General features: G+C 53.6%; 1 long non-coding RNA gene across 1 annotated transcript; it reads left to right on the forward strand.

Moving 5' to 3' along the window:
- Positions 1–47,806: 47,806 nt before the first annotated feature.
- Positions 47,807–60,136, forward strand: LOC147091314 (uncharacterized). The gene is made up of 3 exons (XR_015075139.1): positions 47,807–48,041; positions 58,718–58,785; positions 60,009–60,136. It is a non-coding gene; the product is annotated as an uncharacterized LOC147091314 (long non-coding RNA).
- Positions 60,137–61,436: the final 1,300 nt, after the last annotated feature.

Below are 61,436 nucleotides of genomic sequence, written 5' to 3' on the forward strand. Positions count from 1 at the left end.
TCTTCCTCCACTTGGCTCTCATCATCCTCTGTTCGACTCTCTTTTGTTTCCTGTCCATTGGTCCTCTTTGTGTCTGCCTTAGTTTTCAACTGGGGGAATTCCTTTTCGAAGGAGTCCAGATTTTCCACATTCCCCTGTATCATGATCTTTCTATTTTTGTTGTAGTAGCTTATGGTTAGCAGGGGGTCATCTTTATCTAGGTTTCCATCTTTACATATTTTCAGTCTGCCTCCACTGCCAATACCTTCACTGGAGACGTATGGGTAGTGTTTTTGTAAAGTCTCCTTCCAGGAGGTGACGTATTCGGTGTAGAATATGAGGTTGTTCTTCAGCTTAGTCCCTTTGTGTGTGGTATAGTCAACGTAGAGGATCTCTGGGTTATTTTTTAGTGTTGTGTACTTGTATTTTTCCTTTGCTTTATTTTTTGTGCATTGCTCAGGATATATCATTTCCCTGCTCATTGTAGTCGTTTGTTTTTTTGTCTCAGATAGATAACTTTTTTTTTTCTCTTTTTTGTGTCGTGTTCCACCTTAGCCCACTTTTAGGTCCAAAATTGGGAGTTTTTCAGGGGTTCATCTTTGATATAGCTGCTCTTAAAGGTTTATCTTTCTCTTTCTCTCACAGGCTCTTGGTTCGGGTAGTTTATCGTTTCTCTCGGGTTTCTATTCCTTTTCCTCGCGGGTTTGTTGTTCTTTTTTAAGGTTTTTTTCGAACTAAATTTAAATAAAATTAAACGTTTTCCGAACTAACTTTAACTAAAATGAAACTAAGGTAGAATTAGGTCAAACTTATTTCTCCGGCTTTATTTATTTATTTATTTTCCTCTTCCGACTCTCTCACTCGCTCTCCGGGTCTCGGACTCGCTCTCTCTCTCCGTGCTGCAAACTCGTCCACTCTCCGTGCCCCGGACTCATTCGCTTTCCGCGCTCTGGGCGGATCTCTTCGCGTCGTCGTGTCGGTCTCAGGCCCCCGGGTTTTTTGACTCACCAGGCTGTTTTCTGCCCTGGTCTCCCGGTCTCCGTTCCCGCGGTCTCTGGGCCTCGCGGTCTCGGGTTCACCCTCCCCAGGCCTCTTACTTGTTTTCCCGGTCCGGGCCGCTCCTCCCGTTCTCCGACCTTGCGGTCTCGGGTTCGCCCTCCCCAGGCCTCTTACTCGTTTTCCCGGTTCGGGCCGCTCCTCCCGGTCTCCGATCCCGCGGTCTCTGGGCCTCGCGTTCTCGTGTTCACCCTCCCCAGGCCTCTTATTTCTGTCCTGGTTCGGGCTGCTCCTCCCGGTCTCCGGTCTCGCGGTTCAGGCCTCTGTCTCAGTGTGTATCTGTGATTCTCTCAGCGCTCTCTCTCGCTGTTTCTCTCTCGCTATTTCTCGCTGTTTCTCTCGCTGTTTCTCTCTCCCGAGTTACTCGGAGCAGCCGCGAACTCTCTCTCAATTCAATTCAATTCAATTCAATTCAAATGCTTTATTGGCATGAAAGTTTACAGAGAACCATATTGCCAAAGCTTACATCGCAAAAAGGTACAGTTTTCCAACAGTCTGTAGGTGTCAATCGATTTGACATTTGTTGGTTACATACAATATTACTTTTAAACAATATTAATTTTAAACAGTCTTTGTACTTCATTTGGTACGTTCAATATTAATTTTAAACAGTCTTAATTTTTAAACAGTCCTCAGGTTGTGACATGTTGTTACATATTTGGCCCCAAGGTATGGTCTGTCTCCTTCTCCCAGGACTAATCTCAATTTTGACAGGTCATCCAATTCCTTGAAATCTGAGGTTGTTTGGCTTAGCTTGTTGAATAATATGTTTCTTGATGTGTTGAATTTTTCGCATTTTAGGAGGAAATGCATTTCTGTTTCAACCTCGCCAGCCAGACATTGATCGCATATTCTATTCTCTCTAGGCTGCCAGGATTTCTTGTATCTGCCTTTTTCAATTTCCAGTTGGTGGTCGCTTAGTCTGTACCTGGTGAGGGTCTGTCTCTGTTTTGTGTCTCTGATGGTCGTGAGGTAGTCTGCCAGTTTATATTCTCTTTTTAGGGCCCGGTAACATTCTAATCTGCTTTGGCTTTCGGTTATTTTGTTCCAATGTTCCAGGTAGGTTTCTTTGCATTTTTTAATGATTTGGTTCACTCGGATTGGTGTTTGGACGGCTGTGTTGGTCTGGGGCTGGTCAGGGTCCGGCTGAGTACTTAGTTTCAGTAGCAGCTGACTCAGGGGACTCTTTTCTGGGTTTAGCTCTTGGGTCTGAAAGGCTTTGAAATGAAGGGTGTCTGGGGAGCTGGATTTGAGGTGATTTAGGAAGTTTAGTGCTCGTTTTTGGATGTTTATTATCAGTGGGTATCTGCCTAGTTCGGCTCTGCATGCATTTGTTGGCGTTTTTCTTTGGGTGCGAAGGATGCTTCGGCAGAATTCTGCATGTAGGGCTTCTATTGTGTGTTTTTCCCATTTAGTGTAGCTTTGGTGATTTAGCGGGCCCCATACTTCACTACCGTACAGTGCAATGGGCAGGATTATGCTGTCAAATATTTTGAGCCAGATTTTGATTGGGATTTGGATGTTGTAGAATTTTCTTTTTATTGCATATAGGGCTCTTCGGGCTTTTTCTTTTAGTGCATTCACTGCTATGCTGAAGCTCCCTGATGCTGTAATAGTTAGACCAAGGTAGGTGTAGCTCATAGTGTGTCCTATAGTGGTATCACTGAGGGTAAACTGGTATTTGTTTTCCTGACATCTGGGCCTTTTTTGAAAAATCATGATGTTGGTTTTCTTTAGATTTACTGTTAGAGCCCAATTTTGGCAGTATTTGTCGAGTAGGTCTAGTTGTTGCTGTAATCCCTGTTCTGTGGGAGACAGCAGAACCAGGTCGTCCACATAGAACAGGGATTTCACTTCTCCATCCAGGAGACGGAGACCTGGTGACTCGCTTTGCACCAGCATGTCTGCTAATTCATTTATGTATATGTTGAACAGGGTCGGGCTCAAATTGCAGCCCTGCCGGACGCCTCTTCTCTGGGTGAAGAAATCGGTGCATTTGTCTCCAATTTTGACCCCGCATTTGTTTTTCAGATACATTGATTTAATAAGGTCATAGACTTTGCCCCCTATTCCACACTGAAGAAGTTTATAATAGAGCCCTTCGTGCCATATAGAGTCAAAGGCTTTCTTGAAGTCGATGAAACAGGCGAATATTTTCCCATTTTTTGTTTGGTGTATATGTTTTCCAATGAGGGTGTGAAGGGTATAGATATGGTCGGCTGTGCGGTGTTTTGGAAGAAAGCCTATTTGGTTTTTTCTGAGGATATTATGTTTGTTAAGAAAATCAAGTAATCTACTGTTTAGAATACTGCAGAATAACTTCCCTAGAGAACTGTTGACACAGATGCCGCGGTAGTTATTTGGGTCTAATTTGTTTCCACTTTTATATATGGGGGAGATTAGTCCTTGGCACCAGATATCGGGAAAACAGCCTGAGCGTAATATGATGTTGAATAGTTTGAGTATCGCACCCTGCATCTCCATATTGCTGAACTTGAGCATTTCATTTTTGATGTTGTCTGGGCCACAGGCTTTCTTTAGGTGGAGAGATTTTGTTTTTGTGGCCAGTTCTTTCCATGTGATTGGGGAGTCTAGAGGGTTTTGGTTGTCTTTAATTGTTGCTTCTAATGTGTGGAGTTTTTCTGTGACCTGATGTTGACTTGGGTTTGTTTCGTTTATTGGGATGTCTTTGTAGAGGTTTTCAAAATGTGTTCTCCAGATGTCGCCATCTTGGATTGGTAATGCTTGCAATTGTGTTGTACTCAGGTCATTCCACATTTCCCAGAATTGTTTTGGATTGGTGGAGTTTTCAATTTCTTCGAGTATTTTGTGGGTATAGTTTTGTGTTTTGTTCCTAATGGTGTGTTTATATCTTTTGAGGGTTTCATTGTATCTAGTACGTAGGTCCGGATTGTTTGGTTGGCGATGCTTTTGGTTTGATATTTTTCTCAGGTCTTTTCTGGCATTTTTGCATTCGTGGTCAAACCATTTCTTATTTTTATTTTGTCTTTTGTGACGCTTCCTCTTCTGTTTCACAAGGTCGGCTTTTACAGCTGCCTCATGGAAGATCATATTTATATCCTCTATGGCCATGTTTACACCATCTCTGGTGATCTCGTATGGGTTTTCTTTAAATTTTGATATTTTACTTGTGAGATCAGGTGACTTTAGTGCTGTGATGAATTTTTCTCCACTGTCTGGGGCCCATCTGTATGTCTGGTTTATTTTATGGAGCTTACTGGGTTCCTTTTTTGTGTCTGTAGTTTGGGCAGAAAGTTTAAGGTACATATTTATTTGGTTATGGTCTGAGAGGGGGGATTGCTGCCTGACAGTGAATGAGTTGATATCGCAGGGGTCCAGGTCAGTGATTGTATAGTCCACCACACTAGACCCAAGAGTTGAGGAGTATGTGAGTCTCCCTAGGGAGTCCCCTCTGAACCTACCGTTAACTATGTACAGGCCTAAGGCTCGGCAGAGTTGCACTACCTCCCTACCGCTTTTATTTATTTCACGATCAAGGTTGTTCCGATTTGCGATGGCTGGTGTGACATCTAAAGGGGTCTGGCCAAACACATGGTTGTTTCCCTGTGGGTCTATGAAGTCAGGTTCACAACCGGTCCTTGCATTTAGGTCCCCACATATTATCACCTTTCCTTGGGCCTGGAAATGGCTGATTTCCATGTGGAGAGTATCAAATAACTCCTCTTCGAAATATGGCGATTCTATTGGAGGTATGTAGATCGCACATAAGTAAACATCTTTTTTTGCTATTCCTATGTTTTTATCTAGTTTTAGCCATACGTGTGATTTTCCCTGTTTTACCGGTGAGATGTGTTTGTCCAGTTCTCCCTTATACCACACCAATATTCCCCCGGAGGTTCTGCCCTTGCGTGTTTTAGTGTTCTTTACTGAGGGCACAATGATTTCATGGTACATTGGAGGACAGTGGGTCGGCACGTCCTTTTGGCACCATGTTTCTGTTAACACAATTATATCAATGTCTTTGATAGCTTTTAGGAATTCAGGGTCTGTACTCTTCATCCCAAAAGTTGAGGAGCGGAGGCCCTGGATATTCCAGCAGCTTATGTGGAAAGAACGCATTTATATAGTTCAATATAACGAAATTAAATGGACCTATTTTGTGGGATGAGTGTGGAAACACTATTTTCTATAATGCTAAATGATGATTTAGTATAAATTTCATGAGGCATGCACATATATCTATCTAATAATAGTAATAATACTGATAAGATAACAATAATGATAATGATAAATAACAATATTAATAATTTCTCCGGCTTTCTATCAGGCTGTTCAGCATCGTCATGATCTTTCTCAGTTCTTGGTCTACAGTCTGTGGTCTAGAGGGGGGTCTTGGGTCAGGTATAAAAGCACAGTTCTGTTGTTGGTTTTGTAAAGGGGGGTGGGGGACATTGGTGGTCCTGTTTGGGCTCCCAATGGTAGAGGGGGTGGGAGGGCTGCGTCTTTTGGCAGTGTTTATGAGGTTTCTTGCGAAGACCCACATCCGCTGTTTGAGTAGATGTATTTCGTCATAGAGGTCCCTTGTGTTGATGTTTGGATGATGGGCCAGGGAGACGTTGGGGAGGACAGAACATCTCGTGTCGATCTCCCTGTTGGTGTTCTGGATTATATAGGCTGGGGTGTCCTTTCTGGGCAGTAGTGTGGAGATCACGATCCGCGCCTCGGGGAATTCCCTGCTGGCCTTTTCCGCCATCCTGCTCACCGCCCTAGCAGTGCCTTCCTGTAGGGTGCGTAGGTCGTTCGTGCCTGTGTGGATCACAATCCATTTGGGGCTTCCAAGGGATTCTTTGTTCAGGATCTTCATTGCTTGGTCTGTGTTGCTGCACCATTTTTTCAGGACTTGATGGTCTGGGAACAGCCTCTGGGGGTCCAGAAACTTTCCGTTGGAGTCGGTCAGCAGGACCGCCTGAGGGGCTGGTTTTTCAGACTGGGTAACAGTAGTCTGGGTAGGACTCGCCTGGTGGCTGGTTGTTGGCTGGGTTTCTGGGATATTTTGTGTGGCAGGAGCGGGGCTTGGGGCTTTCGGTGTGTCATCGTTTGGGGGGGTATCTGTCGGTTTTTGTGTTCCTGTGTGTGAGGACTGGGTAGCAGTAGTCTGGGCATGACTCGACTGAGGGCTGGTTGGAGCGGGGTTTGTGGCTTTCGGTGTGTCTTCGTGTGGGGTGGCATCCGGCGGGTTCTGTGTCCTTGTGTGTGTTTTTGTGTCCTCAGGTTTTTGGACCTTAAGAGGTTTGTGTTGCCTGCTGAGCCTTTCTACGGTCTCCTTCGTTTTGTTTTGTTGAGTACGGAGTTCTTTGATCTCATTTCTTTGCTCCTCTATGGTCTTTCTCAGTTTGTGGATGGTGGACTCGTGTTCCGTTTTTAGCTGTTTGAATTCCTCCTTCAAATTCTTGGCCAGTGTTTCTCTGTATTCGTTGAAATCAAGTTCTAGTTTGGCCAGATTCTCTTTCATCATTTTGTTTTCGTTGAGAGGTGTGGGGGGGGTGGAGATGGACAGGGAGGTGTTTTCCTGTGCTGGTCTCTCTTCTTCTTCCTCCACTTGGCTCTCATCATCCTCTGTTCGACTCTCTTTTGCTTCCTGTCCATTGGTCCTCTTTGTGTCTGCCTTAGTTTTCAACTGGGGGAATTCCTTTTCGAAGGAGTCCAGATTTTCCACATTCCCCTGTATCATGATCTTTCTATTTTTGTTGTAGTAGCTTATGGTTAGCAGGGGGTCATCTTTATCTAGGTTTCCATCTTTACATATTTTCAGTCTGCCTCCACTGCCAATACCTTCACTGGAGACGTATGCGTAGTGTTTTTGTAAAGTCTCCTTCCAGGAGGTGACGTATTCGGTGTAGAATATGAGGTTGTTCTTCAGCTTAGTCCCTTTGTGTGTGGTATAGTCAACGTAGAGGATCTCTGGGTTATTTTTTAGTGTTGTGTACTTGTATTTTTCCTTTGCTTTATTTTTTGTGCATTGCTCAGGATATATCATTTCCCTGCTCATTGTAGTCGTTTGTTTTTTGTCTCAGATAGATAACTTTTTTTTTTTCTCTTTTTTGTGTCGTGTTCCACCTTAGCCCACTTTTAGGTCCAAAATTGGGAGTTTTTCAGGGGTTCATCTTTGATATAGCCTCTCCAGCTTTCTCTCTCTCTCTCTCCAGATTTCTGTCTCTCTTGCTTTCTCTCTCTCTCTCCAGCTTTCTGTCTCTCTCTCTCTCCAGCTTTCTCTGTCTCTCTCTCTCCAGCTTTCTCTGTCTCTCTCTCTCCACCTTTCTCTGTCTCTCTCTCTCCACCTTTCTCTGTCTCTCTCTCGCCAGCTTTCTCTGTCTCTCTCACCAGCTCTCTCCCTCTCTCTCTCCAGCTTTCTCTGTCTCTCTCTCCAGCTTTCTCTCTCTCTCTCTCCAGCTTTCTCTGTCTCTCTCTCCAGCTTTCTCTGTCTCTCTCTCTCCAGCTTTCTCTGTCTCTCTTTCTCCACCTTTCTCTGTCTCTCTCTCCAGCTTTCTGTCTCTCTCTCTCCAGCTTTCTCTGTCTCTCTTTCTCCACCTTTCTCTGTCTCTCTCTCCAGCTTTCTCTCTCTCTCTCTCCACCTTTCTCTGTCTCTCTCTCCACCTTTCTCTGTCTCTCTTTCTCCACCTTTCTCTGTCTCTCTCTCCAGCTTTCTCTCTCTCTCTCTCCAGCTTTCTCTGTCTCTCTCTCCACCTTTCTCTGTCTCTCTCTCCAGCTTTCTCTCTCTCTCTCTCCAGCTTTCTCTGTCTCTCTTTCTCCACCTTTCTCTGTCTCTCTCTCCAGCTTTCTCTCTCTCTCTCTCCACCTTTCTCTGTCTCTCTCTCCACCTTTCTCTGTCTCTCTCTCTCCACCTTTCTCTGTCTCTCTCTCGCCAGCTTTCTCTGTCTCTCTCTCGCCAGCTTTCTCTGTCTCTCTCTTGCCAGCTTTCTCTGTCTCTCTCTCTCCAGCATTCTCTGTCTCTCTCTCTCCAGCTTTCTCTCTCTCTCTCCAGCTTTCACTCTCTCTCTCCAGCTTTCTCTCTCTCTCTCTCCACCTTTCTCTCTCTCTCTCGCCATCTTTCTCTGTCTCTCTCTCGCCAGCTTTCTCTGTCTCTCTCTCGCCAGCTTTCTCTGTGTCTCTCACCAGCTCTCTCTCTCTCTCTCTCCAGCTTTCTCTGTCTCTCTCACCAGCTCTCTCCCTCTCTCTCTCCAGCTTTCTCTCTCTCTCTCCAGCTTTCACTCTCTCTCTCCAGCTTTCTCTCTCTCTCTCTCCACCTTTCTCTCTCTCTCTCGCCATCTTTCTCTGTCTCTCTCTCGCCAGCTTTCTCTGTCTCTCTCTCGCCAGCTTTCTCTGTGTCTCTCACCAGCTCTCTCTCTCTCTCTCTCCAGCTTTCTCTGTCTCTCTCTCCAGCTTTCTCTCTCTCTCTCTCCAGCTTTCTCTCTCCCTCTCTCCAGCTTTCTCTGTCTCTCTCTCCAGCTTACTGTCTCTCTCTCGCCAGCTTTCTCTGTCCAATTCCAATTCCAATTCCAATTCAATTCCAATTCCAATTCAAATGCTTTATTGGCATGAAAATTTACAGAGAACCATATTGCCAAAGCTTACATAGCAAAAAGGTACAGTTTTCCAACATTCTGTAGGTGTCAATCGATTTGACATTTGTTGGGTACATACAATGTTACTTTTAAACAATATTAATTTTAAACAGTCTTTCTACTTCATTTGGTACGTTCAATATTAATTTTAAACAGTCTTAATTTTAAACAGTCCTCAGGTTGTGACATGTTGTTACATATTTGGCCCCAAGGTATGGTCTGTCTCCTTCTCCTAAGACTAATCTCAATTTTGACAGATCATCCAATTCCTTGAAATCTGGGGTTGTTTGGCTTAGCTTGTTGAATAATATGTTTCTTGATGTGTTGAATTTTTCGCATTTTAGGAGGAAATGCATTTCTGTTTCAACCTCGCCAGCCAGACATTGATCGCATATTCTATTCTCTCTAGGCTGCCAGGATTTCTTGTATCTGCCTTTTTCAATTTCCAGTTGGTGGTCGCTTAGTCTGTACCTGGTGAGGGTCTGTCTCTGTTTTGTGTCTCTGATGGTCGTGAGGTAGTCTGCCAGTTTATATTCTCTTTTTAGGGCCCGGTAACATTCTAATCTGCTTCGGCTTTCGGTTATTTTGTTCCAATGTTCCAGGTAGGTTTCTTTGCATTTTTTAATGATTTGGTTCACTCGGATTGGTGTTTGGACGGCTGTGTTGGTCTGGGGCTGGTCAGGGTCCGGCTGAGTATTTAGTTTCAGTAGCAGCTGACTCAAGGGACTCTTTTCTGGGTTTAGCTCTTGGGTCTGAAAGGCTTTGAAATGAAGGGTGTCTGGGGAGCTAGATTTGAGGTGATTTAGGAAGTTTAGTGCTCGTTTTTGGATGTTTATTATCAGTGGGTATCTGCCTAGTTCGGCTCTGCATGCATTTGTTGGCGTTTTTCTTTGGGTGCGAAGGATGCTTCGGCAGAATTCTGCATGTAGGGCTTCTATTGTGTGTTTTTCCCATTTAGTGTAGCTTTGGTGATTTAGCGGGCCCCATACTTCACTACCGTACAGTGCAATGGGCAGGATTATGCTGTCAAATATTTTGAGCCAGATTTTGATTGGGATTTGGATGTTGTAGAATTTTCTTTTTATTGCATATAGGGCTCTTCGGGCTTTTTCTTTTAGTGCATTCACTGCTATGCTGAAGCTCCCTGATGCTGTAATAGTTAGACCAAGGTAGGTGTAGCTCATAGTGTGTCCTATAGTGGTATCACTGAGGGTAAACTGGTATTTGTTTTCCTGACATCTGGGCCTTTTTTGAAAAATCATGATGTTGGTTTTCTTTAGATTTACTGTTAGAGCCCAATTTTGGCAGTATTTGTCGAGTAGGTCTAGTTGTTGCTGTAATCCCTGTTCTGTGGGAGACAGCAGAACCAGGTCGTCCGCATAGAACAGGGATTTCACTTCTCCATCCAGGAGACGGAGACCTGGTGACTCGCTTTGCTCCAGCATGTCTGCTGATTCATTTATGTATATGTTGAACAGGGTCGGGCTCAAATTGCAGCCCTGCCGGACGCCTCTTCTCTGGGTGAAGAAATCGGTGCGTTTGTCTCCAATTTTGACCCCGCCTTTGTTTTTCAGATACATTGATTTAATAAGGTCATAGACTTTGCCCCCTATTCCACACTGAAGAAGTTTATAATAGAGCCCTTCGTGCCATATAGAGTCAAAGGCTTTCTTGAAGTCGATGAAACAGGTGAATATTTTCCCATTTTTTGTTTGGTGTATATGTTTTCCAATGAGGGTGTGAAGGGTATAGATATGGTCGGCTGTGCAGTGTTTTGGAAAAAAGCCTATTTGGTTTTTTCTGAGGATATTATGTTTGTTAAGAAAATCAAGTAATCTACTGTTTAGAATACTGCAGAATAACTTCCCTAGAGAACTGTTGACACAGATGCCGCGGTAGTTATTTGGGTCTAATTTGTTTCCACTTTTATATATGGGGGAGATTAGTCCTTGGCACCAGATATCGGGAAAACAGCCTGAGCGTAATATGATGTTGAATAGTTTGAGTATCGCACCCTGCATCTCCATATTGCTGAACTTGAGCATTTCATTTTTGATGTTGTCTGGGCCACAGGCTTTCTTTAGGTGGAGAGATTTTGTTTTTGTGGCCAGTTCTTTCCATGTGATTGGGGAGTCTAGAGGGTTTTGGTTGTCTTTAATTGTTGCTTCTAATGTGTGGAGTTTTTCTGTGACCTGATGTTGACTTGGGTTTGTTTCGTTTATTGGGATGTCTTTGTAGAGGTTTTCAAAATGTGTTCTCCAGATGTCGCCATCTTGGATTGGTAATGCTTGCAATTGTGTTGTACTCAGGTTATTCCACATTTCCCAGAATTGTTTTGGATTGGTGGAGTTTTCAATTTCTTCGAGTATTTTGTGGGTATAGTTTTGTGTTTTGTTCCTAATGGTGTGTTTATATCTTTTGAGGGTTTCATTGTATCTAGTACGTAGGTCCGGATTGTTTGGTTGGCGATGCGTTTGGTTTGATATTTTTCTCAGGTCTTTTCTGGCATTTTTGCATTCGTGGTCAAACCATTTCTTATTTTTATTTTGTCTTTTGTGACGCTTCCTCTTCTGTTTCACAAGGTCGGCTTTTACAGCTGCCTCATGGAAGATCATATTTATATCCTCTATGGCCATGTTTACACCATCTCTGGTGATCTCGTATGGGTTTTCTTTAAATTTTGATATTTTACTTGTGAGATCAGGTGACTTTAGTGCTGTGATGAATTTTTCTCCACTGTCTGGGGCCCATCTGTATGTCTGGTTTATTTTATGGAGCTTACTGGGTTCCTTTTTTGTGTCTGTAGTTTGGGCAGAAAGTTTAAGGTACATATTTATTTGGTTATGGTCTGAGAGGGGGGATTGCTGCCTGACAGTGAATGAGTTGATATCGCAGGGGTCCAGGTCAGTGATTGTATAGTCCACCACACTAGACCCAAGAGTTGAGGAGTATGTGAGTCTCCCTAGGGAGTCCCCTCTGAACCTACCGTTAACTATGTACAGGCCTAAGGCTCGGCAGAGTTGCACTACCTCCCTACCGCTTTTATTTATTTCACGATCAAGGTTGTTCCGATTTGCGATGGCTGGTGTGACATCTAAAGGGGTCTGGCCAAACACATGGTTGTTTCCCTGTGGGTCTATGAAGTCAGGTTCACAACCGGTCCTTGCATTTAGGTCCCCACATATTATCACCTTTCCTTGGGCCTGGAAATGGCTGATTTCCATGTGGAGAGTATCAAATAACTCCTCTTCCAAATATGGCGATTCTATTGGAGGTATGTAGATCGCACATAAGTAAACATCTTTTTTTGCTATTCCTATGTTTTTATCTAGTTTTAGCCATACGTGTGATTTTCCCTGTTTTACCGGTGAGATGTGTTTGTCCAGTTCTCCCTTATACCACACCAATATTCCCCCGGAGGTTCTGCCCTTGCGTGTTTTAGTGTTCTTTACTGAGGGCACAATGATTTCATGGTACATTGGAGGACAGTGGGTCGGCACGTCCTTTTGGCACCATGTTTCTGTTAACACAATTATATCAATGTCTTTGATAGCTTTTAGGAATTCAGGGTCTGTACTCTTCATCCCAAAAGTTGAGGAGCGGAGGCCCTGGATATTCCAGCAGCTTATGTGGAAAGAACGCATTTATATAGTTCAATAAAACGAAATTAAATGGACCTATTTTGTGGGATGAGTGTGGAAACACTATTTTCTATAATGCTAAATGATGATTTAGTATAAATTTCATGAGGCATGCACATATATCTATCTAATAATAGTAATAATACTGATAAGATAACAATAATGATAATGATAAATAACAATATTAATAATTTCTCCGGCTTTCTATCAGGCTGTTCAGCATCGTCATGATCTTTCTCAGTTCTTGGTCTACAGTCTGTGGTCTAGAGGGGGGTCTTGGGTCAGGTATAAAAGCACGGTTCTGTTGTTGGTTTTGTAAAGGGGGGTGGGGGACATTGGTGGTCCTGTTTGGGCTCCCAATGGTAGAGGGGGTGGGAGGGCTGCGTCTTTTGGCAGTGTTTATGAGGTTTCTTGCGAAGACCCACATCCGCTGTTTGAGTCGATGTATTTCGTCATAGAGGTCCCTTGTGTTGATGTTTGGATGATGGGCCAGGGAGACGTTGGGGAGGACAGAACATCTCGTGTCGATCTCCCTGTTGGTGTTGTGGATTATATAGGCTGGGGTGTCCTTTCTGGGCAGTAGTGTGGAGATCACGATCCGCGCCTCGGGGAATTCCCTGCTGGCCTTTTCCGCCATCCTGCTCACCGCCCTAGCAGTGCCTTCCTGTAGGGTGCGTAGGTCGTTCGTGCCTGTGTGGATCACAATCCATTTGGGGCTTCCAAGGGATTCTTTGTTCAGGATCTTCATTGCTTGGTCTGTGTTGCTGCACCATTTTTTCAGGACTTGATGGTCTGGGAACAGCCTCTGGGGGTCCAGAAACTTTCCGTTGGAGTCGGTCAGCAGGACCGCCTGAGGGGCTGGTTTTTCAGACTGGGTAACAGTAGTCTGGGTAGGACTCGCCTGGTGGCTGGTTGTTGGCTGGGTTTCTGGGATATGTTGTGTGGCAGGAGCGGGGCTTGGGGCTTTCGGTGTGTCATCGTTTGGGGGGGTATCTGTCGGTTTTTGTGTTCCTGTGTGTGAGGACTGGGTAGCAGTAGTCTGGGCATGACTCGACTGAGGGCTGGTTGGAGCGGGGTTTGTGGCTTTCGGTGTGTCTTCATGTGGGGTGGCATCCGGCGGGTTCTGTGTCCTTGTGTGTGTTTTTGTGTCCTCAGGTTTTTGGACCTTAAGAGGTTTGTGTTGCCTGCTGAGCCTTTCTACGGTCTCCTTCGTTTTGTTTTGTTGAGTACGGAGTTCTTTGATCTCATTTCTTTGCTCCTCTATGGTCTTTCTCAGTTTGTGGATGGTGGACTCGTGTTCCGTTTTTAGCTGTTTGAATTCCTCCTTCAAATTCTTGGCCAGTGTTTCTCTGTATTCGTTGAAATCAAGTTCTAGTTTGGCCAGATTCTCTTTCATCATTTTGTTTTCGTTGAGAGGTGTGGGGGGGGTGGAGATGGACAGGGAGGTGTTTTCCTCTGCTGGTCTCTCTTCTTCTTCCTCCACTTGGCTCTCATCATCCTCTGTTCAACTCTCTTTTGCTTCCTGTCCATTGGTCCTCTTTGTGTCTGCCTTAGTTTTCAACTGGGGGAATTCCTTTTCGAAGGAGTCCAGATTTTCCACATTCCCCTGTATCATGATCTTTCTATTTTTGTTGTAGTAGCTTATGGTTAGCAGGGGGTCATCTTTATCTAGGTTTCCATCTTTACATATTTTCAGTCTGCCTCCACTGCCAATACCTTCACTGGAGACGTATGCGTAGTGTTTTTGTAAAGTCTCCTTCCAGGAGGTGACGTATTCGGTGTAGAATATGAGGTTGTTCTTCAGCTTAGTCCCTTTGTGTGTGGTATAGTCAACGTAGAGGATCTCTGGGTTATTTTTTAGTGTTGTGTACTTGTATTTTTCCTTTGCTTTATTTTTTGTGCATTGCTCAGGATATATCATTTCCCTGCTCATTGTAGTCGTTTGTTTTTTGTCTCAGATAGATAACTTTTTTTTTTTCTCTTTTTTGTGTCGTGTTCCACCTTAGCCCACTTTTAGGTCCAAAATTGGGAGTTTTTCAGGGGTTCATCTTTGATATAGCCTCTCCAGCTTTCTCTCTCTCTCTCTCCAGATTTCTGTCTCTCTTGCTTTCTCTCTCTCTCTCCAGCTTTCTGTCTCTCTCTCTCTCCAGCTTTCTCTGTCTCTCTCTCTCCAGCTTTCTCTGTCTCTCTCTCTCCACCTTTCTCTGTCTCTCTCTCTCCACCTTTCTCTGCCTCTCTCTCGCCAGCTTTCTCTGTCTCTCTCACCAGCTCTCTCTCTCTCTCTCTCCAGCTTTCTCTGTCTCTCCCTCCAGCTTTCTCTCTCTCTCTCTCCAGCTTTCTCTGTCTCTCTCTCCAGCTTTCTCTGTCTCTCTCTCTCCAGCTTTCTCTGTCTCTCTTTCTCCACCTTTCTCTGTCTCTCTCTCCAGCTTTCTGTCTCTCTCTCTCCAGCTTTCTCTGTCTCTCTTTCTCCACCTTTCTCTGTCTCTCTCTCCAGCTTTCTCTCTCTCTCTCTCCACCTTTCTCTGTCTCTCTCTCCACCTTTCTCTGTCTCTCTTTCTCCACCTTTCTCTGTCTCTCTCTCCAGCTTTCTCTCTCTCTCTCTCCAGCTTTCTCTGTCTCTCTCTCCACCTTTCTCTGTCTGTCTCTCCAGCTTTCTCTCTCTCTCTCTCCAGCTTTCTCTGTCTCTCTTTCTCCACCTTTCTCTGTCTCTCTCTCCAGCTTTCTCTCTCTCTCTCTCCACCTTTCTCTGTCTCTCTCTCCACCTTTCTCTGTCTCTCTCTCTCCACCTTTCTCTGTCTCTCTCTCGCCAGCTTTCTCTGTCTCTCTCTCGCCAGCTTTCTCTGTCTCTCTCTCGCCAGCTTTCTCTGTCTCTCTCTCTCCAGCATTCTCTGTCTCTCTCTCGCCAGCTTTCTCTGTCTCTCTCTCTCCAGCTTTCTCTCTCTCTCTCCAGCTTTCACTCTCTCTCTCCAGCTTTCTCTCTCTCTCTCTCCACCTTTCTCTCTCTCTCTCGCCATCTTTCTCTGTCTCTCTCTCGCCAGTTTTCTCTGTCTCTCTCTCGCCAGCTTTCTCTGTCTCTCTCTCTCCAGCTTTCTCTGTCTCTCTCTCCAGCTTACTGTCTCTCTCTCGCCAGCTTTCAGTTCAGTTCAGTTCAGTTCAAATGCTTTATTGGCATGAAAGTTTACAGAGAACCATATTGCCAAAGCTTTCTCTGTCCAATTCCAATTCCAATTCCAATTCAATTCCAATTCCAATTCAAATGCTTTATTGGCATGAAAGTTTACAGAGAACCATATTGCCAAAGCTTACATAGCAAAAAGGTACAGTTTTCCAACATTCTGTAGGTGTCAATCGATTTGACATTTGTTGGGTACATACAATATTACTTTTAAACAATATTAATTTTAAACAGTCTTTCTACTTCATTTGGTACGTTCAATATTAATTTTAAACAGTCTTACTTTTAAACAGTCCTCAGGTTGTGACATGTTGTTACATATTTGGCCCCAAGGTATGGTCTGTCTCCTTCTCCCAGGACTAATCTCAATTTTGACAGGTCATCCAATTCCTTGAAATCTGAGGTTGTTTGGCTTAGCTTGTTGAATAATATGTTTCTTGATGTGTTGAATTTTTCGCATTTTAGGAGGAAATGCATTTCTGTTTCAACCTCGCCGGCCAGACATTGATCGCATATTCTATTCTCTCTAGGCTGCCAGGATTTCTTGTATCTGCCTTTTTCAATTTCCAGTTGGTGGTCGCTTAGTCTGTACCTGGTGAGGGTCTGTCTCTGTTTTGTGTCTCTGATGGTCGTGAGGTAGTCTGCCAGTTTATATTCTCTTTTTAGGGCCCGGTAACATTCTAATCTGCTTTGGCTTTCGGTTATTTTGTTCCAATGTTCCAGGTAGGTTTCTTTGCATTTTTTAATGATTTGGTTCACTCGGATTGGTGTTTGGACGGCTGTGTTGGTCTGGGGCTGGTCAGGGTCCGGCTGAGTACTTAGTTTCAGTAGCAGCTGACTCAGGGGACTCTTTTCTGGGTTTAGCTCTTGGGTCTGAAAGGCTTTGAAATGAAGGGTGTCTGGGGAGCTAGATTTGAGGTGATTTAGGAAGTTTAGTGCTCGTTTTTGGATGTTTATTATCAGTGGGTATCTGCCTAGTTCGGCTCTGCATGCATTTGTTGGCGTTTTTCTTTGGGTGCGAAGGATGCTTCCGCAGAATTCTGCATGTAGGGCTTCTATTGTGTGTTTTTCCCATTTAGTGTAGCTTTGGTGATTTAGCGGGCCCCATACTTCACGACCGTACAGTGCAATGGGCAGGATTATGCTGTCAAATATTTTGAGCCAGATTTTGATTGGGATTTGGATGTTGTAGAATTTTCTTTTTATTGCATATAGGGCTCTTCGGGCTTTTTCTTTTAGTGCATTCACTGCTATGCTGAAGCTCCCTGATGCTGTAATAGTTAGACCAAGGTAGGTGTAGCTCATAGTGTGTCCTATAGTGGTATCACTGAGGGTAAACTTGTATTTGTTTTCCTGACATCTGGGCCTTTTTTGAAAAATCATGATGTTGGTTTTCTTTAGATTTACTGTTAGAGCCCAATTTTGGCAGTATTTGTCGAGTAGGTCTAGTTGTTGCTGTAATCCCTGTTCTGTGGGAGACAGCAGAACCAGGTCGTCCGCATAGAACAGGGATTTCACTTCTCCATCAAGGAGACGGAGACCTGGTGACTCGCTTTGCTCCAGCATGTCTGCTCTCTCTCGCCAGCTTTCTCTGTCTCTCTCCAGCTTTCTCTGTCTCTCTCTCACGCTTTCTCTGTCTCTCTCTCGCCAGCTTTCTCTGTCTCTCTCTCTCCAGCTTTCTCTGTCTCTCTCTCGCCAGCTTTCTCTGTCTCTCTCGCTCCAGCTTTCTCTGTCTCTCTCTCGCCAGCTTTCTCTCTCAGTTCAGTTCAGTTCAGTTCAAATGCTTTATTGGCATGAAAGTTTACAGAGAACCATATTGCCAAAGCTTACATAGCAAAAAGGTACAGTTTTCCAACATTCTGTAAGTGTCAATCGATTTGACATTTGTTGGGTATATACAATATTACTTTTAAACAATATTAATTTTAAACAGTCTTTCTACTTCATTTGGTATGTTCAATATTAATTTTAAACAGTCTTACTTTTAAACAGTCCTCAGGTTGTGACATGTTGTTACATATTTAGCCCCAAGGTATGGTCTGTCTCCTTCTCCTAGGACTAATCTCAATTTTGACAGATCATCCAATTCCTTGAAATCTGGGGTTGTTTGGCTTAGCTTGTTGAATAATATGTTTCTTGATGTGTTGAATTTTTCGCATTTTAGGAGGAAATGCATTTCTGTTTCAACCTCGCCAGCCAGACATTGATCACATATTCTATTCTCTCTAGGCTGCCAGGATTTCTTGTATCTGCCTTTTTCAATTTCCAGTTGGTGGTCGCTTAGTCTGTACCTGGTGAGGGTCTGTCTCTGTTTTGTGTCTCTGATGGTCGTGAGGTAGTCTGCCAGTTTATATTCTCTTTTTAGGGCCCGGTAACATTCTAATCTGCTTTGGCTTTCGGTTATTTTGTTCCAATGTTCCAGGTAGGTTTCTTTGCATTTTTTAATGATTTGGTTCACTCGGATTGGTGTTTGGACGGCTGTGTTGGTCTGGGGCTGGTCAGGGTCCGGCTGAGTACTTAGTTTCAGTAGCAGCTGACTCAGGGGACTCTTTTCTGGGTTTAGCTCTTGGGTCTGAAAGGCTTTGAAATGAAGGGTGTCTGGGGAGCTAGATTTGAGGTGATTTAGGAAGTTTAGTGCTCGTTTTTGGATATTTATTATCAGTGGGTATCTGCCTAGTTCGGCTCTGCATGCATTTGTTGGCGTTTTTCTTTGGGTGCGAAGGATGCTTCGGCAGAATTCTGCATGTAGGGCTTCTATTGTGTGTTTTTCCCATTTAGTGTAGCTTTGGTGATTTAGCGGGCCCCATACTTCACTACCGTACAGTGCAATGGGCAGGATTATGCTGTCAAAAATTTTGAGCCAGATTTTGATTGGGATTTGGATGTTGTAGAATTTTCTTTTTATTGCATATAGGGCTCTTCGGGCTTTTTCTTTTAGTGCATTCACTGCTATGCTGAAGCTCCCTGATGCTGTAATAGTTAGACCAAGGTAGGTGTAGCTCATAGTGTGTCCTATAGTGGTATCACTGAGGGTAAACTGGTATTTGTTTTCCTGACATCTGGGTCTTTTCTGAAAAATCATGATGTTGGTTTTCTTTAGATTTACTGTTAGAGCCCAATTTTGGCAGTATTTGTCGAGTAGGTCTAGTTGTTGCTGTAATCCCTGTTCTGTGGGAGACAGCAGAACCAGGTCGTCCGCATAGAACAGGGACTTCACTTCTCCATCCAGGAGACGGAGACCTGGTGACTCGCTTTGCTCCAGCATGTCTGCTAATTCATTTATGTATATGTTGAACAGGGTCGGGCTCAAATTGCAGCCCTGCCAGACGCCTCTTCTCTGGGTGAAGAAATCGGTGCGTTTGTCTCCAATTTTGACCCCGCATTTGTTTTTCAGATACATTGATTTAATAAGGTCATAGACTTTGCCCCCTATTCCACACTGAAGAAGTTTATAATAGAGCCCTTCGTGCCATATAGAGTCAAAGGCTTTCTTGAAGTCGATGAAACAGGCGAATATTTTCCCATTTTTTGTTTGGTGTTTATGTTTTTCAATGAGGGTGTGAAGGGTATAGATATGGTCGGCGGTGCGGTGTTTTGGAAGAAAGCCTATTTGGTTTTTTCTGAGGATATTATGTTTGTTAAGAAAATCAAGTAATCTACTATTTAGAATACTGCAGAATAACTTCCCTAGACAACTGTTGACACAGATGCCGCGGTAGTTATTTGGGTCTGATTTGTTTCCACTTTTATATATGGGGGAGATTAGTCCTTGGCACCAGATATCGGGAAAACAGCCTGAGCGTAATATGATGTTGAATAGTTTGTGTATCGCACCCTGCATCTCCATATTGCTGAACTTTAGCATTTCATTTTTGATGTTGTCTGGGCCACAGGCTTTCTTTAGGTGGAGAGATTTTGTTTTTGTGGCCAGTTCTTTCCATGTGATTGGGGAGTCTAGAGGGTTTTGGTTGTCTTTAATTGTTGCTTCTAATGTGTGGAGTTTTTCTGTGACCTGATGTTGGCTTGGGTTTGTTTTGTTTTTTGGGATGTCTTTGTAGAGGTTTTCAAAATGTGTTCTCCAGATGTCGCCATCTTGGATTGGTAATACTTGCAATTGTGTTGTACTCAGGTTATTCCACATTTCCCAGAATTGTTTTGGATTGGTGGAGTTTTCAATTTCTTCGAGTATTTTGTGGGTATAGTTTTGTGTTTTGTTCCTAATGGTGTGTTTATATCTTTTGAGGGTTTCATTGTATCTAGTACGTAGGTCCGGATTGTTTGGTTGCCGATGCTTTTGGTTTGATATTTTTCTCAGGTCTTTTCTGGCATTTTTGCATTCGTGGTCAAACCATTTCATATTTTTATTTTGTCTTTTGTGATGCTTCCTCTTCTGTTTCACGAGGTCGGCTTTTACAGTTGCCTCATGGAAGATCATATTTATATCCTCTATGGCCGTGTTTACACCATCTCTGGTGATCTCATATAGATTTTCTTTAAATTTTGAAATTTTACTTGTGAGATCAGGTGAATTTAGTGCTGTGATGAATTTATCTCCACTGTCTGGGGCCCATCTGTATGTCTGGTTTATTTTATGTAGCTTACTGTGTTCCTTTTTTGTGTCTGTAGTTTGGGCAGAAAGTTTAAGGTACACATTTATTTGGTTATGGTCTGAGAGGGGGGATTGCTGCCTGACAGTGAATGCGTTGATATCGCAGGGGTCCAGGTCAGTGATTGTATAGTCCACCACACTAGACCCAAGAGTTGAGGAGTATGTGAGTCTCCCTAGGGAGTCCCCTCTGAACCTACCATTAACTATGTACAGGCCTAAGGCTCGGCAGAGTTGCACTACCTCCCTACCGCTTTTATTTATTTCACGATCAAGGTTGTTCCGATTTGCGATGGCTGGTGTGACATCTAAAGGGGTCTGGCCAAACACATGGTCTCTCTCTCTCCAGCTTTCTCTGTCTCTCTCTCTCCAACTTTCTCTGTCTCTCTCTCTCCAGCTTTCAGTTCAGTTCAGTTCAGTTCAAATGCTTTATTGGCATGAAAGTTTACAGAGAACCATATTGCCAAAGCTTACATAGCAAAAAGGTACAGTTTTCCAACATTCTGTAGGTGTCAATCGATTTGACATTTGTTGGGTGTATACAATATTACTTTTAAACAATATTAATTTTAAACAGTCTTTCTACTTCATTTGGTACGTTCAATATTAATTTTAAACAGTCTTACTTTTAAACAGTCCTCAGGTTGTGACATGTTGTTACATATTTAGCCCCAAGGTATGGTCTGTCTCCTTCTCCTAGGACTAATCTCAATTTTGACAGATCATCCAATTCCTTGAAATCTGGGGTTGTTTGGCTTAGCTTGTTGAATAATATGTTTCTTGATGTGTTGAATTTTTCGCATTTTAGGAGGAAATGCATTTCTGTTTCAACCTCACCAGCCAGACATTGATCGCATATTCTATTCTCTCTAGGCTGCCAGGATTTCTTGTATCTGCCTTTTTCAATTTCCAGTTGGTGGTCGCTTAGTCTGTACCTGGTGAGGGTCTGTCTCTGTTTTGTGTCTCTGATGGTCGTGAGGTAGTCTGCCAGTTTATATTCTCTTTTTAGGGCCCGGTAACATTCTAATCTGCTTTGGCTTTCGGTTATTTTGTTCCAATGTTCCAGGTAGGTTTCTTTGCATTTTTTAATGATTTGGTTCACTCGGATTGGTGTTTGGACGGCTGTGTTGGTCTGGGGCTGGTCAGGGTCCGGCTGAGTACTTAGTTTCAGTAGCAGCTGACTCAGGGGACTCTTTTCTGGGTTTAGCTCTTGGGTCTGAAAGGCTTTGAAATGAAGGGTATCTGGGGAGCTAGATTTGAGGTGATTTAGGAAGTTTAGTGCTCGTTTTTGGATGTTTATTATCAGTGGGTATCTGCCTAGTTCGGCTCTGCATGCATTTGTTGGCGTTTTTCTTTGGGTGCGAAGGATGCTTCGGCAGAATTCTGCATGTAGGGCTTCTATTGTGTGTTTTTCCCATTTAGTGTAGCTTTGGTGATTTAGCGGGCCCCATACTTCACTACCGTACAGTGCAATGGGCAGGATTATGCTGTCAAAAATTTTGAGCCAGATTTTGATTGGGATTTGGATGTTGTAGAATTTTCTTTTTATTGCATATAGGGCTCTTCGGGCTTTTTCTTTTAGTGCATTCACTGCTATGCTGAAGCTCCCTGATGCTGTAATAGTTAGACCAAGGTAGGTGTAGCTCATAGTGTGTCCTATAGTGGTATCACTGAGGGTAAACTGGTATTTGTTTTCCTGACATCTGGGTCTTTTCTGAAAAATCATGATGTTGGTTTTCTTCAGATTTACTGTTAGAGCCCAATTTTGGCAGTATTTGTCGAGTAGGTCTAGTTGTTGCTGTAATCCCTGTTCTGTGGGAGACAGCAGAACCAGGTCGTCTGCATAGAACAGGGACTTCACTTCTCCATCTAGGAGACGGAGACCTGGTGACTCGCTTTGCTCCAGCATGTCTGCTAATTCATTTATGTATATGTTGAACAGGGTCGGGCTCAAATTGCAGCCCTGCCGGACGCCTCTTCTCTGGGTGAAGAAATCGGTGCGTTTGTCTCCAATTTTGACCCCGCATTTGTTTTTCAGATACATTGATTTAATAAGGTCATAGACTTTGCCCCCTATTCCACACTGAAGAAGTTTATAATAGAGCCCTTCGTGCCATATAGAGTCAAAGGCTTTCTTGAAGTCGATGAAACAGGCGAATATTTTCCCATTTTTTGTTTGCTGTTTATGTTTTTCGATGAGGGTGTGAAGGGTATAGATATGGTCGGCGGTGCGGTGTTTTGGAAGAAAGCCTATTTGGTTTTTTCTGAGGATATTATGTTTGTTAAGAAAATCAAGTAATCTACTATTTAGAATACTGCAGAATAACTTCCCTAGACAACTGTTGACACAGATGCCGCGGTAGTTATTTGGGTCTGATTTGTTTCCACTTTTATATATGGGGGAGATTAGTCCTTGGCACCAGATATCGGGAAAACAGCCTGAGCGTAATATGATGTTGAATAGTTTGAGTATCGCACCCTGCATCTCCATATTACTGAACTTTAGCATTTCATTTTTGATGTTGTCTGGGCCACAGGCTTTCTTTAGGTGGAGAGATTTTGTTTTTGTGGCCAGTTCTTTCCATGTGATTGGGGAGTCTAGAGGGTTTTGGTTGTCTTTAATTGTTGCTTCTAATGTGTGGAGTTTTTCTGTGACCTGATGTTGACTTGGGTTTGTTTTGTTTTTTGGGATGTCTTTGTAGAGGTTTTCAAAATGTGTTCTCCAGATGTCGCCATCTTGGATTGGTAATGCTTGCAATTGTGTTGTACTCAGGTTATTCCACATTTCCCAGAATTGTTTTGGATTGGTGGAGTTTTCAATTTCTTCGAGTATTTTGTGGGTATAGTTTTGTGTTTTGTTCCTAATGGTGTGTTTATATCTTTTGAGGGTTTCATTGTATCTAGTACGTAGGTCCGGATTGTTTGGTTGCCGATGCTTTTGGTTTGATATTTTTCTCAGGTCTTTTCTGGCATTTTTGCATTCGTGGTCAAACCATTTCATATTTTTATTTTGTCTTTTTTGATGCTTCCTCTTCTGTTTCACGAGGTCGGCTTTTACAGCTGCCTCATGGAAGATCATGTTTATATCCTCTATGGCCGTGTTTACACCATCTCTGGTGATCTCATATAGATTTTCTTTAAATTTTGAAATTTTACTTGTGAGATCAGGTGAATTTAGTGGTGTGATGAATTTATCTCCACTGTCTGGGGCCCATCTGTATGTCTGGTTTATTTTATGTAGCTTACTGTGTTCCTTTTTTGTGTCTGTAGTTTGGGCAGAAAGTTTAAGGTACACATTTATTTGGTTATGGTCTGAGAGGGGGGATTGCTGCCTGACAGTGAATGCGTTGATATCGCAGGGGTCCAGGTCAGTGATTGTATAGTCCACCACACTAGACCCAAGAGTTGAGGAGTATGTGAGTCTCCCTAGGGAGTCCCCTCTGAACCTACCATTAACTATGTACAGGCCTAAGGCTCGGCAGAGTTGCACTACCTCCCTACCGCTTTTATTTATTTCACGATCAAGGTTGTTCCGATTTGCGATGGCTGGTGTGACATCTAAAGGGGTCTGGCCAAACACATGGTTGTTTCCCTGTGGGTCTATGAAGTCAGGTTCACAACCGGTCCTTGCATTTAGGTCCCCACATATTATCACCTTTCCTTGGGCCTGGAAATGGCTGATTTCCATGTGGAGAGTATCAAATAACTCCTCTTCGAAATATGGCGAATCTATTGGAGGTATGTAGATCGCACATAAGTAAACATCTTTTTTTGCTATTCCTATATTTTTATCTAGTTTTAGCCATACGTGTGATTTCCCCTGTTTTACCGGTGAGATGTGTTTGTCCAGTTCTCCCTTATGCCACACCATTTCTCTGTCTCTCTCTCTCTCCAGCTTTCTCTGTCTCTCTCTCTCCAGCTTTCTCTGTCTCTCTCTCTCCAGCTTTCTCTGTCTCTCTCACCAGCTCTCTCTCTCTCTCTCTCCAGCTTTCTCTGTCTCTCTCTCCAGCTTTCTCTCTCTCTCTCTCCAGCTTTCTCTCTCTCTCTCTCCAGCTTTCTCTGTCTCTCTCTCCAGCTTTCTCTGTCTCTCTCTCCAGCTTTCTCTGTCTCTCTCTCCACCTTTCTCTGTCTCTCTCTCCAGCTTTCTGTCTCTCTCTCACCAGCTTTCTCTGTCTCTCTCTCGCCAGCTTTCTCTGTCTCTCTCTCGCCAGCATTCTCTGTCTCTCTCTCGCCAGCTTTCTCTGTCTCTCTCTCTCCAGCTTTCTCTGTCTCTCTCTCTCCAGCTTTCTCTCTCTCTCTCCAACTTTCACTCTCTCTCTCCAGCTTTCTCTCTCTCTCTCTCCACCTTTCTCTGTCTCTCTCTCCACCTTTCTCTCTCTCTCTCTCTCCACCTTTCTCTCTCTCTCTCTCCACCTTTCTCTCTCTCTCTCTCTCCACCTTTCTCTCTCTCTCTCTCCACCTTTCTCTCTCTCTCCACCTTTCTCTCTCTCTCTCTCCACCTTTCTCTCTCTCTCTCCACCTTTCTCTCTCTCTCTCCACCTTTCCCTCTCTCTCTCTCTCCAGCTTTCTCTGTCTCTCTCGCCAGCTTTCTCTGTCTCTCTCCCCAGCTTTCTCTCTCTCTCTCTCCAGCTTTCTCTGTCTCTCTCTCCAGCTTTCTCTGTCTCTCTCTCGCCAGCTTTCTCTGTCTCTCTCGCCAGCTTTCTCTGTCTCTCTCGCCAGCTTTCTCTCTCTCTCTCGCCAGCTTTTTCTCTCTCTCTCACCAGCTTTCTCTGTCTCTCCCTCGCCAGCTTTCTGTCTCTCTCTCTCCAGCTTTCTCTCTCTCTCTCTCTCCAGCTTTCTCTCTCTCTCCAGCTTTCTGTCTCTCCAGCTTTCTCTCTCTCGCTCCAGCTTTCTCTCTCTCTCTCCAGCTTTCTCTCTCTCTCTCTCCACCTTTCTCTGCAGCACTCTCTGTCTTTCTCGATCTCCAACTCTCTATTTCTGCATCTCTCTCTCTCTCTGCCAGCCACTCTCTCCGTCCCTCTTTGTCCATCAGCCTGTCTCTTTCTATTTTGAATCTCTCCGTTTCTCTGCCTTCTGCTCTCCGCTCCTCTCAGTGGTTTTGGCTCCCTGTCTGTCTCTCTTATTCCCAATCTCGCTCCCTCTCACACTCAGTTCTGCCTCTTTGTCCTTCTCTCTTTGTTTCTCTGCTTCCTGCTCCTCAGTCCCTCTCACTGGGCCAGATGTTGACACGATGCCACAGTGTGAACCCGCTGATAATAAACCGGGATCCTGCGTCACATCTCTCCCGAGGTTTATTTCCATCAATGTTACAATCGGGAGAGATGTGAAACGGGAGGCTGATTCACCATCACCCGGTTTGTTGTATAGCGCCAATTCAAAACCTACCCCAGTGTTATTTCCCTCTCTATGTCTCGGCCTCTCTCCTGTGGGCAAATGGAGTCGAGGTGCAGATCTCAGCCTCAATCCAACATTGTTGTGACAGGCTGGAAGGGCTGAATGGCCTCCTAGGTCACCCAAATGTTTGTGTGTCTTTTCTCTGTTCAGGGGTCAGGGGCACCCAGCTCAGGTTTTGTTTCCCTGTACACTGATGGGGGGCGGCGGGGGGGAAACACCTTCCTGCAGTGAGGAATATATCCGGAGCTGGAATGGTCCTGTGTGTGAAGGTTGGGAATGCCCGTCAGCCTCTGCATGTCTCCATCTCTTGCTCCACGTCTGCCCCCCACCCCCCACTCTGATCTCTAATGCCCCCCCATCTCACCCCCCTATATTCCCAGGCTTCTCAATCTCTCTCCAATTAGGTTCCAGACACTCATTATACAGCCACCGACTGAGTGAGCGGCCACAGCCATTTTGTGCTCGGTGCGGGGCAGCCATTTTGTGCTTGGTGCGGGAAGAGTGTTTTACACTGTTTGTGTTTGTTTGGACGTGAATTAAAGCAAATTAAAAAGAGTTGTGATTTGGAGCCACATCAGGTAAGTGAGTCACACACGGGGCAAAATAAGAGTTTCACCAGCGGTGGGGAGGGAGATTGACAGGGTGGGCGGGATTATACATGGATGGAGATATATGGGGGGTCTTATACAGGGGGGGTGCTGTGGAGTTTCACCAGCGGTGGGGAGGGAGATTGACAGGGCGGGCGGGATTATACAGGGATGGAGATATATGGGGGTCTTATACAGGGGGTGCTGTGGAGTTTCACCAGCGGTGGGGAGGGAGATTGACAGGGCGGGCAGGATTATACAGGGATGGAGATATATGGGGGGTCTTATACAGGGGGTGCTGTGGAGTTTCACCAACGGTGGGGAGGGAGATTGACAGGGCGGGCGGGATTATACAGGGATGGAGATATATGGGGGGTCTTATACAGGGGGGGTGCTGTGGAGTTTCACCAGCGGTGGGGAGGGAGATTGACAGGGCGGGCAGGATTATACAGGGATGGAGATATATGGGGGGTCTTATACAGGAGGGGCTGTGGAGTTTCACCAACGGTGGGGAGGGAGATTGACAGGGCGGGCGGGGGGATTATACAGGGATGGAGATATATGGGGGGTCTTATACAGGGGGGGCTGTGGAGTTTCACCAGCGGTGGGGAGGGAGATTGACAGGGCGGGCAGGATTATACATGGATGGAGATATATGGGGGGTCTTATACAGGGGGTGCTGTGGAGTTTCACCAACGGTGGGGAGGGAGATTGACAGGGCGGGCGGGATTATACAGGGATGGAGATATATGGGGGGTCTTATACAGGGGCTGCTGTGGAGTTTCACCAACGGTGGGGAGGGAGATTGACAGGGCGGGCAGGATTATACAGGGATGGAGATATATGGGGGGTCTTATACAGGAGGGGCTGTGGAGTTTCACCAACGGTGGGGAGGGAGATTGACAGGGCGGGCAGGATTATACATGGATGGAGATATATGGGGGGTCTTATACAGGGGGGGTGCTGTGGAGTTTCACCAGCGGTGGGGAGGGAGATTGACAGGGTGGGCGGGATTATACATGGATGGAGATATATGGGGGGTCTTATACAGGGGGGGCTGTGGAGTTTCACCAACGGTGGGGAGGGAGATTGACAGGGTGGGCGGGATTATACATGGATGGAGATATATGGGGGTTCTTATACAGGGGGGGTGCTGTGGAGTTTCACCAGCGGTGGGGAGGGAGATTGACAGGGCGGGCAGGATTATACATGGATGGAGATATATGGGGGTTCTTATACAGGGGGGGCTGTGGAGTTTCACCAGCGGTGGGGAGGGAGATTGACAGGGTGGGCGGGATTATACATGGATGGAGATATATGGGGGGTCTTATACAGGGGGGGTGCTGTGGAGTTTCACCAGCGGTGGGGAGGGAGATTGACAGGGCGGGCGGGATTATACATGGATGGAGATATATGGGGGTTCTTATACAGGGGGGGTGCTGTGGAGTTTCACCAGCGGTGGGGAGGGAGATTGACAGGGCGGGCGGGATTATACAGGGATGGAGATATATGGGGGGTCTTATACAGGGGGGGCTGTGGAGTTTCACCAGCGGTGGGGAGGGAGATTGACAGGGCGGGCGGGATTATACATGGATGGAGATATATGGGGGGTCTTATACAGGGGGGGTGCTGTGGAGTTTCACCAGCGGTGGGGAGGGAGATTGACAGGGCGGGCAGGATTATACATGGATGGAGATATATGGGGGTTCTTATACAGGGGGGGCTGTGGAGTTTCACCAGCGGTGGGGAGGGAGATTGACAGGGCGGGCGGGATTATACATGGATGGAGATATATGGGGGGTCTTATACAGGGGTGCTGCTGTGGAGTTTCACCAGCGGTGGGGAGGGAGATTGACAGGGCGGGCAGGATTATACATGGATGGAGATATATGGGGGTCTTATACAGGGGGGGCTGTGGAGTTTCACCAACGGTGGGGAGGGAGATTGACAGGGCGGGCAGGATTATACATGGATGGAGATATATGGGGGGTCTTATACAGGGGGGGCTGTGGAGTTTCACCAACGGTGGGGAGGGAGATTGACAGGGCGGGCAGGATTATACATGGATGGAGATATATGGGGGGTCTTATACAGGGGGGGCTGTGGAGTTTCACCAACGGTGGGGAGGGAGATTGACAGGGCGGGCGGGATTATACAGGGATGGAGATATATGGGGGGTCTTATACAGGGGGGGCTGTGGAGTTTCACCAGCAGTGGGGAGGGAGATTGACAGGGCGGGCAGGATTATACAGGGATGGAGATATATGGGGGTCTTATACAGGGGGGGGCTGTGGAGTTTCACCAACGGTGGGGAGGGAGATTGACAGGGTGGGCGGGATTATACAGGGATGGAGATATATGGGGGGTCTTATACAGGGGGGGCTGTGGAGTTTCACCAGCAGTGGGGAGGGAGATTGACAGGGCGGGCAGGATTATACAGGGATGGAGATATATGGGGGTCTTATACAGGGGGGGCTGTGGAGTTTCACCAGCAGTGGGGAGGGAGATTGACAGGGTGGGGCGATTATACAGGGATGGAGATATATGGGGGGTCTTATACAGGGGGGGTGCTGTGGAGTTTCACCAGTGGTGGGGAGGGAGATTGACAGGGCGGGCAGGATTATACATGGATGGAGATATATGGGGGGTCTTATACAGGGGGGGCTGCTGTGGAGTTTCACCAGCGGTGGGGAGGGAGATTGACAGGGCGGGCAGGATTATACATGGATGGAGATATATGGGGGGTCTTATACAGGGGGGGTGCTGTGGAGTTTCACCAACGGTGGGGAGGGAGATTGACAGGGCGGGCAGGATTATACATGGATGGAGATATATGGGGGGTCTTATACAGGGGGGGCTGTGGAGTTTCACCAGTGGTGGGGAGGGAGATTGACAGGGCGGGCAGGATTATACATGGATGGAGATATATGGGGGGTCTTATACAGGGGGGGTGCTGTGGAGCTTCACCAGTGGTGGGGAGGGAGATTGACAGGGCGGGCGGGATTATACATGGATGGAGATATATGGGGGTTCTTATACAGGGGGGGCTGTGGAGTTTCACCAGCGGTGGGGAGGGAGATTGACAGGGCGGGCGGGATTATACATGGATGGAGATATATGGGGGGTCTTATACAGGGGGGGCTGTGGAGTTTCACCAGCGGTGGGGAGGGAGATTGACAGGGCGGGCAGGGCGATTATACAGGGATGGAGATATATGGGGGGTCTTATACAGGAGGGGCTGTGGAGTTTCACCAGTGGTGGGGAGGGAGATTGACAGGGCGGGCAGGATTATACATGGATGGAGATATATGGGGGGTCTTATACAGGGGGGGCTGCTGTGGAGTTTCACCAACGGTGGGGAGGGAGATTGACAGGGCGGGCAGGATTATACAGGGATGGAGATATATGGGGGGTCTTATACAGGAGGGGCTGTGGAGTTTCACCAGCGGTGGGGAGGGAGATTGACAGGGCGGGCAGGGCGATTATACAGGGATAGAGATATATGGGGGTCTTATACAGGAGGGGCTGCGGAGTTTCACCAGTGGTGGGGAGGGAGATTGACAGGGCGGGCAGGATTATACATGGATGGAGATATATGGGGGGTCTTGTACAGGGGGGGCTGTGGAGTTTCACCAGCGGTGGGGAGGGAGATTGACAGGGCGGGCAGGGCGATTATACAGGGATGGAGATATATGGGGGGTCTTATACAGGAGGGGCTGTGGAGTTTCACCAGTGGTGGGGAGGGAGATTGACAGGGTGGGCAGGATTATACATGGATGGAGATATATGGGGGGTCTTGTACAGGGGGGGCTGTGGAGTTTCACCAGTGGTGGGGAGGGAGATTGACAGGGTGGGCAGGATTATACATGGATGGAGATATATGGGGGTCTTATACAGGAGGGGCTGTGGAGTTTCACCAGTGGTGGGGAGGGAGATTGACAGGGCGGGCAGGATTATACATGGATGGAGATATATGGGGGGTCTTGTACAGGGGGGGCTGTGGAGTTTCACTAGTGGTGGGGAGGGAGATTGACAGGGTGGGCAGGATTATACATGGATGGAGATATATGGGGGTCTTATACAGGAGGGCTGCGGAGTTTCACCAGCGGTGGGGAGGGAGATTGACAGGGCGGGCAGGGCGGGGGGATTATACAGGGATGGAGATATAGGGGGTCTTATACAGGAGGGGCTGCGGAGTTTCACCAGCGGTGGGGAGGGAGATTGACAGGGCGGGCAGGGCGGGGGGATTATACAGGGATGGAGATATAGGGGGGGCTGTGGAGTTTCACCAAGAGGGAGGAGTTTCGAAGAGGGAGAGAGATACAGGGGCAGAGTGTACAGGGAGATGGGGTGAATTATACAGGTGGAGTTATTGTACAGGAGTACCACACGGGTGGATAATACAGCAGGGGGGGCGCAGGAGATAAGCGAGGGGGATGTCACGGAGCTATAGTCACAGGGGTATTAGACGGGGAGAAGAGAGTATCACAGGGGTATTAGACAAGGGAGTGAAGAGAGTATCACGGGGGTATTAGACGGGGGAGCAGAGAGTATCACGGGGGTATTAAACGGGGGGAAGTGAGTAGCGGGGGGGAAATTCAGCAGGGGGGGAAATTCAGCAGGGGGGAAATTCAGCAGGGGGGGAAATTCAGCAGGGCTCCTCGGACGAAACACACCACCGGGCTCGTCGGACGAAAAACCCCACCGGGCTCGCCGGACGAAACACACCCCCGGGCTCGTCGGACGAAACACCCCCCCGGGCTCCTCGGACAAAACACCCCCCCGGGCTCGTCGGACGAAACACCCCCCCGGGCTCGCCGGACGAAACACACCCCCGGGCTCGTCGGACGAAACACCCCCCCGGGCTCCTCGGACAAAACACCCCCCCGGGCTCGTCGGACGAAACACCCCCCCGAGCTCCTCGGACAAAACCCCCCCCGGGCTCCTCGGAAGAAACACCCGCCCGGGCTCCTCGGACGAAACATCCCCCCGGGCTCCTCGGACGATACACCCCCCCCGGGCTCGTCGGACGAAACAGCCCCCCGGGCTCCTCGGAAGAAACAGCCCACCGGGCTCCTCGGTCGAAACACCGCCCCGGGCTCGTCGGACGAAACACCCCCCCCGGGCACCTCGGACGAAGCAGCCCACCGGGCTCCTCGGATGAAACACCCCACCGGGCTCGTCGGACGAAACACGCCCCCGGGCTCGTTGGATGAAACACCCCCCCGGGCTCCTCGGACGAAACACCCCCCCGTGCTCCTCGGACGAAACAGCCCCCCGGGTTCGTCGGACGAAACACCCATCCGGGCTCGTCAGACGAAACACCCCCCCCGGGCTCGTCGGACGAAACACCCCCCCGGGCTCCTCGGACGAAACACACCCCCGGGCTCCTCGGACAAAACACCCCCCCCCGGGCTCCTCGGACGAAACACCCTCCCGGGCTCCTCGGACTCCTCGGACGAAACACCCCCCCGGGCTCCTCGGATGAAACACCTGCCCGGGCTCCTCGGACGAAACAGCACCCCTGGCTCCTCGGACGAAACACCCCCCCCGGGCTCCTCGGACGAAACACTCCCCCGGGCTCATCGGACGATACACCCCCCCGGGCTCCTCGGACGAAACACCCCCCCGGGCTCCTCGGACGAAACACCCCCCCGGGCTCGTAGGACGAAACAACCCCCCGGGCTCGTCGGACGAAACACCCCCTCGGGCTCCTCGGAAGAAACACCCCCCCGGGCTCTTCGGACGAAACATCCCCCCGGGCTCCTCGGACGAAACACCCCCCCGGGCCCTTCGGACCAAACACCCCTCCGGGCTACTCGGAGGAAACACCCCCTCGGGCTCATCGGACGAAACACCCCCCCAGGGCACCTCGGACGAAACACCACCCCGGGCTCCTCGGACGAAACACCCCCCGGGCTCCTCGGAGGAAACACCCCCACGGGCTCCTCGGATGAAACACGCCTCCGGGTTCCTCGGACGAAACACCCCCGCCGGGCTCGTCGGACAAAACTCTCCCCCGGGCTCCTCGGACGAAACACCCCCCCGGGCTCCTCGGACGAAACACCCCCCCGGGCTCCTCGGACGAAACACCCCTCCGGGCTCCTCGGACGAAACACCCCCCCGGGCTCGTCGGAGGAAACTCCCCCCCGGGCCCCTCGGACGAAACACCCCGCCGGGTTCCTCGGACGAAACACCCCCCCAGGCTCCTCGGTCGAAACACCGCCCCGGGCTCGTCGGACGAAACCCCCCCCCCCGGGCACCTCGGACGAAGCAGCCCACCGGGCTCCTCGGACGAAACAGCCCCCCGGGTTCGTCGGACGAAACACGCCCCCGGCTCGTCGGACGAAACACCCCCCCGGTCTCCTCGGACGAAACACCCCCCCGTGCTCCTCGGACGAAACACCCCCCCGGGCTCGTCGGACGAAACACCCATCCGGGCTCGTCGGACGAAACACCCCCCTGGGCTCGTCGGACGAAACACGCCCCCGGGCTCGTCGGACGAAACACCCCCCCGGGCTCCTCGGACGAAACACCCCCCCGTGCTCCTCGGACGAAACACCCCCCCTGGGCTCGTCGTACGAAACACCCCCCCGGGCTCCTCGGACGAAACACCCCCCCAGGCTCCTCAGACGAAACGCCCCCCCGGGCTCCTCGGACGAAACACCCCCCCGGCCTCCTCGGACGAAACACTCCCCGGGCTCGTCGGACGAAACACCCCTCCGGGCTCTTCGGACGAAACATCCCCCCGGGCTCCTCGGACGAAACACCCCCCCGGGCTCCTCGGACCAAACACCCCCCCGGGCTACTCGGACGAAACACCCCCCCGGGCTCCTCGGACGAAACACCCCCCCAGGGCACCTCGGACGAAACACCACCCCGGGCTCCTCGGACGAAACACCCCCCGGGCTCCTCGGAGGAAACACCCCCCCGGGCTCCTCGGACCAAACACCCCCCCGGGCTACTCGGACGAAACACCCCCCCGGGCTCCTCGGACGAAGCACCCCCCCAGGGCACCTCGGACGAAACACCACCCCGGGCTCCTCGGACGAAACACCCCCCGGGCTCCTCGGAGGAAACACCCCCCCGGGCTCCTCGGATGAAACACGCCTCCGGGTTCCTCGGACGAAACACCCCCCCGGGCTCCTCGGACGAAACACCCCCCCAGGCTCGTCGGACAAAACACCCACCGGGGCTCGTCGGACGAAACACCCCCGCAGGCTCCTCGGACGAAACAGCCCCCCGTGCTCCTCGGACGAAACACCCCCACGGGCTCGTCGGACGAATCATCCCCCCGGGCTCGTCGGACGAAACACCCACCCCCGGGCTCCTCGGACAAAACACCCCCCGGGCTCCGCGGACGAACCCCTCCACCCCCCGGGCTCCTCGGACGAAACACCACACCGGGCACCTCGGATGAAACACCACCCCGGGCTCCTCGGACGAAACACCCCCCCGGGCTCCTCGGACGAAACACCCCCCCGGCATCCTCGGACGAAACACCCCCCCGGGCTCCTCGGACGAAACACCCCACCGGGCTCCTTGGACGAAACACCCCCCCGGGCTCCTCGGACGAAACCCACCCCCCGGGCTCCTCGGACGAAACACCCCCCCAACTCCTCGGACGAAACACCCCCCCGGGCTCCTCGGACGAAACACCCTCCCGGGCTCCTCGGAAGAAACACCCCCCCGGGCTCCTCGGACGAAACACCCCCCCGGGCTCCTCGGACGAAACACCCCCCCGGGCTCCTCGGACGAAACACCACCCCGGGCTCGTCGGACGAAACACCCCCCCGTGATCCTCGGACGAAACACCCCCCCAGGCTCCTCGGACGAAACACCCCCCCGGGCTCCTCGGAAGAATCACCCCCCCGGGCTCCTCGGACGAAACACCCCCCCTGGCTCCTCGGACGAAACCCACCCCCCGGGCTCCTCGGACGAAACACCCCCCCGGGCTCCTCGGACGAAACACCCACCCGGGCTCCTCGGACGAAACACCCCCCCGGGCTCCACGGACGAAACACCCCCCCGGGCTCCTCGGACGAAACACCCACCCCCGGGCTCCTCGGACGAAACACCCCTCCGGGCTCCTCAGACGAAACACCCACCCCCGGGCTCCTCGGACGAAACACCCCACCGGGCTCCTCGGACGAAACACCCCCCCGGGCTCGTCGGACGAAACACCCACCCAGGCTCCTCGGACGAAACACCCCCCCAACTCCTCGGACGAAACATCCCCCCCGGGCTCCTCGGACGAAACACCCTCCCGGGCTCCTCGGAAGAAACACCCCCCCGGGCTCCTCGGACGAAACACCCCCCCGGGCTCCTCGGACGAAACACCCCCCCGGGCTCCTCGGACGAAACACCCCCCCGGGCTCCTCGGAAGAATCACCCCCCCGGGCTCCTCGGACGAAACACCCCCCCGGGCTCCTCGGACGAAACACCCCCCCGGGCTCCACGGACGAAACACCCCCCCGGGCTCGTCGGACGAAACACCCCACGGGCTCCTCGGACGAAACACCCCCCGGGCTCGTCGGACGAAACACCCCCCCGGGCTCCTCGGACGAAACACCCCCCCGGGCTCCTCGGACGAAACACCCCCCCAGGCTCTTCGGACGAAACATCCCCCCGGGCTCCTCGGACGAAACACCCCCCCGGGCTCCTCGGACGAAACACCCCCCCCCCGGGCTCCTCGGACGAAACACCCCCCCGGGCTCCTCGGACGAAACACCCCCCCGGGCTCCTCGGACGAAACACCCCCCCGGGCTCCTCGGACGAAACACCCCCCCGGGCTCCTCGGACGAAACACCCCCCCGGGCTCCTCGGACGAAACACCCCCCCAACTCCTCGGACGAAACACCCCACCCCCGGGTTCCTCGGAAGAAACACCCCCCCCAACTCCTCGGACGAAACACCCCCCCGGGCTCCTCGGACGAAACACCCCCCCGGGCTCCTCGGACGAAACACCCCCCCCCCCCGGGTTCCTCGGAAGAAACACCCCCCGAACTCCTCGGACGAAACACCCCCCCGGGCTCCTCGGACGAAACAACCCCCCCGGGCTCCTCGGACGAAACAACCCCCCCGGGCTCGTCGGACGAAACAGCCCCCCGGGCTCCTCGGACGAAACACCCCCCCCGGGCTCCTCGGACGAAACACCACCCCGGGCTCCTCGGACGAAACACCCCCCCGGGCTCCTCGGACGAAACACCCCCCCGGGCTCGTCGGACGAAACACCCCCCCGTGATCCTCGGACGAAACCCCCCCCCCGGGCTCCTCGGACGAAACACCCCCCCCCGGGCTCGTCGGACGAAACACCCCCCCGGGCTCCTCGGACGAAACACCCCCCCCGGGCTCCTCGGACGAAACACCCCCCCCCCGGGTTCCTCGGAAGAAACACCCCCCCCGGGCTCCTCGGACGAAACACCCCCCCCCCGGGTTCCTCGGAAGAAACACCCCCCCCCGGGCTCCTCGGACGAAACACCCCCCCCCCGGGCTCGTCGGACGAAACACCCCGCCGGGCTCCTCGGACGAAACAGCCCCCCGGGCTCCTCGGACGAAACACCCCCCCGGGCTCCTCGGACGAAACACCCCCCCCGGGCTCCTCGAACGAAACACCCCCCCGGGCTCCTCGGACGAAACACCCCCCCGGGCTCCGCGGACGAAACACCCCACCCGGGCTCCTCGGACGAAACACCCCCCCGGGCTCCTCGGACGAAACATCCCCCCGGGCTCCTCGGATCAAACACCCCCGCGGGCTCCTCGGACAAAACACCCCCCCGGGCTCCTCGGACGAAACACCCCTCCCGGGCTCCTCGGACGAAACCCCCCCCCGGGCTCCTCGGACGAAACACCCCCCCCGGGCTCCTCGGACGAAACACCCCCCCGGGCTCCTCGGACGAAACAACCCCCCCGGGCTCCTCGGACGAAACACCCACCCGGGCTTCTCGGACAAAACACCCCCCCAACTCCTAGGACGAAACACCCCCACGGGCTCCTCGGACGAAACACCCCCCCGGGCTCCTCGGAAGAAAAACCCCCCCCGGGCTCCTCGGACGAAACACCCCCCCGGGCTCCTCGGACGAAACACCCCCCCGGGCTCCTCGGACGAAACACCCCCCCGGGCTCGTCGGACGAAACACCCCCCCCGTGATCCTCGGACGAAACACACCCCCGGGCTCCTCGGACGAAACACCCCCCCGGGCTCCTCGGAAGAAACACCACCCCGGGCTCCTCGGACGAAACACCCCCCCGGGCTCGTCGGACGAAACACCCCCCCGTGATCCTCGGACGAAACACCCCCCCGGGCTCCTCGGACGAAACACCCCCCCGGGCTCCTCGGAAGAAACACCCCCGCGGGCTCCTCGGACGAAACACCCCCCCGGGCTCCTCGGACGAAACACCCCCCCCGGGCTCGTCGGACGAAACACCCCCCCGTGATCCTCGGACGAAACACCCCCCCGGGCTCGTCAGACGAAACACCCCTCCCGGGCTCCTCAGACGAAACACCCCCCCCGGGCTCCTCGGACGAAACACCCCCCACCGGGCTCCTTGGACGAAACACCCCCCCGGGCTAGTCGGACGAAACACCCCACGGGCTCCTCGGATGAAACACCCCCCCGGGCTCGTCGGACGAAACACCCCGCCGGGCTCCTTGAACGAAACACCCCCCCGGGCTCCTCGGACGAAACACCCCCCCGGGCTCCTCGGACGAAACACCGCCCCGGGCTCCTCGAACGAAACACCCCCCCCGGTCTTCTCGGACTTCTCGGACGAAACACCCCCCGGGCTCCTCGGACGAAACACCCCCCCGGGCCCGTCGGACGAAACACCCCCCCGGGCTCCTCGGACGAAACACACCACCCGGGCTCCTCGGACGAAACACCCCCCCGGGCACCTCGGACGAAACACCCCCCCGGGCTCCTCGGACGAAACACTCCCCCGGGCTCCTTGGACGAAACACCCCCCCGGGCGCCTCGGACCAATCACCCCTCCGGGCTCCTCAGACGAAACACCCCCCCACCGGGCTCCTTGGACGAAACACCCCCCCGGGCTCCTCGGACGAAACATCACCCCGGGCTCCTCGGACGAAACACCCCCCCGGGCTCCTCGGACGAAACACCCCCCCGGGCTCCTCGGACGAAACACACCCCCGGGCTCCTCGGACGAAACAACCCCCCCGGGCTCCTCGGACGAAACACTCCCCCAGGCTCCTCGGACGAAACACCCTCCCAACTCCTCGGACGAAACACCCCCCCGGGCTCCTCGGACGAAACACCCCCCCAGGCTCTTCGGACGAAACATCCCCCCGGGCTCCTCGGACGAAACACCCCCCGGGCTCCTCGGACGAAACACCCCCCCGGGCTCCTCGGACGAAACATCCCCCCGGGCTCCTCGGACTCCTCGGACGAAACACCCCCCCCGGGCTCATCAGACGAAACACCCCACCGGGCTCCTTGGACGAAACACCCCCCAGGGCTCCTCGGATGAAACCCACCCCCCGGGCTCCTCGGACGAAACACCCCCCCGGGCTCCTCGGACGAAACACCCCCCCGGGCTCCTCGGACGAAACACCCCCCCGGGCTCCTCGGACCAAGCACCCCTCCGGGCTCCTCAGACGAAACAGCCCCCCCCGGGCTCCTCGGACGAAACACCCCACCGGGCTCCTCGGACGAAACACCCACCCGGGCTCCTCGGACGAAACACCCCTCCAGGCTCCTCGGACGAAACACCCCCCCGGGCTCCTCGGACGAAACACCCCCCCGGGCTCCTCGGACGAAACACCCCCCCCGGGCTCGTCGGGCGAAACACCCCCCCGTGATCTTCGGACGAAACACTCCCCCCGGGCTCCTCGGACGAAACACCCCCCCCCCGGGCTCGTCGGACGAAACACCCCCCCGGGCTCCTCGGACGAAACACCCCCCCGGGCTCCTCGGACGAAACACCCCCCCCGGGTTCCTCGGAAGAAACACCCCCCCCGGGCACCTCGGACGAAACACCCCCGCGCCGGGCTCCTCGGACGAAACACCCCCCCAGGCTCCTCGGACGAAACACCCCCCCAACTCCTCGGACGAAACACCCCCCCGGGCTCCTCGGACGAAACACCCCCCCAGGCTCTTCGGACGAAACATCCCCCCGGGCTCCTCGGACGAAACACCCCCCCGGGCTCCTCGAACGAAACACCCCCCCGGGCTCCTCGGACGAAACATCCCCCCGGGCTCCTCGGACCAAACACCCCTCCGGGCTCGCCGGACGAAACACTCCCCCGGGCTCGTCGGACGAAACACCCCCCCGGGCGAGTCGGACGAAACACCCCCCTGGGCTCCTCGGACGAAACAATCCCCCGGGCTCCTCGGACGAAACACCCCCCCGGGCTCCTCGGATGAAACATCCCCCCGGGCTCCTCGGATCAAACACGCCCCGGGGCTCCTCGGACGAAACACCCCCCCGGGCTCCTCGGACGAAACACCCCCCCCGGGCTCCTTGGACGAAACACCCCCCCCGGGCTCCTCGGACGAAACACCCCCCCAACTCCTCGGACGAAACACCCCCCCAACTCCTCGAACGAAACACCCCCCCGGGCTCCTCGGACGAAACACCCCCGCGCCGGGCTCCTCGGAAGAAACACCCCCCCAACTCCTCGGACAAAACACCCCCCCGGGCTCCTCGGACGAAACAACCCCCCCGGGCTCCTCGGACGAAACACCCCCCCAGGCTCCTCGGACGAAACACCCCCCCAACTCCTCGGACGAAACACCCCCCCGGGCTCCTCGGACGAAACACCCCCCCAGGCTCTTCGGACGAAACATCCCCCCGGGCTCCTCGGACGAAACACCCCCCCGGGCTCCTCGAACGAAACACCCCCCCGGGCTCCTCGGACGAAACATCCCCCCGGGCTCCTCGGACCAAACACCCCTCCGGGCTCGCCGGACGAAACACTCCCCCGGGCTCGTCGGACGAAACACCCCCCCGGGCGAGTCGGACGAAACACCCCCCCAGGCTCCTCGGACGAAACAATCCCCCGGGCTCCTCGGACGAAACACCCCCCCGGGCTCCTCGGATGAAACATCCCCCCGGGCTCCTCGGATCAAACACCCCCCCGGGCTCCTCGGACGAAACACCCCCCCGGGCTCCTCGGACGAAACACCCCCCCCGGGCTCCTTGGACGAAACACCCCCCCGGGCTCCTCGGACGAAACACCCCCCCAACTCCTCGGACGAAACACCCCCCCGGGCTCCTCGGACGAAACACCCCCCCAGGCTCCTCGGACGAAACACCCCCCCGGGCTCCTCGGACGAAACATCCCCCCGGGCTCCTCGGACCAAACACCCCTCCGGGCTCCTCAGACGAAACACCCCCCCCGCCCGGGCTCCTCGGACGAAACACCCCCCCGGGCTCCTCGGACGAAACACCCCCCCGGGCTCCTCGAACGAAACACCCCCCCGGGCTCCTCGGACGAAACACCCCCCCGGGCTCCTCGGACGAAACACCCCCCCGGGCTCCCCGGACGAAACACCCCCCCGGGCTCGTCGGACGAAACACCCCCCCGTGATCCTCGGACGAAACACCCCCCCGGGCTCCTCGGACGAAACACCCCCCCGGGCTCGTCGGACGAAACACCCCCCCGGGCTCCTCAGACGAAACACCCCCCCGGGCTCCTCGGACGAAACACCCCCCACCGGGCTCCTCGGACGAAACACCCCCCCGGGCTAGTCGGACGAAACACCCCACGGGCTCCTCGGACGAAACACCCCCCCGGGCTCGTCGGACGAAACACCCCCCCGGGCTCCTCGGACGAAACACCCCCCCGGGCTCCTCGGACGAAACACCCCCCCGGGCTCCTCGGACGAAACACCCCCCCGGGCTCCTCGGACGAAACACCGCCCCGGGCTCCTCGAACGAAACTCCCCCCCGGTCTTCTCGGACTCCTCGGACGAAACACCCCCTCGGGCTCCTCGGACGAAACACCCCCCCAGGCCCCTCGGACGAAACACCCCCCCGGGCTCCTCGGACGAAACACCCCCCCCGGGCTCCTCGGAATAAACACCCCCCCGGGCTCCTCAGACGAAACACCCCCCCGGGCTCCTCGGACGAAACACTCCCCCAGGCTCCTTGGAGGAAACACCCCCATGGGCTCCTCAGACCAAACACCCCTCCGGGCTCCACAGACGAAACACCCCCCCACCGGGCTCCTCGGACGAAACACCCCCCCGGGCTCCTCGGACGAAACATCATCCCGGGCTCCTCGGACGAAACACCCCCCCGGGCTCCTCGGACGAAACACCCACCCGGGCTCCTCGGACGAAACACACCCCCGGGCTCCTCGGACGAAACACCCCCCCGGGCTCGTCGGACGAAACACCCCCCCGTGATCCTTGGACGAAACACCCCCCCCGGGCTCCTCGGACGAAACACCCCCCCCCCGGGCTCGTAAGACGAAACACCCCCCCGGGCTCCTCGGACGAAACACCCCCCCGGGCTCCTCGGAAGAAACACCCCCCCGGGCTCCTCGGACGAAACACCCCACGGGCTCCTCGGACGAAGCACCCCCCCGGGCTCGTCGGACGAAACACCCCCCCGGGCTCCTCGGACGAAACACCCCCCCGGGCTCCTCGGACGAAACACCCCCCCGGTCTCCTCGGACGAAACACCCCCCCCGGTCTCCTCGGACGAAATACCCCCCCGGGCTCCTTGGACGAAACACCCCCCCGGGCTCCTCGGACGAAACCCCCCGCCCCCGGGCTCCTCGGATGAAACACCCCCCCCGGGCTCCTCGGACGAAACACCCCCCCGGGCTCCTCGGACGAAACACCCCCCCGGGCTCCTCGGACCAAACACCCCTCCGGGCTCCTCAGATGAACACCCCCCCGGGCTCCTCGGACGAAACACCCCCCCGTGATCCTCGGACGAAACACCCCCCCCGGGCTCCTCGGACGAAACACCCCCCCCCGGGCTCGTCGGACGAAACACCCCCCCGGGCTCCTCGGATGAAACACCCCCCCGGGCTCCTCGGACGAAACACCCCCCGCCGGGCTCCTCGGACGAAACACCCCGCCGGGCTCCTCGGACGAAACACCCCCCCGGGCTCCTCGGACGAAACACCCCCCCGGGCTCCTCGGACGAAACACCCCCCCGGGCTCCTCGGACGAAACACCCCCCCGGGCTCCTCGGACCAAACACCCCTCCGGGCTCCTCGGACGAAACACCCCCCCCCCGGGCTCCTCGGACGAAACACCCCCCCGGGCTCCTCAGACGAAACACCCCCCCGGGCTCCTCGGATGAAACACCCCCCCGGGCTCCTCGGACGAAACACCCCCCCGGGCTCCTCGGACGAAACACCCCCCCGGGCTCCTCGGACGAAACACCCCCCCGGGCTCGTCGGACGAAACACCCCCCCGTGATCCTCGGACGAAACACCCCCCCGGGCTCCTCGGACGAAACACCCCCCCGGGCTCCTCGGACGAAACATTTCCCTCCGGGTTCCTCGGAAGAAACACCCCCCACGGGCTCCTCGGACGAAACACCCCCCCCCGGGCTCCTCGGACGAAACACCCCCCCGGGCTCCTCGGACGAAACACACCCCCGGGCTCCTCGGACGAAACACCCCCCCGGGCTCCTCGGACGAAACACCCCCCCGGGCTCCTCGGACGAAACACCCCCCAAGGCTCATCGGACGAAACACCCCCCCGGGCTCCTCGGACGAAACCCCCCCCCCCGGGCTCCTCCGACGAAACACCCCCCCGGGCTCCTCGGACGAAACACCCCCCCGGGCTCCTCGGACGAAACACCCCCCCGGGCTCCTCGGACCAAACACCCCTCCGGGCTCCTCAGACGAAACCCCCCCCCCGGGCTCCTCGGACGAAACACCCCCCCGGGCTCCTCGGACGAAACACCCCCCCGGGCTCCTCGGACGAAACACCTCCCCGGGCTCCTCGGACGAAACACCCCCCCGGGCTCCTCGGACGAAACACCCCTCCGGGCTCATCGGACGAAACACCCCCCCCCCCGGGTTCCTCGGAAGAAACACCCCCCACGGGCTCCTCGGACGAAACACCCCCCGCCGGGCTCCTCGGACGAAACACCCCCCCCGGGCTCCTCGAACGAAACACCCCCCCGGGCTGCTCGGACGAAACACCCCCCGGGCTCCTCGGACGAAACACCCCCCCGGGCTCCTCGGACGAAACACCTCCCCGGGCTCCTCGGACGAAACACCTCCCCGGGCTCCTCGGACGAAGCCCCCCCCCCCGGGCTCCTCGGACGAAACTCCCCCCCGGGCACCTCGTACGAAACACCCCCCCGGGCTCCTCGGATGAAACACCCCCCCGGGCTCCTCGGACGACACACCCCCCCGGGCTCCTCGGACGAAACACCCCCCCGGGCTCCTCGGACGAAACACCCCCCCCGGGCTCGTCGGACGAAACACCCCCCCAGGCTCCTCGGACGAAACCCCCCCCCGGGCTCCTCGGATGAAACAGACCCCCGGGCTCGTCGGACGAAACACCCCCCCGGGCTCCTCGGATGAAACACCCCCCCGGGCTCCGATAGAGAGAGAGACAGATAGAGAGAGAGAGACAGACAGATAGAGAGAGAGAGACAGAGAGAGAAAGAGAGAGACAGATAGAGAGAGAGACAGATAGAGAGAGAGAGACAGATAGAGAGAGAGAGACAGGCAGAGAGAGAGAGACAGATAGAGAGAGAGAGACAGATAGAGAGAGAGAGAGACAGATAGAGAGAGAGACAGATAGAGAGAGAGAGACAGATAGAGAGAGAGAGACAGATAGAGAGAGAGAGACAGATAGAGAGAGAGAGACAGATAGAGAGAGAGAGACAGAGAGAGAGAGAGAGAGACAGATAGAGAGAGAGACAGATAGAGAGAGAGAGACAGATAGAGAGAGAGACAGACAGATAGAGAGAGAGAGACAGATAGAGAGAGAGAGACAGATAGAGAGACAGACAGACAGAAAGAGAGACAGACAGACAGAGAGAGAGAGGGAGACAGGGAGAAAAACAGACAGACAGACAAAGAGAGAGGGAGAAAAACAGAGAGACAGATAGAGAGAGAGACAGACAGATAGAGAGAGAGACAGACAGATAGAGAGAGGGAGACAGGGAGAAAAACAGACAGACAGACAAAGAGAGAGTGAGAAAAACAGAGGGACAGATAGAGAGAGAGAGAGACAGATAGAGAGAGACAGATAGAGAGACAGAGAGACAGACAGATAGAGAGAGGGAGACAGGGAGAAAATCAGACAGACAGACAAAGAGAGAGGGAGAAAAACAGAGAGACAGATAGAGAGAGAGAGAGACAGATAGAGAGAGACAGATAGAGAGACAGAGAGACAGACAGATAGAGAGAGGGAGACAGGGAGAAAAACAGACTGACAGACAAAGAGAGAGGGAGAAAAAGAGAGAGAGAGATAGAGAGAGAGACAGACAGATAGAGAGAGGGAGACAGGGAGAAAAACAGACAGACAGACAAAGAGACAGGGAGAAAAACAGACAGACAGGGAGAGACACAGAAACAAAGAGACAGACAGTGAAGAAGAGATAGAGGGAGATGGCGACAGTGAGAGAAAGACGCAGAGACGGTGAAAGACAGATAGAGAAAGTGAGAGAAAGGGGCCATCTCTGGAGTCTCTGTGCTGTCATCACCGAAACACCCTTCTTAGGGTTAAAAATGGATACCAACGGCTGGTGGTCTGTCAGAAGTGTAAACTTTTGGCCTTGCAGGTAATGATTAAACTTCTTTACTCCCCACACAAGGCTGAGAGCCTCCCTATCTATCTGAGCATAGTTGCGCTCCGCGGAGGTCAATGATCTGGATGCGAACGCGACTGGCCTCTCCAGGCCATTTGGCAACTTGTGTGAGAGTACTGCCCCAATACCATATGGAGAAGCATCACAAGCCAAACAAATAGGCAGCGTTGGGTTGAAGTGAGCCAACACTTCCTCTGAGGTGATCAATGCCTTGCTTTTGCGAAAGGCCCTCTTACAGTCCTCGCTCCACTTCCATGGTACTCCCTTCTGCAAAAGAGCGTTCAGCAGGTGCAGCACCGTGGATAAATTTGGCAGAAACTTATGGTAATAGTTAATCAACCCTAGGAACGACCTAAACTGGGATACATTATCCGGAGCGGGTGCCTTCACAACAGCTTCGATCTTGTAAGGAGACTTATGAAGCCCCTCCTGGTCATGACATGACCACAGTACGAGATCCGCTTCTGAAAGAACTCACATTTCTGGCGATTAACTCGAAGTCCATATTCTTTCAATCTGGTGAGCACCAGTTCCAAATTTGCAAGGTGTTCCTCGTCATCATCTCCTGTAATCAGAATATCGTCCAGGTAACATTGTGTGCCTGGAATTCCCTGTAATACCTGCTCCATGGCCCTCTGCCAAATTGCTGGAGCCGATGCCACTCCAAAAACCAGTCTATTATACAAGCCTCTATGCGTGTTGATCGTGAGATACTGGCGTGACTCTTCCTCAACTTCCATCTGTAAGTACGCCTGCGCCAGGTCTATCTTGGTGAAGTGTTTCCCGCCAGACAACGAAGCGAAGATATCCTCAATCCACGGAAGCGGATACTGCACCTTGTGAAGCACCGGATTAACAGTGATCTTGAAATCTCCACAGATGCGAACCTTCCCTGGTTCCCCCGGCTTGTTGCTTGATGAACGCTTCATGACGGGAACAATGGGCGTAGCCCACTCACTCCAGTCTACCTTAGACAGTACTCCTGAACGTTCTAGCCCTTCCAGCTCAGCTTCCACAGCAGGTCGTATCGCATAAGGTACCGGTCTGGCTTTGAAAAATTTCGGGTTTGCATGTTCTTCAACCTTGATGTTTGCCGTAATTCCTCTCAGTGTTCCCAGTCCCTGTTGGAACACCTCTTTAGCATCGTCCAATATTCTGGACAATCGTTTAGGTTTGACATCTTTTTTACCGGAATCTACCGTTAGTGCTTTTAAGGAATGCCAGTCCATATTTATTTTCCTAATCCACTCCCGTCCCAGTAGTGGTGGACCTCCCTCAGGTAGCACATATAAGTCCATTCCTCGGCTTTCTTTGCCCTTGTGGACCACCTTTACCTCTATCTTCCCGATGGGGTATACTCTTTGCCCCGTGTATGTTTTCAATACAATCTCCGTATCCCGTCGGGGAATATGTGGGAATAACCTTTTGTAATCTTGCTTATTCATGACCGTCAATGCCGATCCAGTGTCCAATTCCATCTTCACTTGGACTCCTGCTATCTGAAGTGTGACCCAAATTGTTTGGAGGTCTGCTTCCTTACCAACTTTGTGTACTCTTAGACTACCCAGTTCATCACTGCTGGAGTCTGAATCTGACTTCTGTTCGTTCGAACTGTTCTCTGTCACCTTGTGTACCTTTCTGTACTTTTCTTGCGGTGACTTTTTGTTGCTGGTCTTCTTTCCTGACCGGCATACTTTAGCTATGTGACCAAGCCTGCCACATTTTCTGCATTCCTGATTTTTGAACCAGCACTGGTTCTGATCGTGCGTTGTCTTTCCACAACGATAACATTTTACTGTACCCAAGACCATTTGATTGGTGCTGAGTTCCGGTGACCGTAGCTGCATTTCCGCCGTGCCTCTCGCTGCGGCTTCTTGCGATGCTGCAATAGTGACAGCTTTATCAAGCGTAAGATCATTCTCCTCAAGCAGTCGCTTTTGTGTTCCTTCTTTTAACAATCCACACACAAATTTATCTCTCAGCGCATCTTCTAGTCCTGTTCCAAACTGACAGTACTTCGATAGCTTACGCAGTTCAATTAAAAATTCAGCGTTGCTTTCGTCTTTCAGCTGCGTTCTTCTGTAAAATTTAAATCGTTCCGCTATCATCAGCGGCGTGGGGTTTAAATGATTTTTCAGGACAGTAACAATGTTCGCGAAAGTCTGATCCGCCGATTTATTTGGTGATAGAAGGTGCTTCAATAGCCTGTATGTCTTCGCACCCATTGAGCTTAATAAGGTTAGTGTTTTCTCATCATCTGGTACCTTATTTGCTTTACAATAAACTTCCATGCGTTCTACATACGTGGTCCAATCTTCGATATCGCTATCAAAGGTATTAATGTTCCCATGTTTAGGCATCCTTGCAAGTTTTTAAATTTTTCTTTTTCTCAAAATGGCGGCTTCCCGCGCTTGTCTTCTTCCCCCGCCTACTAAAATGGCGGCTTCCCGCGTTTGCCTTCTTCCCCCGCTGGCTGCAATGGCGATTGCCGTGCTGCTGCCGTTCTCGCCTCCCCAGCGGTTCTCAATTCCCCGACGCTGCTTTGCCTCGCAGCCCCGCTTGCAGCCCGGTCCTTTACACCGGCTGCGTTTGAGTTCTCCGCAGCTCTCGTGCCTTAAGCTGTCCCAGTCGCTGCGCCTCTCAGCCTCGATTGCAGCCCAGCCCTTTTTACCGGCCGTGGTCGAGTTCTCCGCCCTTATTCCTCCGTTTTCCCTCCCCTACTCCACAGCCAACGCGGCCGACTTTCTGCTCGTGTCGCTGATCGGCTTACCCACCACCGTGGTAGAAGGGATGATCACTGCCTGTCGCTGATGGAGGGCTTCGTGGTCAGAATTTTTCTTTTTAACACGGGTCCTCGATGCCTCCCGTGCGATGGTGCTCAGCAGGATGATGAGGGCAGATGCCTCTTCTTGACGCCCGTTCTGAGGACGAAGCTGCCTTGGATGTAAAACTGCCGCAGGGTAAGATCGGACTCGTCGCCACTGTTGAGTCTGTGTGTCTCAGTTATGCTTAGGATCAATCACTGGACACAGACAACAAGAATAACTTTTAACAGGTCTTTACTATTCGGAGGTCAGGGCTGAACTGCCCAGCTGATCCCTACACAACACTTATATACCGGTGTGGTCACCACCGGTATTACAGTATACAGCAGCCAAGAGAAAGTAGTACATCTCTTAAGGTAGTTCTCTTAAGGTGGAACAGGTTACATACACCACAAACCTCTGCTCATATGTCCATCCCCTCATCCCCGGGATTAACCGAGTGAACCTTCTTTGTACTGACTCGAGAGCAAGTATGTCCTTTCTTAAGTATGGACACCAAAACTGTACGCAGTATTCCAGGTGCGGTCTCACCAATACCTTGTACAACTGAAGCAATACCTCCCTATTTTTATATTCTATCCCCCTAGCAATGAAAGCCAACATTCCATTGGCCTTCTTAATCACTTGCTGCACTTGCATACTAACCTTTTGAGTTTCAACTTGAATTTATAGAAACATAGAAGATAGTAGCAGGAGTAGGCCATTCGGCCCCTCGAGCCTGCTCCGCCATTCAATGCGATCATGGCTGATCATCCAAATTCAGTACCCTGTCCCTGCCTTCTCCCCATACCCCTTGATCCCTTTAGCCTTAAGAAATATATCCAACTCCTTTTTGAATATATTTAATGAATTGGCCTCAGCTGCCTTCTGTGGTACAGAATTCCACAGGTTCACCACTCTCTGGGTGAAGAAATTCCTCCTCATCTCTGTCCTAAATGGCTTATCCCTTATCCTTAGACTTTCCACCATCTACAAGGCACAAGTAAGGAGTGTGATGGAATACTCTCCACAGCTGGCCAAGGTTCGGTTTGCATAGCCTCACAGATTTTACCTTAAAATTGGCTGTCCGCCCCCACACACCGTTAGCTCCGCTGGTGTGTGTTCCGATGGTGACCTCTGTCGTCACACAAAGTTCATGGTGTTTGGAGATAGGACGCATTTGCTTTTCGAGTCAGTGGAGGCGGAGGGAAGGACGGAGTGGAGGGCGGAGCAATTGGGATCACTGCTCCAGAGAACAGCCGGGTGGAAAGTTACCAGGGTTTTCCAAGGCGGGACAGGGACCTCTATAAGAACGTTCCTTCAGCCAGCAGAGACGCCAGCCGGACACTCAAGCTCTTCACGCTCTGAAGCAGTCCCGGCCCCTCATCGGACAGACGGAAGGTCTTTGAGTGACAACGCGGGATTCAGCTGCCATCATGTGGTAAGCAGATCTTTCGTGTTTAGAGGGAGCTTTACTCTGTATCTAACCGGTGCTGTACCTCTCCTGGGAGTGTTTGACGGGACAGTGTAGAGGGAGCTTTACTCTGTATCTAACCGGTGCTGTACCTGTCCTGGGAGTGTTTGATGGGACAGTGTAGAGGGAGCTTTACTCTGTATCTAACCCGTGCTGTACCTGCCCTGGGAGTGTTTGATGGGACAGTGTAGAGGGAGCTTTACTCTGTATCTAACCCGTGCTGTACCTGCCCTGGGAGTGTATGATGGGACAGTGTAGAGGGAGCTTTACTCTGTATCTAACCCGTGCTGTACCTGCCCTGGGAGTGTTTGATGGTGCAGTGTAGAGGGAGCTTTACTCTGTATCTAACCCGTGCTGTACCTGCCCTGGGAGTGTTTGATGGTGCAGTGTAGAGGGAGCTTTACTCTGTATCTAACCCGTGCTGTACCTGCCCTGGGAGTGTATGATGGGACAGTGTAGAGGGAGTTTTACTCTGTACTGTATCTAACCCCGTGCTGTACCTATCCTGGGAGTGTTTGACGGGACAGTGTAGAGGGAGTTTTACTCTGCATCTAACCCCGTGCTGTACCTGTCCTGGGAGTGTTTGATGGGACAGTGTAGAGGGAGATTTACTCTGTATCTAACCTGTGCTGTACCTGCCCTGGGAGTGTTTGATGGGACAGTGTAGAGGGAGCTTTACTCTGTATCTAACCCGTGCTGTACCTGCCCTGGGAGTGTTTGACGGGACAGTGTAGAGGAAGCTTTACTCTGTATCTCACCCATGCTGTACCTGCCCTGGGAGTGTTTGATGGGACAGTGTAGAGGGAGTTTTACTCTGTATCTAACCCATGCTGTACCTGCCCTGGGAGTGTTTGACGGGACAGTGTAGAGGGAGCTTTACTCTGTATCTAACCCGTGCTGTACCTGCCCTGGGAGTGGTTGATGGGGCAGTGTAGAGGGAGCTTTACTCTGTATCTAACCCGTGCTGTACCTGCCCTGGGAGTGTTTGATGGGACAGTGTAGAGGGAGCTTTACTCTGTATCTAACCCGTGCTGTACCTGCCCTGGGAGTGTTTGATGGGACAGTGTAGAGGGAGCTTTACTCTGTATCTCACCCATGCTGTACCTGCCCTGGGAGTGTTTGACGGGACAGTGTAGAGGTAGCTTTACTCTGTATCTAACCCGTGCTGTACCTGCCCTGGGAGTGGTTGATGGGGCAGTGTAGAGGGAGCTTTACTCTGTATCTAACCCATGCTGTACCTGCCCTGGGCGTGTTTGACGGGACAGTGTAGTACGAATGCTCCGTCTGCACCGATCAGCAAGTTATTACCTAAGCGGTCTCTGGGACAATTTCCAAGGTGGAACAGTCTGAAGTTCATTCCCTTACGATCTATGTTGACATCAGACAGCATGAGGTCGTTGACATCCATCTGGGTTCGATTTGAAACAGTGCCCCGAGCTGAAAGGTCAAAGTTTAACACTTCCTGTTGACTTTTGTCCAAGTACATCGCTGGCCCCCTTCAGCGGGACATGAGAAATAGAAAGAACGAATTGCATTGTTACAGTGCCTTTCAGAACCACAGGGCGTTCCAAAGCACTTCACAACCAATGAAATACCTTAGAAGTGTAATCACTGCTGTGATGTAGGAGAGGCGGCAGACAATTTGGGCACAGTGAGATCCCATGAACCGCAATGGGATAATGACCAGTTCATCTCATTATTGGTTCAGAGAGAAATAGTGGCCGCCGGACATGGAGAACTTCCGTGCTCCTCCTCCAATTGTGGTCGAGGGAACTTTTACGTCTGCCTCAGAGGACAGATTGGGATTCGGGTCAACATCGCATCGCAAAAGACGGCAAATCCGAGAGTGCAGCACTCCCTCAGTACTGTCCCTCCGACAGTGCAGCACTCCCTCAGTACTGCCCCTCCGACAGTGCAGCGCTCCCTCAGTACTGCCCCTCTGACAGTGCAGCACTCCCTCAGTACTGTCCCTCCGACAGTGCAGCACTCCCTCAGTACAGCCCCTCTGACAGTGCAGAGCTCCCTCAGTACGGCCCCTCTGACAGTGCAGCGCTCCCTCAGTACTGGCCCTCCGACAGTGCAGCGCTCCCTCAGTACTGACCCTCCGACAGTGCAGTGCTCCCTCAGTACGGCACCTCTGACGGTAGAGCGCTCCCTCAGTACTGCCCCTCCGACAGTGCTGCGCTCCCTCTGTACTGCCCCTCTGACAGTAGAGCGCCTCCTCGGTACTGCCCCTCTGACAGCGCAGCGCTCCCTCAGTACTGCCCCTCCGACACAGTGCTCCCTCAGATCTGCCCCCCGACAGTGCAGTACTCCCTCAGTACTGCCCCTCCGACAGTGCAGCGCTCCCTCAGTCCTTCCCCTCCGACAGTGCAACGCTCCCTCAGTACTGCCCCTCTGACAGTGCAGTACTCCCTCAGTACTGCCCCTCCAATAATGCAGTGCTCCCTCAGTACTGCACCTCAGACAGTGCTGCACCCCCTCAGTACAGCCCTTTCCGACAGTGCAGTGCTCCCTTAGTACTGCCCCTCCGAGAGTACAATGTTCCCATAGTACTGCTCCTCTGAAAGTGAAGCGCTTTCTCAGTACAGGCCCTCCGACAGTGCAGCACTCCCTTACTACCGCCGTTCCGGCACTGCAGCGCTCCCTCAGTACTGCCCCTCCAACGGTACAGAACCACCTCAGTACTACCCCTTTGACAGTGCAGTGCTCCCTCAGTACTGCCCCTCTGACGGAGCAGCATCCCCTCAGTAACGCCCCTCCGAAAGTGCCGCGCTCCTTCAGTACTGCCCCTCCAACTGTGATGTAATCCCTCAGTACTGCCTCTTCGCCAGTGCAGAGCACCCTCAGTACTGCCCCTCCGACAGTGCAGCGCTTCCTCAGTACTGCCCCCCGACAGTGCTGCGCTCCCTCAGTACTGCCCCTCTGACAGTGCAGCGCTCCCTCAGTACTGCCCTTCCAACAGTGCAGCATTCCCTCAGTACTGCCCCTCTGTGATGCAGTGCTCCCTCAGTACTGCCCCTCCAAAAGTACAGCGCTCCCTCAGTACTGCCCCTCCGACAGTGCAGTGCTCCCTCAGTACAGTCCCTCCAACAGTACGGTGTTCCCATAGTACTGCTCCTCTGACATTGAAGCGCTCCCTCAGAACAGGCCCTCTGGCAGTACAGTGCTCCCATAGTACTGCCCATCTGACAATGCAGCGCTCCCTCAGTACTGCCCCTCCGACAGTGCAGTGCTCCCTGAGTCCTGCCCCTCCGACAGTGCAGTGCTCCCTCAGTACTACCCTTCCTACAGTGCAGCACTCCCTCAGTACTGCCCCTCCGACAGTGAAGCGCTCACTCAAAACAGGCCCTCTGGCAGCACAGTGTTCCCTCAAATCTGCCCATCTGACAATGCAGCGCTCGCTCAGTACTGCCCCTTCGACAGTGCAGCACTCCCTCAGTACTGCCCCCCCACAGTGCAGTGCTCCCTCAGTACTGCCCCTCCGACAGTGCAGTGCTCCCTCAGTACTGCCCCTCCGACAGTGCAGCGCTCCCTCAGTACTGCCCCTTCGACAGTGCAGTGTTCCCTCAGTACTGCCCCTCCGACAGTGCAGCGCTCCCTCAGTACTGCCCCTCCGACAGTGCAGCGCTCCCGCAGTTCTGCCCCTCTGACAGTGCAGCGCTCCCTCAGTCAAATCAAATCAAATCAAATCAAATCAAATCAAATCAAATCAACTTTTATTGTCATTGTTAGTGCACAAGTGCAGTACAACGAAATGTAGGCTTGCGGCTCCCGAGAGTGTACAATTTGGATTAGGACACTTAAACATTCAACATACATTTATGCATTTGGCTTGCAGTATATTAGCATAAATATGACCATAATAAAGTGCATTGGCAGATGTGCAGGCTTTAGTGTTTATTTGTGGAGTTCAGTAGGATGACAGCCCTGGGAAAGAAGCTGTTCCTAAATCTGGTCGTACGGGTGCGAATGCATCTGTAGCATCTTCCAGATGGTAGGAGGGCGAACAGACTGTGGCTGGGGTGGGTAGGGTCTTTGATGATGGACCGTGCCCTCCGTAGGCAGCGTTTCTGATATATATGCTCTATGGTCGGTAGCCGGGTGCCGGTAATGCGTTGGGCAGTTTTGACTACCCGCTGCAGGGCTTTCCGGTCATGGGAGCTACAGCTGCCATACCATACCGTGATACAGTTTGTCAGGATGCTCTCTATAGTGCAGCGGTAGAAGTTAGAGAGGATCAGGGGTGACAGATTACATCCCTTCAGCCTCCTCAAGAAATATAGGCGCTGCTGGGCCTTCTTCACCAGAGAGGAGGTATTGAGGGACCAGGAGAGGTCTTCCGTGATATGGGCTCCAAGGAACTTAAAGCTGGCCACCCTTTCCACCTCCGCCCCATTGATGTGGATGGGGGTGTGACTTCCGCCATTGGACTTCCTGAAGTCCACGATTATTTCCTTTGTTTTCTTGGTGTTAAGGGCCAGGTTGTTGTCGGCACACCACTTCACGAGATGCTGGACCTCCTCCCTGTAGGCTGACTCATCGTTGTTGGTGATCTGGCCTACTACCGTGGTGTCATCTGCAAACTTGATGATGGTGTTGGAACCATTAACAGCCACACAGTCGTGGGTGAAGAGGGAGTAGAGGAGGGGGCTCAGCACACATCCTTGTGGGGCCCCCTTGTTCAGGGTCGGCGGGGGGAGGTGTGGTTACCTAATTTGACAGACTGGGGTCTGTTTGTTAGGAAGTCCAGGGTCCAGTTGCAGAGGGAAGTGTTCAGGCCAAGAGTTTGGAGTTTGGTGGCCAGCTTGTTGGGGACGACAGTGTTGAATGCTGAGCTGTAGCCTATAAACAACATTCTGATGTAGGTCTCCTTACCATCTAGGTGATTCAGTGCCGAGTGTAGAGCAGTTGTGATTGCATCCTCCGTTGATCTGTTTGCACGATAGGCAAACTGGTGTTGGTCAAGGGAGGCAGGAACAGTGGCTTTGATGTGGGCTAAGACCAGTCTCTCGAAACACTTCATTATGATGGGTGTGAGTGCGACAGGTCGATAGTCATTCAGACACGTCACAGCCGCTTGTTTAGGCACAGGAATGATGGTGGCGCTCTTGAAGCATGTAGGGACTACTGCCTGGGCCAGTACTGCCCCTCTAATAGTAGCGCACCCCCTCAGTACTGCCCCTCTGACAGTGCTGCGCTCCCTCAGTACTGCCCCTCTGACAGTGCAGCGCTCCCTCAGTACTGCCCCTCTGACAGTAGCGCGCCCCCTCAGTACTGCCCCTCTGACAGTGCAGCGCTCCCTCAGTACTGCCTGCTCCGACAGTGCAGCGCTCCCTCAGTACTGCCCCCCCACAGTGCAGGGCTCCCTCAGTACTGCCACTCCAACAATACAGCGCTCCCTGAGTACTGCCCCTCCGACAGTGCAGCGCTCCTGCTGTACTGCCCCTCCGACAGTGCAGCGCTCCCTCAGTACTGCCCCTCCGACAGTGCCGCGCTCCATCAGTACTGCCCCTCTGACAGTAGAGCGCTCCCTCAGGACTGCCCCTCTGACAGTAGAGCGCCCCCTCAGTACTGCCCCTCCGACAGTGCAGCGCTCCCTCAGTACTGCCGCTCCGACAGTGCAGCGCTCCGACAGTGCAGCGCTCCCTCAGTACTGCGCCTCTGACAGTACAGCCCCCGTCAGTGCAGCCCCTCCGACAGTACAATGATCCCTCAGTACTGCTCCTCCTACAGTGCAGCGCTCCCTCTGCAATGCCCCTCCGAATGTGCAGCCCTCTCTCAGTACTGCCCCTCCGACAGTGCAGCACTCCCTCAGTACAGCCCCTCTGACAGTACAATGTTCCCATAGTACTGCTCCTCTGACAGTGAGGCGTTTTCTCAGTACTGCCCCTCCGACAGTGCAGCGCTCCCTCAGTACTGCCCCTCCAACAGTACAGAACCACTTCAGTACTGCCCCTTTGAGAGTGCAGCGCTCCCTCAGTACTGCCCCTCTGGCGGAGCAGTGTCCCCTCAGTATCGCCCCTCTGACAGTGCAGTGCTCCCTCAGTACTGCCCCTCCGACAGTGCAGCGCTCCCTCAGTACTGCCCCTCCGAAAGTGCAGCGCTCCGTCAGTACTGCCCCTCTGACAGTGCAGCACACCCTCAGTACTGCCCCTCTGAGATGCAATGCTCCCTCAGTACTGCCGCTCTGACATTCCAGGGCTCCCTCAGTACTGCCCCTCCGACACTGCAGCGCTCCCTCAGTACTGCCTCTCTGACAGTGCTGCACTCCCTCATTAAGGCACCCCTGACAGCGCGGCGTCCTTCAGTACTTCGCTTCTGACAGTGCAGCACTGCCTCAGTACTGCACCTCTCAAAGTGCAGCGCTCCCTCTGTACAGTCCCTCCGACAGTACAGTGTTCCCATATTACTGCTCCTCTGACAGTGAAGCACTCCCTCAGTACAGGACTTCTGGCAGTAAAATGTTCCCTCAGTACTGCCCCTCCGACAGTGCAGCGAGCCCCAGTACTGCCCCTCCGACAGTGAAGCACTCCCTCACTAATGCCCCTCCAACAGTGCAGCGCTCCCTCAGTACTGCCCTTCCAACAGTGCAGCACTCACTCAGTACTGCCCTTCCAACAGTGCAGCGCTCCCTCAGTACTGCCCCTCCGACAGGGCAGCGGTCCCTCAGTACTGCCCCTCTGACAGTGCAGCACTCCTTCATTAAGGCACGTCTGACAGTGCAGCGCTCCCTCAGTACTGCCACTCCGACAGTGCAGCACTCCCTCAGTACTGCCCCTCTGACTGTGCCGCGCTCCCTCAGTGCTGCCCCTCTGACAGTAGAGCACCCCCTCAGTCCTGCCCCTCCGACAGTGCAGCTCTCCCTCAGTACTGCTCCTCCTACAGTGCAGCGCTCCCTCAACAATGCCCCTCCGAATGTGCAGCCCTCCCTCAGTACTGCCCCTCTCACAGCGCAGCGCTCCCTCAGTACTGCCCCTCCGACCGTGCAGCGCTCCCTCAGAACTGCCCCTACGACAGTGCAGCACTCCCCCAGTACTGCCCCTCCGACAGTGCAATGCTCCGTCAGTACTGCCCCTCTGACAGGGCGGCACTCCCTCAGTACTGCCCCTCCGACAGTGCAGCGCTCCCTCAGTGCTGCCCCTCAAACAGTGCAGCGCTCCCTCAGTACTGCCCCTCTGACAGTGCAGCTCTCCCTCAGTACTGCCCCTCCAATAATGCAGGGCTCCTTCAGTACTGCCCCTCTGACAGTGCAGCGCTCCCTCAGTACTGCCCCTCCAATAATGCAGCGCCCCCTCAGTCCAACCCCTCCGACACTGCAGTGCTCCCTCAGTACTGCCCCTCCGACAGTGCAGCGCTCCCTCAGTACTGCCCCTCTGATGGAGCAGTGTCCCCTCAGTACCGCCCCTCTGACAGTGCAGCGCTCCCTCAGTACTGCCCCTCCGACAGTGCAGCGCTCCCTCAGAACGGCCCCTACGACAGTGCAGCACTCCCCCAGTACTGCCCCTCCGACAGTGCAACGCTCCATCAGTACTGCCACTCTGACAGGGCAGCACTCCCTCAGTACTGCCCCTCCGACAGTGCAGCGCTCCCTCAGTGCTGCCCCTCCGACAGTGCAGCGCTCCCTCAGTACTGCCCCTCTGACAGAGCAGAGCACCTTCAGTACTGCCCCTCCAATAATGCAGCGCCCCCTCAGTACAACCCCTCCGACACTGCAGTGCACCCTCAGTACCGCCCCTCCGACAGTGCAGCGCTCCCTCAGTACTGCCCCTCTGACGGAGCAGTGTCCCCTCAGTACCGCCCATCTGGCAGTGCAGCGCTCCCTCAGTCCTGCCCCTCCAACAGTGCAGTGCTCCCTCAGTACTGCCCCTCCGACAGTGCAGCGCTCCTGCAGTACTGCCCCTCCGACAGTGCAGCGCTCCCTCAGTACTGCCCCTCTGACAGTGCCGCACTCTCTCCGTACTGCCCCTCTGACAGTGCAGCGCTCCCTCAGGACTGCCCCTCTGATAGTAGAGCGCCCCCTCAGTACTGCCCCTCCGACAGTGCAGCGCTCCCTCAGTACTGCCGCTCCGACAGTGCAGCGCTCACTCAGTACTGCCGCTCCGACAGTGCAGCGCTCATTCAGTACTGCACCTCTGACAGTGCAGCCCGCCTCAGTAGAGTAGAATGATCCCTCAGTACTGCTCCTCCTACAGTGCAGCACTCCATCAGTACTGCCCCCCCACAGTGCAGCGCTCCCTCAGTACTGCCGCTCCAACAGTGCAGCGCTCCCTGAGTACTGCCCCTCCGACAGTGCAGCGCTCCCGCAGTACTGGCCCTCCGACAGTGCCGCGCTCCCTCAGCACTGCCCCTCCGACAGTGCAGCGCTCCCTCAGTACTGGCCCTCCGACAGTGCAGCGCTCCCTCAGTACTGCCCCTCCGACAGTGCCGCGCACCCTCAGTACTGGCCCTCCGACAGTGCAGCGCTCCCTCAGCACTGCCCCTCTGACAGTGCCGCGCTCCCTCAGTACTGCACCTCTGACAGTGCCACGCTCCCTCAGTACTGCCGCTCCGACAGTGCAGCGCTCCCTCAGTACTGCACCTCTGACAGTGCAGACCCCTCAGTTGAGCCCCTCCGACAGTACAATGATCCCTCAGTACTGCTCCTCCTACAGTGCAGCGCTTCCTCAGCAATGCCCCTATAAAAGTCCAGCCCTCCCTCGGTACTGCCCCTCTGACAGTGCAGCGCTCCCTCAGTACTGCCCCTCCCATAATGCAGCGCCCCCTCAGTACAGCACGTCCGACAGTGCAGTGCTCCCTCAGTACTGCCCCACCGACAGTACAATGTTCCCATAGTACTGCTCCTCTGACAGTGAAGCGTTTTCTCACTACAGGCCCTCCGACAGTGCAGTGTTCCCTCACTACGGCCACTCCGACAGTGCAGCACTCCCTTACTACCGCCCCTTCGGCATTGCAGCGCTCCCTCAGTACTGCCCCTCCAACAATACAGAACCACCTCAGTACTGCCCCTTTGACAGTGCAGCGCTCCCTCAGTACTGCCCCTCTGATGGAGCAGTGTCCCATCAGTACCACCCCTCTGACAGTGCAGCACTCCCTCAGTACTGCCCCTCCAACAGTGCAGCACTCCGTTAGTACTGCCCCTGTAAGATGCAGTGCTCCCTCAGTACTGCCCCTCTGACATTCCAGCACTCCCTCAGTGCTGCCCCTCTCACAGTGCAGCACTCCCTCATTAAGGCACCTCTGACAGTGCGGCATCCTTCAGTACTGCCCCTCCGACAGTGCAGCACTGCCTCAGTACTGCACCTCTCACAGTGCAGCGCTCCCTCAGTACAGTCCCTCCGACAGTACAGTGTTCCCATAGAACTGCTCCTCCGACAGTGCAGTGCTCCCTCAGTACTGCCCCTCCAACAGTGCAGCGCTCCCTCAGTACTGCCCTTCCAACAGTGCAGCGCTCCCTCAGTACAGCCCCTCCGACATTGCAGCATTCCCTCAGTACTGCCCCTCCGAAAGTGCAGCACTCCCTCAGTACTGCCCCTCCGACAGTGCGGCGCTCCCTCAGTACTGCCCCTCCGACAGTGCAGTGCTCCCTCAGTACTGCCCCTCCGACAGTAGAGCGCCCCCTCAGTACTGCCGCTCTGACAGTGCAGCGCTCCCTCAGTACTGCCCCTCCGACAGTGAAGCGCCCCCTCAGTACTGCCGCTCCGACAGTGCAGCGCTCCCTGAGTACTGCACCTCTGACAGTGCAGCTCCCCTCAGTACAGCCCCTCCGACAGTACAAAGATCCCTCAGTACTGCTCCTCCTACAGTGCAGCGCTCCCTCAGCAAGGCCCATCCGAAAGTGCAGCCCTCCCTCAGCACTGCCCCTCTGACAGCGCAGCACTCCCTCAGCACTGCCCCTCCGACAGTACAGCGCTCCCTCAGACCTGCCCCTCCGACAGTGCAGCACTCCCTCAGTACTGCCCCTCCGGCAGTGCAGCGCTCCCTCAGTACTGCCTCTCCGACAGTGCAACGCTCCATCAGTACAGCCCCTCTGACAGTGCAGCGCTCCCTCAGTACTGCCCCTCCGACAGTGCAGCGCTCCCTCAGTACTGCCCCTCCGACAGTGCAGTTCTCTCTCAGTACTGCCCCTCCGACAGTGCAGCGCTCCCTCAGTACTGCCCCTCCGACAGTGCAACGCTCCGTCAGTACTGCCCCTCCGACAGTGCAACGCTCCCTCAGTACTGCCCCTCCGACAGTGCGGCGCTCCCTCAGTACTGCCCCTCCGGCAGTGCAACGCTCCCTCAGTACTGCCCCTCCGACAGTGCGGCGCTCCCTCAGTACTGCCCCTCCGACAGTGCAGCGCTCCCTCAGTACTGCCCCTCCGACAGTGCAACGCTCCGTCAGTACTGCCCCTCCGACAGTGCAGCGCTCCCTCAGTACTGCCCCTCCGACAGTGCAACGCTCCGTCAGTACTGCCCCTTTCAAATTCCCGAGGTTTTTTTCTAACCATGTTGACCCTCGGCCTGAGGGCCTTTTGCGGGGGATGGTCGGGGAGGGCGCTGGATGGAAGAAGAGCAAGTAGCATCATGTGACAAACGTAGATATGGAAAACCAAGCGATTCTGGGTGTGCCAGTGATGTCTCTTCTTTTCCGTTCACTTCCAGGGTTGTTCTGCTCCAGTCGATCCTTCTCTGTACACTGGTGACCCTTTCGGAGCAACATCACAAACGAGGTGACCAACTCCAGGCAGACGGTCAGTCAGTTTAACATGCAGGACAGCTGTGGCTTAGTTGGTCGCTCCCTGTCTCTAGCCTCCGAGTCAGAAAGGTCACGGGTCAGAGGGTCATTGCTGAGGGAGCGCCTCACTGTCAGAGGGTCAGTGCTGAGGGAGCGCCTTACTGTGGGAGGGGCAGTGCTGAGGGAGCGCTGCACTGTCAGAGGGTGAGAGGTGAGGGAGCACTGCACTCTCAGAGGGGCTGTACCGAGGGAGCGCGGCACTGACAGAGGGTCAGTACTGAGGGAGTGCCTCACTGTCGGAGGGTCAGTGCGGAGGGAGTGCCTCACTGTCGGAGGGGCAGTACTGAGGGAGCGCTGCCCTGTCAGAGGGACAATACTGAGGGAGCGCTGCACTGTCAGAGGGGCAGTACTGAGGGAGTGCTGCACTGTTGGAGGGGCAGTACTGAGGGAGTGCCTCACTGTCAGAGCGGCAGTACTGAGGGAGCGCCTCACTGCCAGAGTGTCAGTGCTGAGGGAGTGCCTCACTGCCAGAGGGGCAGTACTGATGGAGCGCTGCATTGTCAGAGGGTGAGAGGTGAGGGAGCACTGCACTGTCGGAGGGGCAGTACTGAGGGAGAGCCTCACCGTCAGAGTGTCAGTGCTGAGGGAGTGCCTCACTGCCAGAGGGGCAGTACTGAGGGAGCGCTGCATTGTCAGAGGGTGAGAGGTGAGGGAGCACTGCACTGTCGGAGGGGCAGTACTGAGGGAGCCCTGCATTGTCGGAGGGGCAGTACTGAGAGAGCGCTGCACTGTCGGAGAGGCAGTACTGAGGGAGGGCTGCACTGCTGCAGGGTCAGTACTGAGGGAGCACTGCACTGTCGGAGGGGCAGTGCTGAGAGAGGGCTGCACTGTCAGAGGCGCAGTACTGAGGGAGCGCTGCACTGTCAGGGGGCAATACTGAGGGAGTGCTGCACAGTCGGAGGGGCAGTACTGAGAGTCACTGCACTGTCAGAGGGGCAGTACTGAGGGACTGCTGCACTGTCGGAGGGGCAGTACTGAGGGAGCGTTGCACTGTCGGAGGGGCAGTCCTGAGGGAGCGCTGCACTGTCGGAGGGGCAGTACTGGAGGAGTGCTGCACTGTCAGAGGGACGGTACTGAGGGAGGGGCAGGTGAAGGGGGGGGATACGAAATTCGTGTGACTGCTGTACTAAATCTATCTCAACACTTGCCCTCCTCCAGTTCACTGCGGTGTCCCAGAAAAGATCGTACACGGTCACTTCGACTACCTGACCGCCCTTGACAAAAACTCTTACTTGGCAGTCATCAAGTACGACTGTGACCACCCCATCTATTCCCTCGCAAACAGTAATGAAGGTGAGTTCTGCGTTTCTCTCTGTGAGGGTTGGGTTGAGGGGAGGGTCTTTCCTTGTCCTGGGTGGAGGGGAGGGTATGAGTGGGGTGTGTTAGCCTTCAGCTGAATGATGAGACGTTGGGTGGGCCACCTTCATCAGGAACTCACGCCCTCCCCTCCGTTGGACCTCCCCAACTCCCCCCACACCTCCTTCCATCTCTCCACTCCCTTCCCCCTCCCTCCTCAATCTCAAGTCCTGGGCTCTCGTGGTACAGGTTGGGAATGTGATTCTTCAGGGAAATGCTAGCTGGTGTAGTCCCTGCTGTCACACTCTCTGTCTCACCTTCTCACCCTCTCTCTCCATTCCACCTCTATCACTCCCCACCCTCCCCGTCACTCCCACCTCCCCACCTTCTCCCATATCCCTCACTCCCACCTCCCCACCTTCTCCCCATATCCCTCCCTCCCACCTCCCCACCTTCTCCCCATATCCTCACTCCCACCTACCCACCTTCTCCCCATATCCCTCACTCCCACCTCCCCACCTTCTCCCCATATCCCTCACTCCCACCTCCCCACCTTCTCCCCATATCCCTCACTCCCACCTCCCCACCTTCTCCCCATATCCCACACTCCCACCTCCCCACCTTCTCCCCATATCCCTCACTCCCACCTCCCCACCTTCTCCCATATCCCTCACTCCCACCTCCCCACCTTCTCCCCATATCCCACACTCCCACCTCCCCACCTTTTCCCCATATCCCTCACTCCCACCTCCCCACCTTCTCCCCAAATCCCTCACTCCCACCTCCCCTCCTTCTCCACATATCCCTCACTCCTACCTCCCCACCTTCTCCCCTAATCCCTCAATACCACCTCCCCACCTTCTCCCCATATCCCTCACTCCCACCTCCCCACCTTCTCCCCATATCCCTCACTCCCACCTCCCCACCTTCTCCACATATCCCTCACTCCCACCTCCCCACCTTCTCCCCATATCCCTCACTCACACCTCCCCACCTTCTCCCCATATCCCTCACTCCCACCTCCTCACCTTCTCCCATATCCCTCACTCACACCTCCCCACCTTCTCCACATATCCCTCACTCCCACCTCCTCACCTTCTCCCATATCCCTCACTCCCACCTCCCCACCTTCTCCACATATCCCTCACTCCCACCTCCTCACCTTCTCCCATATCCCTCACTCACACCTCCCCACCTTCTCCCCATATCCCTCACTCCCACCTCCCCACCTTCTCCCGATATCCCTCACTCCCACCTCCCCACCTTCTCCACATATCCCTCACTCCCACC

The sequence above is a fragment of the Somniosus microcephalus genome, unplaced genomic scaffold (genome assembly GCF_052327205.1).
Source record: "Somniosus microcephalus isolate GS21.2 unplaced genomic scaffold, FLI_Smic_1.0 unresolved_chr3, whole genome shotgun sequence".
Classification (NCBI taxonomy): domain Eukaryota; kingdom Metazoa; phylum Chordata; class Chondrichthyes; order Squaliformes; family Somniosidae; genus Somniosus; species Somniosus microcephalus.